Consider the following 72,089-nt stretch of genomic DNA (forward strand, 5'->3'; position numbering starts at 1 on the left):
GAATGAAGACCAGAGGCCAGTGTAGCGAAACCCAAAAGGACAGACAGACAACAGAGCACCGGGATAACCTGAAGGGCGATTTAATGCAGGGAAGAAAACAAACAACACTGCTACAGGGGATAATGACAGGTGAGTCCATGGTGGGCATTGTTGAGACGATGTGCGCCTGGCTACCAAAGTCCGAATCCGTAGAGCGAGGGGTTGTCCGAGGAAATCCGGGTCCGAGATCCAGGAAGTCAAGTCCGTATAGGAGGGGTCCAGGTAGAGAGACACGGAGGGAGATCGCTGGAGAGGTCAGGGGGGAAAACGTGAAGGTCGCTGGGGGCGAGGAACGAGGGAGAGGCGGGGAGCCGTGGAAGTCGCGGAGGGAGAGTCCTGGGGAGGGAAAAGAGAGAGACACGAGTATAGACACTGGGAATAAATGGAATAGCAAGAGGGCAAGGAACGCTGGAGGGCTTGTCAGAGCTTAACCGCAGGGTTCAGTACGTCGAAGCACAGACAGGCGTTCTGGCAGGCTTCTTGTAGAGGGCTGCCTGATTGCCGCAGGTGTGCCTGATGGATGATGGCAAACACCTGGTGCAGCGCTCGTCTCCGCAGAGCGCGAGCCGAGAGCTCGGATGTTTCCGGCACGTCCGAGCTGGGGCAGTGGCTTGAACGTGCCGGGGAGGCAACTCGGGGCGGTGTAACCACAACAGGACCCCCCCTCCTACAGAAGACACCGGGCGACCGTCCAATGGCGTTGGGGTGGGCCCGATAGAACTCCTCCAGGAGTGCGGGGTCGGCCAGGTAGGACCGGGGAACCCAGCTGCGGTCCTCGGGCCCATAGCCAACCCAGTCCACCAGATATTGGAACCCACGCCCCCGGCAGCGAACGGCGAGCAGCCGGTCGACATCGCAGACCATGTCACCGCCGTTGAGGACCCTGGGGGGTGGAGGAGCTTGGACAGGGGGAGACAAGAGGCTGGAGGCTACCGGTTTGAGGTGAGAGACATGGAACATGGGATGGATTTTGAGTGAGGTAGGAAGATGGAGACGCACCGCCGAAGGGTTGACGATGTGGTCGATGGTGTAGGGGCCGACATAGCGGGGAGCCAGCTTCCGGTTGAGGGTAGGGAGGGGCATGTCCCGGGCCAGGAGCCATACCCTCTGGCCAGGTCGATAGGCTGGGGCCAGCACTATCCGCCGGTTAGCGCTGCGCCGGGCCCGCTCTGTAGCTCGCAACATAGTGGCCCGGGCGGTCTTCCGAACGCAACGACATCGGAGGAGATGAGCCCTCGTGGACGGGACTGCCACCTCCAACTCCTGATGGGGAAACAGAGGGGGTTGATAACCAAGGGAACACTCAAAGGGGGACAAACCGGTTGCCGAACTCTCCATAGTGTTGAGCGAGTACTCCACCCAGGACAGGTACTTGCTCCAGGGGCGGGATTGTTGGTGGTAACGCAACGCAAAGCCGCTTCCAGGGCTTGATTGGCCCGCTCTGCCTGCCCATTGGTCTGGGGATAATACCCGGAGGAGAGGCTGACCGTGGCCCCAATCCACTTACAGAAGGCCTGCCACACCTTAAAAGTAAACTGGGGACCATGGTCAGAGACAATGTCCAGGGGGATCCCATGGAGGCGGACGACTTCGGAGACGAGAAGGTCCGCCGTCTCGGCTGCAGAGGGGAGCTTGGTGAGGGCGACAAAGTGGACGGCCTAGGAAAACCGGTCGACAATGGTCAGAATGGTGTCATTGCCTTGGGACATGGGGAGGCCAGTTACAAAGTCCAAGGCAATGTGGGACCAAGGTCGGCCGGGGACAGAAAGAGGGCGCAGGAGACCTGCTGGAGGGCGATGGAGAGCCTTGCTGTGGGCACAGGTGATGCAGGCAGCCACAAACTCCCTGATGTCTGCCTCCATGGTGGGCAACCAGAAGCATCTGCGGATGAAGGCCGCCATCCGGTGGACACCGGGGTGGCAGGCAAAACGGCTGGAGTGGCCCCACTCCAGCACCTGGGGCCGGACAGAGGGAGGCACAAATATCCGGTTCCGGGATCCATTGCCTTGGTCGGGCTGGGCGCGCTGGGCCCTTCTCATCACAGATTCGATGGCCCAGGTGACGACACCCACCGCCCGGGCCGGTCGAAGAATGGTGTCTGGGGTGTCAGGGGACCCCTCGGGAAACAGACGGGAGAGCGCGTCTGCCCTGACGTTCTTGGTGCCCGGGCGGTAGGTGAGGGTGAAGTCGAACCGGCTGAAGAAGAGAGCCCAGCACGCCTGCCTGGGGTTGAGCCTCTTAGCTGTCCGCACGTAGGTCAGGTTCTTGTGATCGGACCATACGATGAATGGCTGCCCTGCTCCCTCCAGCCAGTGTCTCCACTCCTCTAGGGCGGCGTGGACAGCCAGCAACTCCCTGTTGCTGATGTCATAGTTCTTCTCTGCAGGACTGAAACGCCGGGAGAATCAAATCAAATCAATTTTATTTGTATAGCCCAATATCACAAATTACAAATTTGCCTCAGTGGGCTTAACAGCAACACAACATCCTGTCCTTAGACATTCTCATCGGATAAGGAAAAACTCCCCAAAAAACCCCTTTAACAGGGAGTAAAAATAGGAAGAAACCTCAGGGAGAGCAACAGAGGAGGGATCTCTCTCCCAAGACGGACAGCGTGCAATGGGTGTTGTGTTCACGCAATTTACATAATACAACATTGAAAGAGGATAACAGAATTATAATGGACATAAAATTTATGAAGAACATGATGCACAGGATGCCAAACAGTGTCCACATGCCAACGGAGCAGTCCAGGACATGGAGAGAAAAGACCGAATTTTAGCTATGTTACGTAAGTGAAAAAAGGCAGTCTTGGTGATTTCTTTAATGTGCTTATCAAAGGAAAGGCTGGGATCAAACGTAACACCAAGATTTTTGGCTGCCACACTTTGTGAAACCACAGAGTTGTCGATTGTTATCGTTACTTGATCAAATTGTTGTCTGTGTCTAGCAGAGCCAATCAATGACTAGCATCTCGGTTTTATCTGAATTTAAAAGCAGAAAGTTAAGTGACATCCAGTTTTTCACAGTAGCCAAGCAAGCCTCTAAGTTAGTGATTTGAGTATGATCATCAGCTCTTATAGGCACATACAGCTGAGTATCATCAGCAAAGCAATGGAAATTTATTCCGTAACTGCGTATAATTTGGCCAAGAGGTGTAATGTAAAGAGAGAAAAGTAGAGGGCCAATACTGAGCCCTGAGGCAAACCATATTTAATGTCAGAAAATTTTGATATAATGTTATTATACCAAACACAATGTTTTCTTCCAGATAAGTAGGACTTAAGCCAAGAGAAAGCTAAGCCAGAGACACCAAAATTACAATTTAATCTATCCAAAAGTATACAGTGATCAGTGGTGTCAAAGGCTGCACTGAGGTCCAGTAGTAGAAGCACAGAAGTGGAATCAGAGTCGATCGCCAGTAGAAGATAATTTACCACTTTGGTCAGAGCAGTTTCAGTGGAGTGACAGGGCCTGAAAGCCGACTGAAAAGGTTCATATAGATCGTTTTCTTTTATATGGGTCAAAAGTTGTTGATACACAACTCTCTCTAGTACTTTAGAGAAGAATGGAAGATTAGAGACTGGCCGATAGTTATTAAGAGACCCTGGATCAAGGTGCGGTTTTTTAAGTAGAGGTTTAACCACAGCTGTCTTAAAACTGCTGGGAACAATGCCAGTAGTAAGAGATAAATTAACGATGTCTAGCATTGTAGGTCCAAGAAAAGGCCAGAGGTCTTTAAAAAGTTTTGCTGGTAAGGGATCAAGTAGGCAAGCAGTTGGTTTAGAAGCTGACACGAACTTAGTCAAAGTATCAAGTGAGATAGTCTCAAAAGCTGTAATAACTGGAACTGAAAGTGACTCATTGTGTAGATATGAATTTAGTATGACAGGATCTGCAGGAGTAGATGGAGTTGAAGAACTAATTTTGTTTAAGATCTCATCAACCTTATTGCAGAAAAAATCTAGAAATTCATGGGCTGTGAATGGTGAGCAGCTAATAGACGACTGCTTTTTAGTAAGTTTAGATACAGTGTCAAAGATAAATCTGGGGTTATGTTTATTAATATTTATTAAGTGAGAGAGATACGATGTTTTTGCAGTAGATAAAGCACGCTTGTATTTCAAGAAACACTCGTGCCAGGATAGGTAAAAAGCTTCCAATTTTGATTTACGTTCCAGTCTCCTGCAGGTCCGCTTAAGAGCACGTGTCTCATCATTAAACCAGGGTGTATGCCTCTTTAGTCGCCTAGCTCTGGTAGTGAGAGGTGCAACTGAATCGAGGAGACTAGAGAGGGCCACATTTAAGTCACTAGTGAAATTTTCAACAGTCATTTACCACAGTGAAAGGAGCCAAGACTTCAGGCAGCTGCTGGCCAAATGCAGCTACAGTGGAGGGACCGATATTGCGAGTGGCAATTACATCTGTGCTGACATTAACTGGACAGGCCAATAATGCTTCAAATTTGATGAGAAAATGATCCGACACAGCAGATGTGGTTGGTAAGACATTCAGATCAGAAATAGCTATTCCTTTAGATAAAACCAAATCAATGGTGTTACCACTGCAATGAGTCGACTCTTGAACAAACTGAGTGAACCCAAAAGTGTCAACTAGTGCCAGAAACGCTTTACTTAGAGGATCAGCAGCCTTATTCAGATGAATATTGAAATCACTTAGAATTAGAATCTCATCAGATAGAGTAACAAGGCCTGAGACAAATTCTCCAAATTCTTCAAGAAATAACGAGTAACAGCCAGGAGGTCGGTAGAGTATCACAATTTGGACTGAGCCGAGTCTATTCATGGCTGAGGGAGATGGACCAAGAATAAGAGACTCAAAAGACTGGAATTTAGATTCCGCAGGGTGGAAGTGGGCAGCGGCTGGCGACTCTACATGAGAAGGCACACGGGTGGATCTTCTGGTCCTCCTCCGACCGCTGGGAGAGTACGGCTCCGATGCCCGTGTCTGACGCGTCCACCTCCACGATGAACTGCCTGGACGGGTCCGGGTGGGCGAGCACCGGAGCCGTTGGGCGTTGGTGAGGCCGAAGGGCATAAGGAGGTGCTCAAAATGCCCTAGGTGGGTGTTGAAGGCCGTCTTCCATTCATCACCTTCCCGGATGTGCACCAGGTGGTACGCGCTGCGCAGGTCCAGCTTGGTGAACACTGTAGCGTTAGTAAGTGGCTCGAACGTGGAACTCATAAGGGGGAGTGGATATTTATTTTTAACCGCGATGTCATTTAACAGTCGATAATCTATGCAAGGCCTCAGGCTGCCCTCCTTCGTTGCCACAAAAAAGAAGCCCGCTGCCACCGGGGAATGTGAAGACGAGACTCTGTGATATAATTGCGCATAGACTCCTTCTCCGGGACGGAGAGGTTATATAACCGACCAGTGGGAAGGGCGGCCCCGGGAAGGAGATCTATGGCGCAATCATAGGGACGGTGAGGGGGGAGAGAAAGTGCACTGTCCTTACTAAATACAGGGGCTTAATCGTGATAAATGGGAGGAACACCAGTGAGATCCGTGGGAGGAGGCAAGGGTCTGAGGTCACTGGACGGAGCGAAGGCAGTTGGCATGACACGCAATGCTCCAACCCAAAATCCGCCCAGTAGACCAAGAGATGTGGGGATCGTGCCATTCCAACCATGGTCTTCCTAACACCAGGGGCGCTGTGGGGGCGTGCAAAACCAAAAAAGGCACAATTTCCACGTGATTACCCGAAAGAGTGAGAGTGAGAGAAGCAGTGCCGTGCGTGATCCTACCGAGTGAATGGCTATCTAGGGCTTGGGCTGTGAGGGGTGTGTCTAGGGAGACGAGTGGAACGCCGGCCTGCCGGGCCAGCGAGATGTCCATCAAACACTCGTCCACCCCCGAACCCAGGAGTGCACCAAAAGAGAGTGAGTCGTTACTCCAGGTGAGAGTGACAGGAAAAATCTGGTTGTGCTCCTTCTTGGGCTGGGGCAGGGTCGTCAGGCTCACTAGGACACCCCTCGCTAGTGAGCCGGGTCTTTTTGGGCGAGTCGGGCAGGCCTTGATGTAATGGCCCGACCTCCCGCAGTAGAGGCAGAGGTGGTCGCGCATCCTCTGCTCACTAACCTCAAGCGGGAGCCGTGACCGACCCAACTGCATGGGCTCCTCCTTCGGCCGGGATCCAGAAGACACCCAGGGTTACGACGGGGAGTGTGAGGGTGGAGAGAGCCCGCGGGACGCTGACCCAGGTAAGGCACCGGTAGAACGGATGGTGGTTGGTCTATGGGAGGCCCCAGGGCGTGGGGCGCGTTCTTGGCGCCGCTCCCGCAGCCGTTCGTCCATCAGGAGGGCAAGGGTGACGAGCTCGTTGAAGCAGGGCGGTCCCGAACGAAGAGGTCTTTGATGGGCTTGCTCAGCCCCCTCCTGTACGCGCTCTTGAGCGCAGTGTCATCCCACCCACTGTCTGCCGCGAGTATCCTCACCTCCATGGTATATTCTGCCACCGACCTGGCTCCCTGCTGGATGGAATGGAGGCAGTTGGCAGCGTTCTGCCCGTCAGCTGGGTGGTCGAACACCAGACGGAACTCGCGGCGGAAGGCACCATAGTCAGAGGCGAGCAATTCAGTATGACCAACCACCGCTATGGCCCAGCTGAGGGCTTTGCCGGTGAGGAGGGACATAACAAGGGCTCCCTTGGTCTCTCCTGTCCTATTCCTGGCTGGCTGATGTTTGAACAGGAGCTCACACTGACCAATGAAACCCCTGCACAGCTCGACTCCCCACCGAAGGCCTTGGGGCAGGGAAGGTTAGGCTCGAACCGGGGGTCCAGTGTGGGTTGACTTGGAGCAGGGGGAACGTCGGGACCAGGAACGGGGAATCCGGAGATCGAGCTGGGGGCAGGGACCGGGGCCAGAGCAGGGTGGTCGCTGCCTCAGTCAGAGCAGCGATCTGCGTGGAGAGTGAAGCAAGGGTGCTCGCTGAGGTATGCGAGTTTGCCTGGAGCCCGCTGATTTCTCCAGTGATCCGGGAGAAGGCAGCGCTAAGCTCAGAATGAAGTTAGGCGAGTTGAGTGCTGTGGTTCTTTACCACCACCTGGAGAGCTATAGGGTTCTGGGGCTTAGGAGCTATAGCTCCTTGAGTGACCGCCTACCCCTCGGGTTTGCTTTGGCTCATTCTGGCTTCGACGTTCTGTTACATATTACAAATGAAGCCAGTGTAGCGAAACCCAAAAGGACTGCCACAGTCAGTCACTGTGGCACTGCCACAGGGGATAATGATATGCGAGTCTCAGGTGGACGTTGTTGAGATGATGTGCGCTTGGCTACCAAAGTCCGAATCCGTAGAGCGAGGGGTTGTCCGAGGAAGCCCGGGTCCGAGATCCAGGAAGTCCAGTCCGAATAGGAGGGGTCCAGGTAGAGAGACACGGAGGGAGATCACTGGAGAGGTCCGGGGTGAAACGTGAAGGTCGCTGGGGACGAGGAGCAAGGGAGAGGCGGGTAGCCGTGGAAGTCGCGGAGGGAGAGTCCTGGGAGGGAAAAAAGAGAGACACGGATATAGACACTGGGAATAAACGGAATAACAAAAGGACAAGGAACGCTGGAGGGCTTGTTAGAGCTTTACCACAGGGTTCAGTACGTCGAAGCACGGAGAGACGTTCTGGGAGGCTTCTTGTAGAGGGCTGTCTGATTACCGCAGGTGTGCCTGATGGATGATGGCAAACACCTGGTGCCGCGCAGCGCTCGTCTCCGCAGAGCGCGAGCCAAGCGCTAGGATGTTTCCAGCATGTCCGAGCTGGGGGAGTGGCTTGAACGTGCCGGGGAGGCAGCTTGGGGTGGTGTAACCACAACACAAGGTGCTGCTTGCCTTTCAATCTCATGTGTAAATGCTTTGTAAGGCATATATAGTCCTCACTTTAGATAAGGTCATACAAAATACTTACCTAACAACTAGTAACTACCTGAATTAATCATGGATTGCAGTATTAATAAGTATTTATAAAAATCTATTAACACACTAACCGTTTGGTGCATGTCTTCCTTTACAAATGATGATTTCAGTAGTTACTATTACTTAAATAATGCTTCATTTGTGTAGTTATTATAAAGTGTTACCGAGGCCCTTGCTCAGCGGAGTAACCCACCATTATCCCATGGCTGCCCCATGCCTTCCAAATGATTCCTGCGCTTCTGACTTGAAAAATCACCCTCAGCTCCAAACCAGCTCTATTTCTTCAGTTTTTATGAAAAAATAAGTAAAATAAATGGGTTAGATTGAAATTATCCCAGCTGCAACTTCATTTTGAGGAAGGAGGTTTGTCTGTGCCTAATATTAAACTGTACCAAATAACATGCTTTTGCCATTATCTCTGGAATGGGTGTAGAATCGATCCTGAATCTACATGGCTTGATATGGAGGCCACGGTTCTCCCCTAGAACATTTTATACATGACTAAGGAATGGTTTCGTAATACAGTGAGGGGGCAACTTTTTTTCTGCAGAACATCTTAACGATCTGGAGACTAACTAGGAATATAGAAAAAAAAAGATGTCTTATATTTTTTCCTCACACCTATTCCTCTCAATCCTGCTTTCCGCTCTGGTTTGGCGGGCTGCAGCTTCTTTCTGTGATTGAAAAGGTGTGTTCAGGTAGCTTACTTGGTGACAGTTTGCATTGTTATGTCTTTCCTACAAACCACTTCTGAGGTAATCGACAGGTAAGCATTTTTATTTCTTCTGCCATGAGGTTAAATCCTCATGGGTTCTCTCGTTCTGCTTATAAAGAGTTATTCAAAATTGCGACGCAATAAAACTTACTAACGGGTTCTCCCAAACCCTTGTCAATCTTAGGTGAAGATACAAGCTTAAGCCTGAAGAAGACTATCCCTCTGGGAAGTCGCTCAAGGGAAACAATTCTACATGACAAGTGTTTGCTCAAGCCTGTCTTGTTGCTTATCTACCAAACAAAGCTGGAGAGATGCAATTTAGATTCATACCTAGGCTCCAAACCACACCAGTGAAACAAGACATGTTCACTGTTTTCAGAATGTTGTCATGGAGGTAAGAGTTCCGAGAGGCCATGCTGCCATTGTATTTTTGACTCCTGTTTTATCAGAGATTTCTGGGGCAAGGTATGCTAGGACATGTATGTACTGTTTTGGATAAGCTTAAATTTTAAACCTATATTTTGTATTTTTGGGATATACTTTTCACTGACCCACTTTTTTGAAACTGCCTAATGTCCTTCGTTTTGGTGCAATGAGATGTGTTCTACTTCAGTGTCTGGCCGATAAACCCGTTATTCTGTCCCTGTGGACTCAGTGCATAATGGAACTTATCCCCATGGAGGCAACACACTTTTGGGACAAGGTCAAACTTCTGATTTATTTTATTTTATTTTTTTTAATGTCTGAGATCCCTTCCAGGAGTATACCGGATGGCAGGAGCCCAGACCCTACAGAGTGGCCTTTATGGCCCTGCATGGACTGAGAACTGCTGAAAGATCAGTACGTAATTGCTAAATAAGTGATGCGATTCAATTTATGATGATTCCTGAGTTACTCTGCCAATGTTTTTTTCTCACTCCACATTGATCTTCCTTATCTCCCTTCATTTGTCTTTTTCCCCACTTTTCTCTAGGTTTCTTATTAAATATCTTGTATAGCAAACGTTTCATGCTAAATGGCTGACCACTTTAATTTCAAAAGCAATATTAAAGATATATTTAAAAAAACACATTTTACAACTCCCAACTCCAACGCTGGCTCAGAACTTGCCAGCATTAAGTTGAGAAATAACTTTCTTTCATCTGTTTGATAATGTAGGTGATTGTTTCATGTAAATTTTTTAAATTAATTTAATAACGAACTACTTACTCTTGACAAACAAATGGCCCTGTGTACTTGTTGGGCTTGACTAATCCAGTCACCGCAGTAGTTGAACTGCACACACCTTTACATCATGAGATTGATCTGAATAACTGGGACTGAGTAATTCCAAGGAATGTGGTCCCCTTAATTTTTTATTCGGTCTGTAGTTACACTCCCTCTTAGTTAAATGATGTTCAACCACCTCTCGCTAAAAGAGAGAGTGATTCAAAAACAAAACGGAAAAGGTTGGACGACAGAGACCAAAACGGTGAGAGGTAGACACTGCAGGGATGACTGTAGGGATGACTGTAGGGATGACTGCAGGGATGACAGTAGGGATGACTGCAGGGAAGACTGCAGGGATGACTGTAGGGATGATTGTAGGGATGACAGTAGGGATGACTGCAGGGAAGACTGCAGGGATGACTGAAGGGATGACTGTAGGGATGACAGTAGGGATGACTGCAGGGAAGACTGCAGGGATGACTGTAGGGATGATTGTAGGGATGACAGTAGGGATGACTGTAGGGATGACAGTAGGGATGACTGCAGGGATGACTGTAGGGATGACTGCAGGGATGACTGCAGGGAAGACTGCAGGGATGACTGTAGGGATGACTGTAGGGATGACTGCAGGGGTGACTGTAGGGATGACTGCAGGGATCACTGTAGGGATGACTGTAGGGATGACAGTAGGGATGACTGCAGGGAAGACTGCAGGGATGACTGAAGGGATGACTGTAGGGATGACAGTAGGGATGACTGCAGGGAAGACTGCAGGGATGACTGCAGGGATGACTGGAGGGATGACAGCAGGGATGACAGTAGGGATGACTGCAGGGAAGACTGCAGGGATGACTGTAGGGATGACAGTAGGGACGACAGTAGGGAAGACTGCAGGGAAGACTGCAGGGATGACTGCAGGGATGATGATGGAGAGACAACATGAAAAATACTGCATTGGAATTGAGGGGTGAAATACAGCGAGGAGAGGGACTGTAGAAAACTATGGTCCTACTCATTCTTGAACGTTCCAGAGATTAGTACACATCGGGAGTGGACATAAGCAGTAAGAGTGATGACAACATGTGTTTATAAATTATTTACATGTAAGTGGTATTTACAGTGGCTGCCCGCTGACTGAGCTATTGACCTGTTTCCTCTCAACTCTCTAGCTCCCTCCCCCTCTATTTCCTCTCACATCCTTTCTCTCCTCTTTTCTCTTTTTGACGCAATGCATCTTACAAAGTAATATACACTTGTAATTCAGTCAGAAACTTATATTCTTATATTTGTCTGCTTTTTATAACAACTTTCTCTTATATTGGATCCAAAACCCGCTTAAGAATAAATTCTTAAATTTAAGAATACATTTTAATAAACATAAAAATTAAACACTAAGAAAACATTAAATATCTTGTGGCATGCTGGACAATGATACACAACTAAAGGCATCGAAAGATCCTGATGTAATACATTGATAATTCAGTTTCACATGACAACCATTGGAGAGAGCGTATATTGGTACAGAACAGTAGAAATGGTATAAGACTACCATAAATCTTGTTTTAGAGTATTGTTTTTTCAAAAAAATAGAAAGTGTAATATTTCAAAATTAATAGTGTATTTTTAAAACGATAAACTATCTAATTAAATATGTTATGGAAGATTATTAGGGACCCAGATTCTGCAGCTCAGTGACGTCATAACATCCCAGTGCTGAGCAAGGTAGGAAAATGATGGATATTATAGGTGAAATTTCCTAAAACATGGCAGTTATGTTGTTTGAAGTTATTTTGTTCAGTAGCTATTTATGTGGTTTGAAATGCAGGAACTTCACTGTAACCTTGAATGTATTCAGTAGTGCTGTAGCAATATGGCATAACAACAACACCTCACTGAATTGTTAAAAGGGTTTGTGGCACTGTGACGTCACTCGTGAACCATCACTGTATGGTTTGAGGGGTCACATGACCAACTTAGCTGACATGACACCACCTAAAAGTGAGTGGCCTAATTACATCACAATGTCCTCCATCTCACTGCTCCCTGTGAGGAAGAAGGAGAAACCAATCAGTGACAGATCACTGATTGGTTTGAGGGGTCACATGATCAACTTTGCTGACATACACAAAACCAGAATTGAGCGTGACCTTATGACATCACTCATCATTATGGTGACATGACCAACTCTGATAAAGTGTGTGTGTGTGTGTGTGTGTGTGTGTGTGTGTGTGTGTGTGTGTGTGTGAATTAATATTGTTTGAGTGTGTGTGATTACGATGACTCATCACTGATTGTTTTGAAGAGTCACATGACTATCTTATGACGTTAGTATAATAGCTGTGTGTGTGTGTGTCTGCTTGTGTGTCCATTTGTCTGCGCAGCAGTGATTTGCTAGAGCTCATGCACATGCATATTATCTGATCATAAAATCTAAAATTCTATAAAAGTCTAACTTGTATGTGTGTGTTTGTTTATATGGGTGTATAAATGATCAGCTGCTCATTAGTCTGGTCTGTTGTATGCTAGCTAGAAATAGAAAGACACTTTATTTTGTCATTGTACAGTTACAATGAATGCGTCTTCTGCATGGAACCATCCTATTGTATAGGAGCAGTGGGCAACTGCAGCACCCGGAGACCACCTCCAGTTCTTCTTTCCATTGCCTTGCTCAGGGGCACAGGCAGGAGTATTAACCCTAACATGCATTTCTTTTTGATGGTGGGAGGAAACCCATGCAGACACGGGGAGAACATGCAAACTCCACACAGAAAAGACCTTGGACAGCCTGGGGTTCAAACCTGAAAACTTGCTATGAGGAAAAGTGTTGACCACTGGACCACTGTGAGGAAGGAAGAGAAGGAGAAACAATGTGCCCCATCTCACTGCTCACTATGAGGGAGGAGAAGAAGGAGAAACAATGTACTTCAACTCACTGCTCACTGTGAGGAAGAAGAAGAAGAAGAAGGAGAAACAATTAGGTCCATCTCACTGCTCACTGTGAGGAAGAAGAAGAAGATGGAGAAACAATGTACTTCAACTCACTGCTCACTGTGAGGAAGAAGAAGAAGAAGGAGAAACACTGTGCTCCATCTCACTGCTCACTGTCAGGAAGAAGAAGGAGAAACACTGTGCTCCATCTCACTGCTCACTGTCAGCAAGAAGAAGGAGAAACGCTGTGCTCCATCTCACTGCTCACTGTCAGGAAGAAGGAGAAGGAGAAACACTGTGCTCCATCTCACTGCTCACTGTGAGAAAGAAGGAGAAACAATGTGGTCCATCTCCCTGCTCACTCTGAGGAAGGAGGAGAAAGAGAAACAATGTCCTCCATGTCACTGCTCCCTGTGAGAAAGAAGGAGAAACAATGTGGGCCATCTCAAAGTTCACTGTGAGGAAGGAAGAGAAGGAGAAACAATGTGGCTGTAGGAGAGCACCACTGACTCATAATCAAGAGTCAGGTGCTGAGAAAAAGAAAAGAATGAAAAGGAAGTTAAAATTTCATAAATAACTCCGAGGCTCGCTGGATACGTGTGTGTGTGTGTGTGTGTGTGTGTGTGTGTGTGTGTGTGTGTGTGAGTGTGTGTGTGTGTGTGTGTGTGTGTGTGTGTGTGTGTGCATATGCTGGAATATTGTGGAATTCCTTTATGTGTGTCATTTTACTTATGAGGTACAGATAACTGTCCCACAGTCAAATACACACACACACACACACACACACGGACGGCTGTCTGGTTAATGGAGCTCTTCTCTTTTTTAATGAGCGCTGTTCTCGTTCCTCTCTGTCCCCCTCATTACCTCTCCATCCTTCTACTCTCTCCTCCCTTCTTCTCTCTCCATCCTCTCTTCGTTCCTCTGTACCTGCCTCCTCCACTTCCACATGTGAGTTTCTTCTTCATCTTCAGCCATTTTTTTTGTTCTCTTCGCAGACAAGAACGTGGCAGTCACGTGACATGACGCAAGCGCCATGACTGGCTATGAATTGAAATGTTAATATACAACATGTGTTTGATTCACAACGTTAAGATTTAACGTATCTGCCAGCGTTTTATTGTGGCAGGTGGATTGTGCTGTCATCATGCTGTCATCATGCTGTCATGGTTCTAGAGTGACAACTCTCTAAGTGAAGGAAATACATGGAGAGGACCTGCAGGCTCTAACTCTAATAATGTGTTTTATCTGATAACACACACACACACATACACACACACACACACACACACACACACACACACACATACATACACACACACACACACACACACACACACACACACACTGGCGGCCTGTTCAGGGTGTCGCCCCGCCGGCTGCCCAGTGACAGCTGGGATAGGCTCCAGCATCCCCGCGACACTGAGCAGGATAACTGGTTTGGACAATGAATAAATGAATGCATGAATATACATCGTATTAAGTAAAATATTACGTCACAACAGATGCCAGCACCCACAGGCTAAACAGTTACAGTCTCTTTAATCAAACAAAATGTTCAATTAGCACTGACACAAACATAACTGTACCTGCTGCCAGCACCTACACAAACATCACTGTACCTGCTGCCAGCACCTAGAGAAACATCACTGTACCTGCTGCCAGCACCTACAGAATATCACTGTACCTGCTGCCAGCACCTGCTGAAACATCACTTTACCTGCTGCCAGCACCTGCTTAAACATCACTGTACCTGCTGCCAGCACCTACAGAAACATAACTGTACCTGCTGCCAGCACCTAGAGAAACATCACTGTACCTGCTGCCAGCACCTACAGAAACATCACTGAACCTGCTGTCAGCCCCTGCTGAAACATCACTGTACCTGCTGCCAGCACCTACAGAAACATCACTGTACCTGCTGCCAAACACCTACAGAAACATCACTGTACCTGCTGCCATCACCTACTGAAACATCACTGTACCTGCTGCCAGCACCTAGAGAAACATCACTGTACCTGCTGCCAGCACCTACAGAAACATCACTGTACCTGCTGCCAGCACCTACAGAAACATCACTGTACCTGCTGCCAGCACCTACAGAAACATCACTGTACCTGCTGCCAGCACCTAGAGAAACATCACTGTACCTGCTGCCAGCACCTACAGAAACATCACTGTACCTGCTGCCAGCACCTACAGAAACATCACTGTACCTGCTGCCATCACCTACTGAAACATCACTGTACCTGCTGCCAGCACCTACAGAAACATCACTGTACCTGCTGCCAGCACCTAGAGAAACATCACTGTACCTGCTACCAGCATCTAGAGAAACATCACTGTACCTGCTGCCAGCACCTACTGAAACAACACTGTACCTGCTGCCAGCACCTAGAGAAACATCACTGTACCTGCTGCCAGCACCTAGAGAAACATCACTGTACCTACTGCCAGCACTTGCTGAAACATCACTGTACCTACTGCCAGCACGTAAAGAAACATCACTGTACCTGCTGCCTGCACCTGCTGAAACATCACTGTACCTACTGCGAGCACCTAGAGAATATCACTGTACCTGCTGCCAGCAACTAGAGAAACATCACTGTACCTGCTGCCAGCACCTACTGAAACATCATTGCACCTGCTGCCAGCACCTACTGAAACATCACTGTACCTGCTGCCAGCACCTAGAGAAACATCACTGTACCTACTGCAAGCACCTACTGAAACATCACTGTACCTGCTGCCAGCACCTACTGAAACATCACTGTACCTACTACCAGCACCTAGAGAATATCAATGTACCTGCTGCAAGCACCTTTAGAAACATCACTGTACCTTCTGCCAGCACCTACTGAAACATCACTGTACCTGCTGATAGCACCTACGGAAACATCACTGTACCTACTGCCAGCACGTAGAGAAACATCACTGTACCTGCTGCCAGCACCTACAGAAACATCACTGTACCTGCTGCCTGCACCTGCTGAAACATCACTGTACCTACTGCCAGCACCTAGAGAATATCACTGTACCTGCTGCCAGCACCTAGAGAAACATCACTGTACCCACTGCCAGCACCTACTGAAACATCACTGTACCTGCTGCCAGCACCTACTGAAACATCACTGTACCTGCTGCCAGCACGTAGAGAAACATCACTGTACCTGCTGCCAGCACCTCGAGAAACATCACTGTACCTGCTGCCACCACCTACTGAAACATCACTGAACCTGCTGCTAGCACCTGCTGAAACATCACTGTACCTACTGCCAGCACCTACTGAAACATCAATGTACCTGCTACCAGCGCCTACTGAAACATCACTGTACCTGCTGCCAGCACCTGCTGAAACATCACTGTACCTACTGCCAGCACCTACGGAAACATCACTGTACCTACTGCCAGCACGTAGAGAAACATCACTGTACCTGCTGCCAGCACCTGCTGAAACATCACTGTACCTACTGCCAGCACCTACGGAAACATCACTGTACCTACTGCCAGCACGTAGAGAAACATCACTGTACCTGCTGCCAGCACCTGCTGAAACATCACTGTAGCTGCTGCCAGCACATACTGAAACATCAATGTACCTGCTGCCAGCACCTACTGAAACATCACTGTACCTACTGCCAGCACCTGCTGAAACATCACTGTACCTACTCCCAGCACATACAGAAACATCACTGTACCTAATGCCAGCACCTAGAGAAACATCACTACCTGCTCCTAGCACCTACTGAAACATCACTGTACCTGCTGCCAGCACCTACTGAAACATCACTGTACCTGCTGCCAGCACCTACAGAAACATCACTGTACCTACTGCCAGTACCTAGAGAAACATCACTGTACCTACTGCCAGCACCTGGAGAAACATCACTGTACCTACTGCCAGCACCTAGAGAAACATCACTGTACCTGCTGCCAGCACCTAGTGAAACATCACTGTACCTGCTGCCAGCACCTACTGAAACATCACAGAACCTGCTGCCAGCACCTACTGAAACATCACTGTACCTGCTGACAGCACCTACTGAAACATCATTGTACCTACTGCCAGCACCTGCTGAAACATCACTGTACCTACTGCCAGCACCTGCTGAAATATTACTGTACCTGCTGCTAGCACCTACTGAAACATCACTGTACCTACTGCCAGCACCTACACAAACATCACTGTACCTGCTGTCAGCACCTACACAAACATCACTGTACCTGCTGCCAGCACCTACTGAAACATCACAGAACCTGCTGCCAGCACCTACTGAAACATCACTGTACCTGCTGACAGCACCTACTGAAACATCACTGTACCTACTGCCAGCACCTGCTGAAACATCACTGTACCTACTGCCAGCACCTGCTGAAATATCACTGTACCTGCTGCTAGCACCTACTGAAACATCACTGTACCTACTGCCAGCACCTACACAAACATCACTGTACCTGCTGCCAGCTCCTAGAGAAACATCACTGTACCTGCTGCCAGCACCTTCTGAAACATCTCTGTACCTGCTGCCAGCACCTGCTGAAACATCACTGTACCTGCTGCCAGCACCTACCGAAACATCACTGTACCTACTGCCAGCACCTGCTGAAACATCACTGTACCTGCTGCCAGCACCTACTGAAACATCAATGTACCTACTGCCAGCACCGAAAGAAACGTCACTGTACCTGCTGCCAGCACCTAGAGAAACATCACTGTACCTGCTGTAAGCACCTACACAAACATCACTGTACCTACTGCCAGCACCTACAGAAACATCACTGTACCTGCTGCCAGCACCTGCTGAAACATCACTGTACCTGCTGCCAGCACCTACTGAAACATCACTGTACCTGCTGCCAGCACCTACTGAAACATCAATGTACCTACTGCCAGCACCGAAAGAAACATCACTGTACCTGCTGACAGCACGTAGAGATACATCACTGTACCTGCTGCCAGCACCTAGAGAAACATCACTGTACCTGCTGTAAGCACCTACACAAACATCACTGTACCTACTGCCAGCACCTACAGAAACATCACTGTACCTGCTGCCAGCACCTACAGAATATCACTGTACCTGCTGCCAGCACCTGCTGAAACATCACTTTACCTGCTGCCAGCACCTGCTTAAATATCAGTGTACCTGCTGCCAGCACCTACTGAAACATCACTGTACCTGCTGCCAGCACCTACCGAAACATCACTGTACCTACTGCCAGCACCTGTTGAAACATCACTGTAGCTGCTGCCAGCACCTGCTGAAACATCACTTTACCTGCTGCCAGCACCTGCTGAAACATCACTGTACCTGCGGCCAGCACCTACTGAAACATCAATGTACCTGCTACCAGCGCCTACTGAAACATCACTGTACCTGCTGCCAGCACCTGCTGAAACATCACTGTACCTACTGCCAGCACCTACGGAAACATCACTGTACCTACTGCCAGCACGTAGAGAAACATCACTGTACCTGCTGCCAGCACCTGCTGAAACATCACTGTACCTACTGCCAGCACCTACGGAAACATCACTGTACCTACTGCCAGCACGTCGAGAAACATCACTGTACCTGCTGCCAGCACCTGCTGAAACATCACTGTAGCTGCTGCCAGCACATACTGAAACATCAATGTACCTGCTGCCAGCACCTACTGAAACATCACTGTATCTACTGCCAGCACCTGCTGAAACATCACTGTACCTACTCCCAGCACATACAGAAACATCACTGTACCTACTGCCAGCACCTAGAGAAACATCACTACCTGCTCCTAGCACCTACTGAAACATCACTGTACCTGCTGCCAGCACCTACTGAAACATCACTGTACCTGCTGCCAGCACCTACAGAAACATCACTGTACCTACTGCATGTACCTAGAGAAACATCACTGTACCTACTGCCAGCACCTAGAGAAACATCACTGTACCTACTGCCAGCACCTAGAGAAACATCACTGTACCTGCTGCCAGCACCTAGTGAAACATCACTGTACCTGCTGCCAGCACCTACTGAAACATCACAGAACCTGCTGCCAGCACCTACTGAAACATCACTGTACCTGCTGACAGCACCTACTGAAACATCATTGTACCTACTGCCAGCACCTGCTGAAACATCACTGTACCTACTGCCAGCACCTGCTGAAATATTACTGTACCTGCTGCTAGCACCTACTGAAACATCACTGTACCTACTGCCAGCACCTACACAAACATCACTGTACCTGCTGTCAGCACCTACACAAACATCACTGTACCTGCTGCCAGCACCTTCTGAAACATCTCTGTACCTGCTGCCAGCACCTGCTGAAACATCACTGTACCTGCTGCCAGCACCTACCGAAACATCACTGTACCTACTGCCAGCACCTGCTGAAACATCACTGTACATGCTGCCAGCAACTGCTGAAACATAACTGTACCTGCTGCCAGCACCTACTGAAACATCAATGTACCTACTGCCAGCACCTACAGAAACGTCACTGTACCTGCTGCCAGCACCTAGAGATACATCACTGTACCTGCTGCCAGCACCTAGAGAAACATCACTGTACCTGCTGTAAGCACCTACACAAACATCACTGTACCTACTGCCAGCACCTACAGAAACATCACTGTACCTGCTGCCAGCACCTACAGAATATCACTGTACCTGCTGCCAGCACCTGCTGAAACATCACTTTACCTGCTGCCAGCACCTGCTTAAATATCACTGTACCTGCTGCCAGCACCTACTGAAACATCACTGTACCTGCTGCCAGCACCTACCGAAACATCACTGTACCTGCTGCCAGCACCTGCTGACACATCACTTTACCTACTGCCATTACCTGCTGAAACATCACTGGACCTGCTGCCAGCACCTACTGAAACATCACAGAACCTGCTGCCAGCACTTGCTGAAACATCACTTTACTTGCTGCCAGCACCTGCTGAAACATCACTGTAGCTGCTGCCAGCACCTACTGAAACATCACTGTACCTGCTGACAGCACCTACTGAAACATCACTGTACCTACTGCCAGCACCTGCTGAAACATCACTGTACCTACTGCCAGCACCTGCTGAAATATCACTGTACCTGCTGCTAGCACCTACTGAAACATCACTGTACCTACTGCCAGCACCTACACAAACATCACTGTACCTGCTGTCAGCACCTACACAAACATCACTGTACCTGCTGCCAGCACCTTCAGAAACATCTCTGTACCTGCTGCCAGCACCTGCTGAAACATCACTGTACCTGCTGCCAGCACCTACCGAAACATCACTGTACCTACTGCCAGCACCTGCTGAAACATCACTGTACCTGCTGCCAGCTCCTAGAGAAACATCACTGTACCTACTGCCAGCACCTGCTGAAACATCACTGTACCTGCTGCCAGCACCTACTGAAACTTCACAGAACCTGCTGCCAGCACCTGCTGAAACATCACTTTACTTGCTGCCAGCACCTGCTGAAACATCACTGTACCTGCTGCCAGCACCTGCTGAAATATCACTGTACCTGCTGCTAGCACCTACTGAAACTTCACTGTACCTGCTGCCAGCACCTAGAGAAACATCACTGTACCTGCTGCCAGCACCTACTGAAACATCACTGTACCTGCTGTCAGCACCTAGAGAAACATCACTGTACCTGCTGCCAGCACCTACTGAAACATCACTGTACCTGCTGCCAGCACCTACACAAACATCACTGTACCTGCTGCCAGCACCTAGAGAAACATCACTGTACCTGCTGCCAGCACCTACAGAACATCATTTTACCTGCTGCCAGCACCTACAGAGACATCACTGTACCTGCTGCCAGCACCTACTGAAACATCACTGTACCTGCTGCCAGTACCTGCTGAAACATCACTGTACCTGCTGCCAGCACCTACAGAAACATCACTGAACCTGCTGCCAGCCCCTGCTGAAACATCACTGTACCTGCTGCCAGCACCTACAGAAACATCACTGTACCTGCTGCCAAACACCTACAGAAACATCACTGTACCTGCTGCCATCACCTACTGAAACATCACTGTACCTGCTGCCAGCACCTACAGAAACATCACTGTACCTGCTGCCAGCACCTAGAGAAACATCACTGTACCTGCTGCCAGCACCTACAGAAACATCACTGTACCTGCTGCCAGCACCTACAGAAACATCACTTTACCTGCTGCCATCACCTACTGAAACATCACTGTACCTGCTGCCAGCACCTACAGAAACATCACTGTACCTGCTGCCAGCACCTAGAGAAACATCACTGTAACTGCTACCAGCATCTAGAGAAACATCACTGTACCTGCTGCCAGCACCTACTGAAACAACACTGTACCTGCTGCCAGCACCTAGAGAAACATCACTGTACCTGCTGCCAGCACCTAGAGAAACATCACTGTACCTACTGCCAGCACCTGCTGAAACATCACTGTACCTACTGCCAGCACCTAAAGAAACATCACTGTACCTGCTGCCTGCACCTGCTGAAACATCACTGTACCTACTGCGAGCACCTAGAGAATATCACTGTACCTGCGGCCAGCAACTAGAGAAACATCACTGTACCTGCTGCCAGCACCTACTGAAACATCATTGTACCTGCTGCCAGCACCTACTGAAACATCACTGTACCTGCTGCCAGCACCTAGAGAAACATCACTGTACCTGCTGCCAGCACCTACTGAAACATCACTGTACCTACTACCAGCACCTAGAGAATATCAATGTACCTGCTGCAAGCACCTAGAGAAACATCACTGTACCTTCTGCCAGCACCTACTGAAACATCACTGTACCTGCTGATGGCACATACTGAATCATCACTGTACCTACTGCCAGCACCTGCTGAAACATCACTGTACCTACTGCCAGCACCTACAGAAACATCACTGTACCTGCTGCCTGCACCTGCTGAAACATCACTGTACCTACTGCCAGCACCTAGAGAATATCACTGTACCTGCTGCCAGCACCTAGAGAAACATCACTGTACCCACTGCCAGCACCTACTGAAACATCACTGTACCTGCTGCCAGCACCTACTGAAACATCACTGTACCTGCTGCCAGCACCTAGAGAAACATCACTGTACCTGCTGCCAGCACCTAGAGATACATCACTGTACCTGCTGCCAGCACCTAGAGAAACATCACTGTACCTGCTGTAAGCACCTACACAAACATCACTGTACCTACTGCCAGCACCTACAGAAACATCACTGTACCTGCTGCCAGCACCTACAGAATATCACTGTACCTGCTGCCAGCACCTGCTGAAACATCACTTTACCTGCTGCCAGCACCTGCTTAAATATCACTGTACCTGCTGCCAGCACCTACTGAAACATCACTGTACCTGCTGCCAGCACCTACCGAAACATCACTGTACCTACTGCCAGCACCTGCTGAAACATCACTGTAGCTGCGGCTAGCACCTGCTGAAACATCACTGTACCTACTGCCAGCACCTACTGAAACATCAATGTACCTGCTACCAGCGCCTACTGAAACATCAATGTACCTGCTGCCAGCACCTGCTGAAACATCACTGTACCTACTGCCAGCACCTACGGAAACATCACTGTACCTACTGCCAGCACGTAGAGAAACATCACTGTACCTGCTGCCAGCACCTGCTGAAACATCACTGTACCTACTGCCAGCACCTACGGAAACATCACTGTACCTACCGCCAGCACGTAGAGAAACATCACTGTACCTGCTGCCAGCACCTGCTGAAACATCACTGTAGCTGCTGCCAGCACATACTGAAACATCAATGTACCTGCTGCGAGCACCTAGAGAAACATCACTGTACCTTCTGCCAGCACCTACTGAAACATCACTGTACCTGCTGATGGCACCTACTGAATCATCACTGTACCTACTGCGAGCACCTGCTTAAACATCACTGTACCTACTGCCAGCACCTACAGAAACATCACTGTACCTGCTGCCTGCACCTGCTGAAACATCACTGTACCTACTGCCAGCACCTAGAGAATATCACTGTACCTGCTGCCAGCACCTAGAGAAACATCACTGTACCCACTGCCAGCACCTACTGAAACATCACTGTACCTGCTGCCAGCACCTACTGAAACATCACTGTACCTGCTGCCAGCACCTAGAGAAACATCACTGTACCTGCTGCCACCACCTACTGAAACATCACTGAACCTGCTGCTAGCACCTACTGAATCATCACTGTACCTACTGCCAGCACCAACTGAAACATCACTGCACCTACTGCCAGCACCTAGAGAAACATCACTGTACCTACTGCCAGCACCTAGAGAAACATCACTGTACCTGCTGCCAGCACCTAGAGATACATCACTGTACCTGCTGCCAGCACCTAGAGAAACATCACTGTACCTGCTGTAAGCACCTACACAAACATCACTGTACCTACTGCCAGCACCTACAGAAACATCACTGTACCTGCTGCCAGCACCTACAGAATATCACTGTACCTGCTGCCAGCACCTGCTGAAACATCACTTTACCTGCTGCCAGCACCTGCTTAAATATCACTGTACCTGCTGCCAGCACCTACTGAAACATCACTGTACCTGCTGCCAGCACCTACCGAAACATCACTGTACCTACTGCCAGCACCTGCTGAAACATCACTGTAGCTGCTGCCAGCACCTGCTGAAACATCACTTTACCTGCTGCCAGCACCTGCTGAAACATCACTGTACCTGCGGCTAGCACCTGCTGAAACATCACTGTACCTACTGCCAGCACCTACTGAAACATCAATGTACCTGCTACCAGCGCCTACTGAAACATCACTGTACCTGCTGCCAGCACCTGCTGAAACATCACTGTACCTACTGCCAGCACCTACGGAAACATCACTGTACCTACTGCCAGCACGTAGAGAAACATCACTGTACCTGCTGCCAGCACCTGCTGAAACATCACTGTACCTACTGCCAGCACCTACGGAAACATCACTGTACCTACTGCCAGCACGTAGAGAAACATCACTGTACCTGCTGCCAGCACCTGCTGAAACATCACTGTAGCTGCTGCCAGCACCTACTGAAACATCAATGTACCTGCTGCCAGCACCTACTGAAACATCACTGTACCTACTGCCAGCACCTGCTGAAACATCACTGTACCTACTCCCAGCACATACAGAAACATCACTGTACCTAATGCCAGCACCTAGAGAAACATCACTACCTGCTCCTAGCACCTACTGAAACATCACTGTACCTGCTGCCAGCACCTACTGAAACATCACTGTACCTGCTGCCAGCACCTACAGACACATCACTGTACCTACTGCCAGTACCTAGAGAAACATCACTGTACCTACTGCCAGCACCTGGAGAAACATCACTGTACCTACTGCCAGCACCTAGAGAAACATCACTGTACCTGCTGCCAGCACCTAGTGAAACATCACTGTACCTGCTGCCAGCACCTACTGAAACATCACAGAACCTGCTGCCAGCACCTACTGAAACATCACTGTACCTGCTGACAGCACCTACTGAAACATCACTGTACCTACTGCCAGCACCTGCTGAAACATCACTGTACCTACTGCCAGCACCTGCTGAAATATCACTGCACCTGCTGCTAGCACCTACTGAAACATCACTGTACCTACTGCCAGCACCTACACAAACATCACTGTACCTGCTGTCAGCACCTACACAAACATCACTGTACCTGCCTCCAGCACCTTCTGAAACATCTCTGTACCTGCTGCCAGCACCTGCTGAAACATCACTGTACCTGCTGCCAGCACCTACCGAAACATCACTGTACCTACTGCCAGCACCTGCTGAAACATCACTGTACATGCTGCCAGCAACTGCTGAAACATAACTGTACCTGCTGCCAGCACCTACTGAAACATCAATGTACCTACTGCCAGCACCGAAAGAAACGTCACTGTACCTGCTGCCAGCACCTAGAGATACATCACTGTACCTGCTGCCAGCACCTAGAGAAACATCACTGTACCTGCTGCCAGCACCTACACAAACATCACTGTACCTACTGCCAGCACCTACAGAAACATCACTGTACCTGCTACCAGCGCCTACTGAAACATCACTGTACCTGCTGCCAGCACCTGCTGAAACATCACTGTACCTACTGCCAGCACCTACGGAAACATCACTGTACCTACTGCCAGCACGTAGAGAAACATCACTGTACCTGCTGCCAGCACCTGCTGAAACATCACTGTACCTACTGCCAGCACCTACGGAAACATCACTGTACCTACTGCCAGCACGTAGAGAAACATCACTGTACCTGCTGCCAGCACCTGCTGAAACATCACTGTAGCTGCTGCCAGCACATACTGAAACATCAATGTACCTGCTGCCAGCACCTACTGAAACATCACTGTACCTACTGCCAGCACCTGCTGAAACATCACTGTACCTACTCCCAGCACATACAGAAACATCACTGTACCTAATGCCAGCACCTAGAGAAACATCACTACCTGCTCCTAGCACCTACTGAAACATCACTGTACCTGCTGCCAGCACCTACTGAAACATCACTGTACCTGCTGCCAGCACCTACAGACACATCACTGTACCTACTGCCAGTACCTAGAGAAACATCACTGTACCTACTGCCAGCACCTGGAGAAACATCACTGTACCTACTGCCAGCACCTAGAGAAACATCACTGTACCTGCTGCCAGCACCTAGTGAAACATCACTGTACCTGCTGCCAGCACCTACACAAACATCACTGTACCTGCTGTCAGCACCTACACAAACATCTCTGTACCTGCCTCCAGCACCTTCTGAAACATCTCTGTACCTGCTGCCAGCACCTGCTGAAACATCACTGTACCTGCTGCCAGCACCTACCGAAACATCACTGTACCTACTGCCAGCACCTGCTGAAATATCACTGTACATGCTGCCAGCAACTGCTGAAACATCACTGTACCTGCTGCCAGCACCTACTGAAACATCAATGTACCTACTGCCAGCACCGAAAGAAACGTCACTGTACCTGCTGCCAGCACCTAGAGATACATCACTGTACCTGCTGCCAGCACCTAGAGAAACATCACTGTACCTGCTGTAAGCACCTACACAAACATCACCGTACCTACTGCCAGCACCTACAGAAACATCACTGTACCTGCTGCCAGCACCTACAGAATATCACTGTACCTGCTGCCAGCACCTGCTGAAACATCACTTTACCTGCTGCCAGCACCTGCTTAAATATCACTGTACCTGCTGCCAGCACCTACTGAAACATCACTGTACCTGCTGCCAGCACCTACTGAAACATCAATGTACCTACTGCCAGCACCGAAAGAAACATCACTGTACCTGCTGCCAGCACCTAGAGATACATCACTGTACCTGCTGCCAGCACCTAGAGAAACATCACTGTACCTGCTGTAAGCACCTACACAAACATCACTGTACCTACTGCCAGCACCTACAGAAACATCACTGTACCTGCTGCCAGCACTTACAGAATATCACTGTACCTGCTGCCAGCACATACTGAAACATCAATGTACCTGCTGCCAGCACCTACTGAAACATCACTGTACCTACTGCCAGCACCTGCTGAAACATCACTGTACCTACTGCCAGCACCTACCGAAACATCACTGTACCTGCTGCCAGCACCTACCGAAACATCACTGTACCTACTGCCAGCACCTGCTGAAACATCACTGTAGCTGCTGCCAGCACCTGCTGAAACATCACTTTACCTGCTGCCAGCACCTGCTGAAACATCACTGTACCTGCGGCTAGCACCTGCTGAAACATCACTGTACCTACTGCCAGCACCTACTGAAACATAAATGTACCTGCTACCAGCGCCTACTGAAACATCACTGTACCTGCTGCCAGCACCTGCTGAAACATCACTGTACCTACTGCCAGCACCTACGGAAACATCACTGTACCTACTGCCAGCACGTAGAGAAACATCACTGTACCTGCTGCCAGCACCTGCTGAAACATCACTGTACCTACTGCCAGCACCTACGGAAACATCACTGTACCTACTGCCAGCACGTAGAGAAACATCACTGTACCTGCTGCCAGCACCTGCTGAAACATCACTGTAGCTGCTGCCAGCACATACTGAAACATCAATGTACCTGCTGCCAGCACCTACTGAAACATCACTGTACCTACTGCCAGCACCTGCTGAAACATCACTGTACCTACTCCCAGCACATACAGAAACATCACTGTACCTACTGCCAGCACCTAGAGAAACATCACTACCTGCTCCTAGCACCTACTGAAACATCACTGTACCTGCTGCCAGCACCTACTGAAACATCACTGTACCTGCTGCCAGCACCTACAGAAACATCACTGTACCTACTGCCAGTACCTAGAGAAACATCACTGTACCTACTGCCAGCACCTAGAGAAACATCACTGTAGCTACTGCCAGCACCTACTGAAACATCACTGTACCTACTGCCAGCACCTGCTGAAACATCACTGTACCTACTGCCAGCACCTGCTGAAATATCACTGTCCTGCTGCTAGCACCTACTGAAACATCACTGTACCTACTGCCAGCACCTACACAAACATCACTGTACCTTCTGTCAGCACCTACACAAACATCACTGTACCTGCTGCCAGCACCTTCTGAAACATCTCTGTACCTGCTGCCAGCACCTGCTGAAACATCACTGTACCTGCTGCCAGCACCTACTGAAAATCACTGTACCTACTGCCAGCACCTGCTGAAACATCACTGTACATGCTGCCAGCAACTGCTGAAACATAACTGTACCTGCTGCCAGCACCTACTGAAACATCAATGTACCTACTGCCAGCACCGAAAGAAACGTCACTGTACCTGCTGCCAGCACCTAGAGATACATCACTGTACCTGCTGCCAGCACCTAGAGAAACATCACTGTACCTGCTGTAAGCACCTACACAAACATCACTGTACCTACTGCCAGCACCTACAGAAACATCACTGTACCTGCTGCCAGCACCTACAGAATATCACTGTACCTGCTGCCAGCACCTGCTGAAACATCACTTTACCTGCTGCCAGCACCTGCTTAAATATCACTGTACCTGCTGCCAGCACCTACTGAAACATCACTGTACCTGCTGCCAGCACCTACCGAAACATCACTGTACCTGCTGCCAGCACCTGCTGACACATCACTTTACCTACTGCCAGCACCTGCTGAAACATCACTGGACCTGCTGCCAGCACCTACCGAAACATCACTGTACCTACTGCCAGCACCTGCTGAAACATCACTGTAGCTGCTGCCAGCACCTGCTGAAACATCACTTTACCTGCTGCCAGCACCTGCTGAAACATCACTGTACCTGCGGCTAGCACCTGCTGAAACATCACTGTACCTACTGCCAGCACCTACTGAAACATAAATGTACCTGCTACCAGCGCCTACTGAAACATCACTGTACCTGCTGCCAGCACCTGCTGAAACATCACTGTACCTACTGCCAGCACCTACGGAAACATCACTGTACCTACTGCCAGCACGTAGAGAAACATCACTGTACCTGCTGCCAGCACCTGCTGAAACATCACTGTACCTACTGCCAGCACCTACGGAAACATCACTGTACCTACTGCCAGCACGTAGAGAAACATCACTGTACCTGCTGCCAGCACCTGCTGAAACATCACTGTAGCTGCTGCCAGCACATACTGAAACATCAATGTACCTGCTGCCAGCACCTACTGAAACATCACTGTACCTACTGCCAGCACCTGCTGAAACATCACTGTACCTACTCCCAGCACATACAGAAACATCACTGTACCTACTGCCAGCACCTAGAGAAACATCACTACCTGCTCCTAGCACCTACTGAAACATCACTGTACCTGCTGCCAGCACCTACTGAAACATCACTGTACCTGCTGCCAGCACCTACAGAAACATCACTGTACCTACTGCCAGTACCTAGAGAAACATCACTGTACCTACTGCCAGCACCTAGAGAAACATCACTGTAGCTACTGCCAGCACCTAGAGAAACATCACTGTACCTGCTGCAAGCACCTAGTGAAACATCACTGTACCTGCTGCCAGCACCTACTGAAACATCACAGAACCTGCTGCCAGCACCTACTGAAACATCACTGTACCTACTGCCAGCACCTGCTGAAACATCACTGTACCTACTGCCAGCACCTGCTGAAATATCACTGTCCTGCTGCTAGCACCTACTGAAACATCACTGTACCTACTGCCAGCACCTACACAAACATCACTGTACCTTCTGTCAGCACCTACACAAACATCACTGTACCTGCTGCCAGCACCTTCTGAAACATCTCTGTACCTGCTGCCAGCACCTGCTGAAACATCACTGTACCTGCTGCCAGCACCTACTGAAACATCACTGTACCTACTGCCAGCACCTGCTGAAACATCACTGTACATGCTGCCAGCAACTGCTGAAACATAACTGTACCTGCTGCCAGCACCTACTGAAACATCAATGTACCTACTGCCAGCACCGAAAGAAACGTCACTGTACCTGCTGCCAGCACCTAGAGATACATCACTGTACCTGCTGGCAGTACCTAGAGAAACATCACTGTACCTGCTGTAAGCACCTACACAAACATCACTGTACCTACTGCCAGCACCTACAGAAACATCACTGTACCTGCTGCCAGCACCTACAGAATATCACTGTACCTGCTGCCAGCACCTGCTGAAACATCACTTTACCTGCTGCCAGCACCTGCTTAAATATCACTGTACCTGCTGCCAGCACCTACTGAAACATCACTGTACCTGCTGCCAGCACCTACCGAAACATCACTGTACCTGCTGCCAGCACCTGCTGACACATCACTTTACCTACTGCCAGCACCTGCTGAAACATCACTGGACCTGCTGCCAGCACCTACTGAAACATCACAGAACCTGCTGCCAGCACCTGCTGAAACATCACTTTACTTGCTGCCAGCACCTGCTGAAACATCACTGTAGCTGCTGCCAGCACCTACTGAAACATCACTGTACCTACTGACAGCACCTACTGAAACATCACTGTACCTACTGCCAGCACCTGCTGAAACATCACTGTACCTACTGCCAGCACCTGCTGAAATATCACTGTACCTGCTGCTAGCACCTACTGAAACATCACTGTACCTACTGCCAGCACCTACACAAACATCACTGTACCTGCTGTCAGCACCTACACAAACATCACTGTACCTGCTGCCAGCACCTTCAGAAACATCTCTGTACCTGCTGCCAGCACCTGCTGAAACATCACTGTACCTGCTGCCAGCACCTACCGAAACATCACTGTACCTACTGCCAGCACCTGCTGAAACATCACTGTACCTGCTGCCAGCTCCTAGAGAAACATCACTGTACCTACTGCCAGCACCTACTGAAACATCACTGTACCTGCTGCCAGCACCTACCGAAACATCACTGTACCTGCTGCCAGCACCTGCTGACACATCACTTTACCTACTGCCAGCACCTGCTGAAACATCACTGTACCTGCTGCCAGCACCTACTGAAACTTCACAGAACCTGCTGCCAGCACCTGCTGAAACATCACTTTACTTGCTGCCAGCAGCTGCTGAAACATCACTGTACCTGCAGCCAGCACCTACTGAAACATCACTGTACCTGCTGACAGCACCTACTGAAACATCACTGTACCTACTGCCAGCACCTGCTGAAACATCACTGTACCTACTGCCAGCACCTGCTGAAATATCACTGTACCTGCTGCTAGCACCTACTGAAACCTCACTGTACCTGCTGCCAGCACCTAGAGAAACATCACTGTACCTGCTGCCAGCACCTACTGAAACATCACTGTACCTGCTGTCAGCACCTAGAGAAACATCACTGTACCTGCTGCCAGCACCTACTGAAACATCACTGTACCTGCTGCCAGCACCTACACAAACATCACTGTACCTACTGCCAGCACCTAGAGAAACATCACTGTACCTACTGCCAGCACCTAGAGAAACATCACTGTACCTGCTGCCAGCACCTAGAGATACATCACTGTACCTGCTTCCAGCACCTAGAGAAACATCACTGTACCTGCTGTAAGCACCTACACAAACATCACTGTACCTACTGCCAGCACCTACAGAAACATCACTGTACCTGCTGCCAGCACCTACAGAATATCACTGTACCTGCTGCCAGCACCTGCTGAAACATCACTTTACCTGCTGCCAGCACCTGCTTAAATATCACTGTACCTGCTGCCAGCACCTACTGAAACATCACTGTACCTGCTGCCAGCACCTACCGAAACATCACTGTACCTACTGCCAGCACCTGCTGAAACATCACTGTAGCTGCTGCCAGCACCTGCTGAAACATCACTTTACCTGCTGCCAGCACCTGCTGAAACATCACTGTACCTGCGGCTAGCACCTGCTGAAACATCACTGTACCACCTGCCAGCACCTACTGAAACATCAATGTACCTTCTACCAGCGCCTACTGAAACATCACTGTACCTGCTGCCAGCACCTGCTGAAACATCACTGTACCTACTGCCAGCACTTACGGAAACATCACTGTACCTACTGCCAGCACGTAGAGAAACATCACTGTACCTGCTGCCAGCACCTACTGAAACATCACAGAACCTGCTGCCAGCACCTACTGAAACATCACTGTACCTACTGCCAGCACCTGCTGAAACATCACTGTACCTACTGCCAGCACCTGCTGAAATATCACTGTCCTGCTGCTAGCACCTACTGAAACATCACTGTACCTACTGCCAGCACCTACACAAACATCACTGTACCTTCTGTCAGCACCTACACAAACATCACTGTACCTGCTGCCAGCACCTTCTGAAACATCTCTGTACCTGCTGCCAGCACCTGCTGAAACATCACTGTACCTGCTGCCAGCACCTACTGAAACATCACTGTACCTACTGCCAGCACCTGCTGAAACATCACTGTACATGCTGCCAGCAACTGCTGAAACATAACTGTACCTGCTGCCAGCACCTACTGAAACATCAATGTACCTACTGCCAGCACCGAAAGAAACGTCACTGTACCTGCTGCCAGCACCTAGAGATACATCACTGTACCTGCTGCCAGCACCTAGAGAAACATCACTGTACCTGCTGTAAGCACCTACACAAACATCACTGTACCTACTGCCAGCACCTACAGAAACATCACTGTACCTGCTGCCAGCACCTACAGAATATCACTGTACCTGCTGCCAGCACCTGCTGAAACATCACTTTACCTGCTGCCAGCACCTGCTTAAATATCACTGTACCTGCTGCCAGCACCTACTGAAACATCACTGTACCTGCTGCCAGCACCTACCGAAACATCACTGTACCTGCTGCCAGCACCTGCTGACACATCACTTTACCTACTGCCAGCACCTGCTGAAACATCACTGGACCTGCTGCCAGCACCTACTGAAACATCACAGAACCTGCTGCCAGCACCTGCTGAAACATCACTTTACTTGCTGCCAGCACCTGCTGAAACATCACTGTAGCTGCTGCCAGCACCTACTGAAACATCACTGTACCTACTGCCAGCACCTGCTGAAACATCACTGTACCTACTGCCAGCACCTGCTGAAATATCACTGTACCTACTGCTAGCACCTACTGAAACATCACTGTACCTACTGCCAGCACCTACACAAACATCACTGTACCTGCTGTCAGCACCTACACAAACATCACTGTACCTGCTGCCAGCACCTTCAGAAACATCTCTGTACCTGCTGCCAGCACCTGCTGAAACATCACTGTACCTGCTGCCAGCACCTACCGAAACATCACTGTACCTACTGCCAGCACCTGCTGAAACATCACTGTACCTGCTGCCAGCTCCTAGAGAAACATCACTGTACCTACTGCCAGCACCTACTGAAACATCACTGTACCTGCTGCCAGCACCTACCGAAACATCACTGTACCTGCTGCCAGCACCTGCTGACACATCACTTTACCTACTGCCAGCACCTGCTGAAACATCACTGTACCTGCTGCCAGCACCTACTGAAACTTCACAGAACCTGCTGCCAGCACCTGCTGAAACATCACTTTACTTGCTGCCAGCACCTGCTGAAACATCACTGTACCTGCAGCCAGCACCTACTGAAACATCACTGTACCTGCTGACAGCACCTACTGAAACATCACTGTACCTACTGCCAGCACCTGCTGAAACATCACTGTACCTACTGCCAGCACCTGCTGAAATATCACTGTACCTGCTGCTACCACCTACTGAAACTTCACTGTACCTGCTGCCAGCACCTAGAGAAACATCACTGTACCTGCTGTCAGCACCTAGAGAAACATCACTGTACCTGCTGCCAGCACCTACTGAAACATCACTGTACCTGCTGCCAGCACCTACACAAACATCACTGTACCTACTGCCAGCACCTAGAGAAACATCACTGTACCTACTGCCAGCACCTAGAGAAACATCACTGTACCTGCTGCCAGCACCTAGAGATACATCACTGTACCTGCTGCCAGCACCTAGAGAAACATCACTGTACCTGCTGTAAGCACCTACACAAACATCACTGTACCTACTGCCAGCACCTACAGAAACATCACTGTACCTGCTGCTAGCACCTACAGAATATCACTGTACCTGCTGCCAGCACCTACTGAAACATCACTGTACCTGCTGCCAGCACCTACCGAAACATCACTGTACCTACTGCCAGCACCTGCTGAAACATCACTGTAGCTGCTGCCAGCACCTGCTGAAACATCACTTTACCTGCTGCCAGCACCTGCTGAAACATCACTGTACCTGCGGCTAGCACCTGCTGAAACATCACTGTACCTACTGCCAGCACCTACTGAAACATCAATGTACCTGCTACCAGCGCCTACTGAAACATCACTGTATCTGCTGCCAGCACCTGCTGAAACATCACTGTACCTACTGCCAGCACCTACGGAAACATCACTGTACCTACTGCCAGCACGTAGAGAAACATCACTGTACCTGCTGCCAGCACCTGCTGAAACATCACTGTACCTACTGCCAGCACCTACGGAAACATCACTGTACCTACTGCCAGCACGTAGAGAAACATCACTGTACCTGCTGCCAGCACCTGCTGAAACATCACTGTAGCTGCTGCCAGCACATACTGAAACATCAATGTACCTGCTGCCAGCACCTACTGAAATATCACTGTACCTACTGCCAGCACCTGCTGAAACATCACTGTACCTACTCCCAGCACATACAGAAACATCACTTTACCTACTACCAGCACCTAGAGAATATCAATGTACCTGCTGCAAGCACCTAGAGAAACATCACTGTACCTTCTGCCAGCACCTACTGAAACATCACTGTTCCTGCTGATGGCACCTACTGAATCATCACTGTACCTACTGCCAGCACCTGCTGAAACATCACTGTACCTACTGCCAGCACCTACAGAAACATCACTGTACCTGCTGCCTGCACCTGCTGAAACATCACTGTACCTACTGCCAGCACCTAGAGAATATCACTGTACCTGCTGCCAGCACCTAGAGAAACATCACTGTACCCACTGCCAGCACCTACTGAAACATCACTGTACCTGCTGCCAGCACCTACTGAAACATCACTGTACCTGCTGCCAGCACCTAGAGAAACATCACTGTACCTGCTGCCACCACCTACTGAAACATCACTGAACCTGCTGCTAGCACCTACTGAATCATCACTGTACCTACTGCCAGCACCAACTGAAACATCACTGTACCTACTGCCAGCACCTAGAGAAACATCACTGTACCTACTGCCAGCACCTAGAGAAACATCACTGTACCTGCTGCCAGCACCTAGAGATACATCACTGTACCTGCTGCCAGCACCTAGAGAAACATCACTGTACCTGCTGTAAGCACCTACACAAACATCACTGTACCTACTGCCAGCACCTACAGAATATCACTGTACCTGCTGCCAGCACCTGCTGAAACATCACTGTAGCTGCTGCCAGCACATACTGAAACATCAATGTACCTGCTGCCAGCACCTACTGAAACATCACTGTACCTACTGCCAGCACCTGCTGAAACATCACTGTACCTACTCCCAGCACATACAGAAACATCACTGTACCTACTGCCAGCACCTAGAGAAACATCACTACCTGCTCCTAGCACCTACTGAAACATCACTGTACCTGCTGCCAGCACCTACTGAAACATCACTGTACCTGCTGCCAGCACCTACAGAAACATCACTGTACCTACTGCCAGTACCTAGAGAAACATCACTGTACCTACTGCCAGCACCTAGAGAAACATCACTGTAGCTACTGCCAGCACCTAGAGAAACATCACTGTACCTGCTGCAAGCACCTAGTGAAACATCACTGTACCTGCTGCCAGCACCTACTGAAACATCACAGAACCTGCTGCCAGCACCTACTGAAACATCACTGTACCTACTGCCAGCACCTGCTGAAACATCACTGTACCTACTGCCAGCACCTGCTGAAATATCACTGTCCTGCTGCTAGCACCTACTGAAACATCACTGTACCTACTGCCAGCACCTACACAAACATCACTGTACCTTCTGTCAGCACCTACACAAACATCACTGTACCTGCTGCCAGCACCTTCTGAAACATCTCTGTACCTGCTGCCAGCACCTGCTGAAACATCACTGTACCTGCTGCCAGCACCTACTGAAACATCACTGTACCTACTGCCAGCACCTGCTGAAACATCACTGTACATGCTGCCAGCAACTGCTGAAACATAACTGTACCTGCTGCCAGCACCTACTGAAACATCAATGTACCTACTGCCAGCACCGAAAGAAACGTCACTGTACCTGCTGCCAGCACCTAGAGATACATCACTGTACCTGCTGCCAGCACCTAGAGAAACATCACTGTACCTGCTGTAAGCACCTACACAAACATCACTGTACCTACTGCCAGCACCTACAGAAACATCACTGTACCTGCTGCCAGCACCTACAGAATATCACTGTACCTGCTGCCAGCACCTGCTGAAACATCACTTTACCTGCTGCCAGCACCTGCTTAAATATCACTGTACCTGCTGCCAGCACCTACTGAAACATCACTGTACCTGCTGCCAGCACCTACCGAAACATCACTGTACCTGCTGCCAGCACCTGCTGACACATCACTTTACCTACTGCCAGCACCTGCTGAAACATCACTGGACCTGCTGCCAGCACCTACTGAAACATCACAGAACCTGCTGCCAGCACCTGCTGAAACATCACTTTACTTGCTGCCTGCACCTGCTGAAACATCACTGTAGCTGCTGCCAGCACCTACTGAAACATCACTGTACCTACTGACAGCACCTACTGAAACATCACTGTACCTACTGCCAGCACCTGCTGAAACATCACTGTACCTACTGCCAGCACCTGCTGAAATATCACTGTACCTGCTGCTAGCACCTACTGAAACATCACTGTACCTACTGCCAGCACCTACACAAACATCACTGTACCTGCTGTCAGCACCTACACAAACATCACTGTACCTGCTGCCAGCACCTTCAGAAACATCTCTGTACCTGCTGCCAGCACCTGCTGAAACATCACTGTACCTGCTGCCAGCACCTACCGAAACATCACTGTACCTACTGCCAGCACCTGCTGAAACATCACTGTACCTGCTGCCAGCTCCTAGAGAAACATCACTGTACCTACTGCCAGCACCTACTGAAACATCACTGTACCTGCTGCCAGCACCTACCGAAACATCACTGTACCTGCTGCCAGCACCTGCTGACACATCACTTTACCTACTGCCAGCACCTGCTGAAACATCACTGTACCTGCTGCCAGCACCTACTGAAACTTCACAGAACCTGCTGCCAGCACCTGCTGAAACATCACTTTACTTGCTGCCAGCACCTGCTGAAACATCACTGTACCTGCAGCCAGCACCTACTGAAACATCACTGTACCTGCTGACAGCACCTACTGAAACATCACTGTACCTACTGCCAGCACCTGCTGAAACATCACTGTACCTACTGCCAGCACCTGCTGAAATATCACTGTACCTGCTGCTAGCACCTACTGAAACTTCACTGTACCTGCTGCCAGCACCTAGAGAAACATCACTGTACCTGCTGCCAGCACCTACTGAAACATCACTGTACCTGCTGTCAGCACCTAGAGAAACATCACTGTACCTGCTGCCAGCACCTACTGAAACATCACTGTACCTGCTGCCAGCACCTACACAAACATCACTGTACCTACTGCCAGCACCTAGAGAAACATCACTGTACCTACTGCCAGCACCTAGAGAAACATCATTGTACCTGCTGCCAGCACCTAGAGATACATCACTGTACCTGCTGCCAGCACCTAGAGAAACATCACTGTACCTGCTGTAAGCACCTACACAAACATCACTGTACCTACTGCCAGCACCTACAGAAACATCACTGTACCTGCTGCCAGCACCTACAGAATATCACTGTACCTGCTGCCAGCACCTGCTGAAACATCACTTTACCTGCTGCCAGCACCTGCTTAAATATCACTGTACCTGCTGCCAGCACCTACTGAAACATCACTGTACCTGCTGCCAGCACCTACCGAAACATCACTGTACCTACTGCCAGCACCTGCTGAAACATCACTGTAGCTGCTGCCAGCACCTGCTGAAACATCACTTTACCTGCTGCCAGCACCTGCTGAAACATCACTGTACCTGCGGCTAGCACCTGCTGAAACATCACTGTACCACCTGCCAGCACCTACTGATACATCAATGTACCTGCTACCAGCGCCTACTGAAACATCACTGTACCTGCTGCCAGCACCTGCTGAAACATCACTGTACCTACTGCCAGCACCTACGGAAACATCACTGTACCTACTGCCAGCACGTAGAGAAACATCACTGTACCTGCTGCCAGCACCTACTGAAACATCACAGAACCTGCTGCCAGCACCTACTGAAACATCACTGTACCTACTGCCAGCACCTGCTGAAACATCACTGTACCTACTGCCAGCACCTGCTGAAATATCACTGTCCTGCTGCTAGCACCTACTGAAACATCACTGTACCTACTGCCAGCACCTACACAAACATCACTGTACCTTCTGTCAGCACCTACACAAACATCACTGTACCTGCTGCCAGCACCTTCTGAAACATCTCTGTACCTGCTGCCAGCACCTGCTGAAACATCACTGTACCTGCTGCCAGCACCTACTGAAACATCACTGTACCTACTGCCAGCACCTGCTGAAACATCACTGTACATGCTGCCAGCAACTGCTGAAACATAACTGTACCTGCTGCCAGCACCTACTGAAACATCAATGTACCTACTGCCAGCACCGAAAGAAACGTCACTGTACCTGCTGCCAGCACCTAGAGATACATCACTGTACCTGCTGCCAGCACCTAGAGAAACATCACTGTACCTGCTGTAAGCACCTACACAAACATCACTGTACCTACTGCCAGCACCTACAGAAACATCACTGTACCTGCTGCCAGCACCTACAGAATATCACTGTACCTGCTGCCAGCACCTGCTGAAACATCACTTTACCTGCTGCCAGCACCTGCTTAAATATCACTGTACCTGCTGCCAGCACCTACTGAAACATCACTGTACCTGCTGCCAGCACCTACCGAAACATCACTGTACCTGCTGCCAGCACCTGCTGACACATCACTTTACCTACTGCCAGCACCTGCTGAAACATCACTGGACCTGCTGCCAGCACCTACTGAAACATCACAGAACCTGCTGCCAGCACCTGCTGAAACATCACTTTACTTGCTGCCAGCACCTGCTGAAACATCACTGTAGCTGCTGCCAGCACCTACTGAAACATCACTGTACCTACTGACAGCACCTACTGAAACATCACTGTACCTACTGCCAGCACCTGCTGAAACATCACTGTACCTACTGCCAGCACCTGCTGAAATATCACTGTACCTACTGCTAGCACCTACTGAAACATCACTGTACCTACTGCCAGCACCTACACAAACATCACTGTACCTGCTGTCAGCACCTACACAAACATCACTGTACCTGCTGCCAGCACCTTCAGAAACATCTCTGTACCTGCTGCCAGCACCTGCTGAAACATCACTGTACCTGCTGCCAGCACCTACCGAAACATCACTGTACCTACTGCCAGCACCTGCTGAAACATCACTGTACCTGCTGCCAGCACGTAGAGATACATCACTGTACCTGCTGCCAGCACCTAGAGAAACATCACTGTACCTGCTGTAAGCACCTACACAAACATCACTGTACCTACTGCCAGCACCTACAGAATATCACTGTACCTGCTGCCAGCACCTGCTGAAACATCACTGTAGCTGCTGCCAGCACATACTGAAACATCAATGTACCTGCTGCCAGCACCTACTGAAACATCACTGTACCTACTGCCAGCACCTGCTGAAACATCACTGTACCTACTCCCAGCACATACAGAAACATCACTGTACCTACTGCCAGCACCTAGAGAAACATCACTACCTGCTCCTAGCACCTACTGAAACATCACTGTACCTGCTGCCAGCACCTACTGAAACATCACTGTACCTGCTGCCAGCACCTACAGAAACATCACTGTACCTACTGCCAGTACCTAGAGAAACATCACTGTACCTACTGCCAGCACCTAGAGAAACATCACTGTAGCTACTGCCAGCACCTAGAGAAACATCACTGTACCTGCTGCAAGCACCTAGTGAAACATCACTGTACCTGCTGCCAGCACCTACTGAAACATCACAGAACCTGCTGCCAGCACCTACTGAAACATCACTGTACCTACTGCCAGCACCTGCTGAAACATCACTGTACCTACTGCCAGCACCTGCTGAAATATCACTGTCCTGCTGCTAGCACCTACTGAAACATCACTGTACCTACTGCCAGCACCTACACAAACATCACTGTACCTTCTGTCAGCACCTACACAAACATCACTGTACCTGCTGCCAGCACCTTCTGAAACATCTCTGTACCTGCTGCCAGCACCTGCTGAAACATCACTGTACCTGCTGCCAGCACCTACTGAAACATCACTGTACCTACTGCCAGCACCTGCTGAAACATCACTGTACATGCTGCCAGCAACTGCTGAAACATAACTGTACCTGCTGCCAGCACCTACTGAAACATCAATGTACCTACTGCCAGCACCGAAAGAAACGTCACTGTACCTGCTGCCAGCACCTAGAGATACATCACTGTACCTGCTGCCAGCACCTAGAGAAACATCACTGTACCTGCTGTAAGCACCTACACAAACATCACTGTACCTACTGCCAGCACCTACAGAAACATCACTGTACCTGCTGCCGGCACCTACAGAATATCACTGTACCTGCTGCCAGCACCTGCTGAAACATCACTTTACCTGCTGCCAGCACCTGCTTAAATATCACTGTACCTGCTGCCAGCACCTACTGAAACATCACTGTACCTGCTGCCAGCACCTACCGAAACATCACTGTACCTGCTGCCAGCACCTGCTGACACATCACTTTACCTACTGCCAGCACCTGCTGAAACATCACTGGACCTGCTGCCAGCACCTACTGAAACATCACAGAACCTGCTGCCAGCACCTGCTGAAACATCACTTTACTTGCTGCCTGCACCTGCTGAAACATCACTGTAGCTGCTGCCAGCACCTACTGAAACATCACTGTACCTACTGACAGCACCTACTGAAACATCACTGTACCTACTGCCAGCACCTGCTGAAACATCACTGTACCTACTGCCAGCACCTGCTGAAATATCACTGTACCTGCTGCTAGCACCTACTGAAACATCACTGTACCTACTGCCAGCACCTACACAAACATCACTGTACCTGCTGTCAGCACCTACACAAACATCACTGTACCTGCTGCCAGCACCTTCAGAAACATCTCTGTACCTGCTGCCAGCACCTGCTGAAACATCACTGTACCTGCTGCCAGCACCTACCGAAACATCACTGTACCTACTGCCAGCACCTGCTGAAACATCACTGTACCTGCTGCCAGCTCCTAGAGAAACATCACTGTACCTACTGCCAGCACCTACTGAAACATCACTGTACCTGCTGCCAGCACCTACCGAAACATCACTGTACCTGCTGCCAGCACCTGCTGACACATCACTTTACCTACTGCCAGCACCTGCTGAAACATCACTGTACCTGCTGCCAGCACCTACTGAAACTTCACAGAACCTGCTGCCAGCACCTGCTGAAACATCACTTTACTTGCTGCCAGCACCTGCTGAAACATCACTGTACCTGCAGCCAGCACCTACTGAAACATCACTGTACCTGCTGACAGCACCTACTGAAACATCACTGTACCTACTGCCAGCACCTGCTGAAACATCACTGTACCTACTGCCAGCACCTGCTGAAATATCACTGTACCTGCTGCTAGCACCTACTGAAACTTCACTGTACCTGCTGCCAGCACCTAGAGAAACATCACTGTACCTGCTGCCAGCACCTACTGAAACATCACTGTACCTGCTGTCAGCACCTAGAGAAACATCACTGTACCTGCTGCCAGCACCTACTGAAACATCACTGTACCTGCTGCCAGCACCTACACAAACATCACTGTACCTACTGCCAGCACCTAGAGAAACATCACTGTACCTACTGCCAGCACCTAGAGAAACATCATTGTACCTGCTGCCAGCACCTAGAGATACATCACTGTACCTGCTGCCAGCACCTAGAGAAACATCACTGTACCTGCTGTAAGCACCTACACAAACATCACTGTACCTACTGCCAGCACCTACAGAAACATCACTGTACCTGCTGCCAGCACCTACAGAATATCACTGTACCTGCTGCCAGCACCTGCTGAAACATCACTTTACCTGCTGCCAGCACCTGCTTAAATATCACTGTACCTGCTGCCAGCACCTACTGAAACATCACTGTACCTGCTGCCAGCACCTACCGAAACATCACTGTACCTACTGCCAGCACCTGCTGAAACATCACTGTAGCTGCTGCCAGCACCTGCTGAAACATCACTTTACCTGCTGCCAGCACCTGCTGAAACATCACTGTACCTGCGGCTAGCACCTGCTGAAACATCACTGTACCACCTGCCAGCACCTACTGATACATCAATGTACCTGCTACCAGCGCCTACTGAAACATCACTGTACCTGCTGCCAGCACCTGCTGAAACATCACTGTACCTACTGCCAGCACCTACGGAAACATCACTGTACCTACTGCCAGCACGTAGAGAAACATCACTGTACCTGCTGCCAGCACCTACTGAAACATCACAGAACCTGCTGCCAGCACCTACTGAAACATCACTGTACCTACTGCCAGCACCTGCTGAAACATCACTGTACCTACTGCCAGCACCTGCTGAAATATCACTGTCCTGCTGCTAGCACCTACTGAAACATCACTGTACCTACTGCCAGCACCTACACAAACATCACTGTACCTTCTGTCAGCACCTACACAAACATCACTGTACCTGCTGCCAGCACCTTCTGAAACATCTCTGTACCTGCTGCCAGCACCTGCTGAAACATCACTGTACCTGCTGCCAGCACCTACTGAAACATCACTGTACCTACTGCCAGCACCTGCTGAAACATCACTGTACATGCTGCCAGCAACTGCTGAAACATAACTGTACCTGCTGCCAGCACCTACTGAAACATCAATGTACCTACTGCCAGCACCGAAAGAAACGTCACTGTACCTGCTGCCAGCACCTAGAGATACATCACTGTACCTGCTGCCAGCACCTAGAGAAACATCACTGTACCTGCTGTAAGCACCTACACAAACATCACTGTACCTACTGCCAGCACCTACAGAAACATCACTGTACCTGCTGCCAGCACCTACAGAATATCACTGTACCTGCTGCCAGCACCTGCTGAAACATCACTTTACCTGCTGCCAGCACCTGCTTAAATATCACTGTACCTGCTGCCAGCACCTACTGAAACATCACTGTACCTGCTGCCAGCACCTACCGAAACATCACTGTACCTGCTGCCAGCACCTGCTGACACATCACTTTACCTACTGCCAGCACCTGCTGAAACATCACTGGACCTGCTGCCAGCACCTACTGAAACATCACAGAACCTGCTGCCAGCACCTGCTGAAACATCACTTTACTTGCTGCCAGCACCTGCTGAAACATCACTGTAGCTGCTGCCAGCACCTACTGAAACATCACTGTACCTACTGACAGCACCTACTGAAACATCACTGTACCTACTGCCAGCACCTGCTGAAACATCACTGTACCTACTGCCAGCACCTGCTGAAATATCACTGTACCTACTGCTAGCACCTACTGAAACATCACTGTACCTACTGCCAGCACCTACACAAACATCACTGTACCTGCTGTCAGCACCTACACAAACATCACTGTACCTGCTGCCAGCACCTTCAGAAACATCTCTGTACCTGCTGCCAGCACCTGCTGAAACATCACTGTACCTGCTGCCAGCACCTACCGAAACATCACTGTACCTACTGCCAGCACCTGCTGAAACATCACTGTACCTGCTGCCAGCTCCTAGAGAAACATCACTGTACCTACTGCCAGCACCTACTGAAACATCACTGTACCTGCTGCCAGCACCTACCGAAACATCACTGTACCTGCTGCCAGCACCTGCTGACACATCACTTTACCTACTGCCAGCACCTGCTGAAACATCACTGTACCTGCTGCCAGCACCTACTGAAACTTCACAGAACCTGCTGCCAGCACCTGCTGAAACATCACTTTACTTGCTGCCAGCACCTGCTGAAACATCACTGTACCTGCAGCCAGCACCTACTGAAACATCACTGTACCTGCTGACAGCACCTACTGAAACATCACTGTACCTACTGCCAGCACCTGCTGAAACATCACTGTACCTACTGCCAGCACCTGCTGAAATATCACTGTACCTGCTGCTAGCACCTACTGAAACTTCACTGTACCTGCTGCCAGCACCTAGAGAAACATCACTGTACCTGCTGCCAGCACCTACTGAAACATCACTGTACCTGCTGTCAGCACCTAGAGAAACATCACTGTACCTGCTGCCAGCACCTACTGAAACATCACTGTACCTGCTGCCAGCACCTACACAAACATCACTGTACCTACTGCCAGCACCTAGAGAAACATCACTGTACCTACTGCCAGCACCTAGAGAAACATCACTGTACCTGCTGCCAGCACCTAGAGATACATCACTGTACCTGCTGCCAGCACCTAGAGAAACATCACTGTACCTGCTGTAAGCACCTACACAAACATCACTGTACCTGCTGCCAGCACCTACTGAAACATCACTGTACCTACTGCCAGCACCTACAGAAACATCACTGTACCTGCTGCCAGCACCTACAGAATATCACTGTACCTGCTGCCAGCACCTGCTGAAACATCACTTTACCTGCTGCCAGCACCTGCTTAAATATCACTGTACCTGCTGCCAGCACCTACTGAAACATCACTGTACCTGCTGCCAGCACCTACCGAAACATCACTGTACCTACTGCCAGCACCTGCTGAAACATCACTGTAGCTGCTGCCAGCACCTGCTGAAACATCACTTTACCTGCTGCCAGCACCTGCTGAAACATCACTGTACCTGCGGCTAGCACCTGCTGAAACATCACTGTACCTACTGCCAGCACCTACTGAAACATCAATGTACCTGCTACCAGCGCCTACTGAAACATCACTGTACCTGCTGCCAGCACCTGCTGAAACATCACTGTACCTACTGCCAGCACCTACGGAAACATCACTGTACCTACTGCCAGCACGTAGAGAAACATCACTGTACCTGCTGCCAGCACCTGCTGAAACATCACTGTACCTACTGCCAGCATCTACGGAAACATCACTGTACCTACTGCCAGCACGTAGAGAAACATCACTGTACCTGCTGCCAGCACCTGCTGAAACATAACTGTACCTGCTGCCAGCACCTACTGAAACATCAATGTACCTACTGCCAGCACCGAAAGAAACGTCACTGTACCTGCTGCCAGCACCTAGAGATACATCACTGTACCTGCTGCCAGCACCTAGAGAAACATCACTGTACCTGCTGTAAGCACCTACACAAACATCACTGTACCTACTGCCAGCACCTACAGAAACATCACTGTACCTGCTGCCAGCACCTACAGAATATCACTGTACCTGCTGCCAGCACCTGCTGAAACATCACTTTACCTGCTGCCAGCACCTGCTTAAATATCACTGTACCTGCTGCCAGCACCTACTGAAACATCACTGTACCTGCTGCCAGCACCTACCGAAACATCACTGTACCTGCTGCCAGCACCTGCTGACACATCACTTTACCTACTGCCAGCACCTGCTGAAACATCACTGGACCTGCTGCCAGCACCTACCGAAACATCACTGTACCTACTGCCAGCACCTGCTGAAACATCACTGTAGCTGCTGCCAGCACCTGCTGAAACATCACTTTACCTGCTGCCAGCACCTGCTGAAACATCACTGTACCTGCGGCTAGCACCTGCTGAAACATCACTGTACCTACTGCCAGCACCTACTGAAACATAAATGTACCTGCTACCAGCGCCTACTGAAACATCACTGTACCTGCTGCCAGCACCTGCTGAAACATCACTGTACCTACTGCCAGCACCTACGGAAACATCACTGTACCTACTGCCAGCACGTAGAGAAACATCACTGTACCTGCTGCCAGCACCTGCTGAAACATCACTGTACCTACTGCCAGCACCTACGGAAACATCACTGTACCTACTGCCAGCACGTAGAGAAAAATCACTGTACCTGCTGCCAGCACCTGCTGAAACATCACTGTAGCTGCTGCCAGCACATACTGAAACATCAATGTACCTGCTGCCAGCACCTACTGAAACATCACTGTACCTACTGCCAGCACCTGCTGAAACATCACTGTACCTACTCCCAGCACATACAGAAACATCACTGTACCTACTGCCAGCACCTAGAGAAACATCACTACCTGCTCCTAGCACCTACTGAAACATCACTGTACCTGCTGCCAGCACCTACTGAAACATCACTGTACCTGCTGCCAGCACCTACAGAAACATCACTGTACCTACTGCCAGTACCTAGAGAAACATCACTGTACCTACTGCCAGCACCTAGAGAAACATCACTGTAGCTACTGCCAGCACCTAGAGAAACATCACTGTACCTGCTGCAAGCACCTAGTGAAACATCACTGTACCTGCTGCCAGCACCTACTGAAACATCACAGAACCTGCTGCCAGCACCTACTGAAACATCACTGTACCTACTGCCAGCACCTGCTGAAACATCACTGTACCTACTGCCAGCACCTGCTGAAATATCACTGTCCTGCTGCTAGCACCTACTGAAACATCACTGTACCTACTGCCAGCACCTACACAAACATCACTGTACCTTCTGTCAGCACCTACACAAACATCACTGTACCTGCTGCCAGCACCTTCTGAAACATCTCTGTACCTGCTGCCAGCACCTGCTGAAACATCACTGTACCTGCTGCCAGCACCTACTGAAACATCACTGTACCTACTGCCAGCACCTGCTGAAACATCACTGTACATGCTGCCAGCAACTGCTGAAACATAACTGTACCTGCTGCCAGCACCTACTGAAACATCAATGTACCTACTGCCAGCACCGAAAGAAACGTCACTGTACCTGCTGCCAGCACCTAGAGATACATCACTGTACCTGCTGGCAGTACCTAGAGAAACATCACTGTACCTGCTGTAAGCACCTACACAAACATCACTGTACCTACTGCCAGCACCTACAGAAACATCACTGTACCTGCTGCCAGCACCTACAGAATATCACTGTACCTGCTGCCAGCACCTGCTGAAACATCACTTTACCTGCTGCCAGCACCTGCTTAAATATCACTGTACCTGCTGCCAGCACCTACTGAAACATCACTGTACCTGCTGCCAGCACCTACCGAAACATCACTGTACCTGCTGCCAGCACCTGCTGACACATCACTTTACCTACTGCCAGCACCTGCTGAAACATCACTGGACCTGCTGCCAGCACCTACTGAAACATCACAGAACCTGCTGCCAGCACCTGCTGAAACATCACTTTACTTGCTGCCAGCACCTGCTGAAACATCACTGTAGCTGCTGCCAGCACCTACTGAAACATCACTGTACCTACTGACAGCACCTACTGAAACATCACTGTACCTACTGCCAGCACCTGCTGAAACATCACTGTACCTACTGCCAGCACCTGCTGAAATATCACTGTACCTGCTGCTAGCACCTACTGAAACATCACTGTACCTACTGCCAGCACCTACACAAACATCACTGTACCTGCTGTCAGCACCTACACAAACATCACTGTACCTGCTGCCAGCACCTTCAGAAACATCTCTGTACCTGCTGCCAGCACCTGCTGAAACATCACTGTACCTGCTGCCAGCACCTACCGAAACATCACTGTACCTACTGCCAGCACCTGCTGAAACATCACTGTACCTGCTGCCAGCTCCTAGAGAAACATCACTGTACCTACTGCCAGCACCTACTGAAACATCACTGTACCTGCTGCCAGCACCTACCGAAACATCACTGTACCTGCTGCCAGCACCTGCTGACACATCACTTTACCTACTGCCAGCACCTGCTGAAACATCACTGTACCTGCTGCCAGCACCTACTGAAACTTCACAGAACCTGCTGCCAGCACCTGCTGAAACATCACTTTACTTGCTGCCAGCAGCTGCTGAAACATCACTGTACCTGCAGCCAGCACCTACTGAAACATCACTGTACCTGCTGACAGCACCTACTGAAACATCACTGTACCTACTGCCAGCACCTGCTGAAACATCACTGTACCTACTGCCAGCACCTGCTGAAATATCACTGTACCTGCTGCTAGCACCTACTGAAACCTCACTGTACCTGCTGCCAGCACCTAGAGAAACATCACTGTACCTGCTGCCAGCACCTACTGAAACATCACTGTACCTGCTGTCAGCACCTAGAGAAACATCACTGTACCTGCTGCCAGCACCTACTGAAACATCACTGTACCTGCTGCCAGCACCTACACAAACATCACTGTACCTACTGCCAGCACCTAGAGAAACATCACTGTACCTACTGCCAGCACCTAGAGAAACATCACTGTACCTGCTGCCAGCACCTAGAGATACATCACTGTACCTGCTTCCAGCACCTAGAGAAACATCACTGTACCTGCTGTAAGCACCTACACAAACATCACTGTACCTACTGCCAGCACCTACAGAAACATCACTGTACCTGCTGCCAGCACCTACAGAATATCACTGTACCTGCTGCCAGCACCTGCTGAAACATCACTTTACCTGCTGCCAGCACCTGCTTAAATATCACTGTACCTGCTGCCAGCACCTACTGAAACATCACTGTACCTGCTGCCAGCACCTACCGAAACATCACTGTACCTACTGCCAGCACCTGCTGAAACATCACTGTAGCTGCTGCCAGCACCTGCTGAAACATCACTTTACCTGCTGCCAGCACCTGCTGAAACATCACTGTACCTGCGGCTAGCACCTGCTGAAACATCACTGTACCACCTGCCAGCACCTACTGAAACATCAATGTACCTTCTACCAGCGCCTACTGAAACATCACTGTACCTGCTGCCAGCACCTGCTGAAACATCACTGTACCTACTGCCAGCACTTACGGAAACATCACTGTACCTACTGCCAGCACGTAGAGAAACATCACTGTACCTGCTGCCAGCACCTACTGAAACATCACAGAACCTGCTGCCAGCACCTACTGAAACATCACTGTACCTACTGCCAGCACCTGCTGAAACATCACTGTACCTACTGCCAGCACCTGCTGAAATATCACTGTCCTGCTGCTAGCACCTACTGAAACATCACTGTACCTACTGCCAGCACCTACACAAACATCACTGTACCTTCTGTCAGCACCTACACAAACATCACTGTACCTGCTGCCAGCACCTTCTGAAACATCTCTGTACCTGCTGCCAGCACCTGCTGAAACATCACTGTACCTGCTGCCAGCACCTACTGAAACATCACTGTACCTACTGCCAGCACCTGCTGAAACATCACTGTACATGCTGCCAGCAACTGCTGAAACATAACTGTACCTGCTGCCAGCACCTACTGAAACATCAATGTACCTACTGCCAGCACCGAAAGAAACGTCACTGTACCTGCTGCCAGCACCTAGAGATACATCACTGTACCTGCTGCCAGCACCTAGAGAAACATCACTGTACCTGCTGTAAGCACCTACACAAACATCACTGTACCTACTGCCAGCACCTACAGAAACATCACTGTACCTGCTGCCAGCACCTACAGAATATCACTGTACCTGCTGCCAGCACCTGCTGAAACATCACTTTACCTGCTGCCAGCACCTGCTTAAATATCACTGTACCTGCTGCCAGCACCTACTGAAACATCACTGTACCTGCTGCCAGCACCTACCGAAACATCACTGTACCTGCTGCCAGCACCTGCTGACACATCACTTTACCTACTGCCAGCACCTGCTGAAACATCACTGGACCTGCTGCCAGCACCTACTGAAACATCACAGAACCTGCTGCCAGCACCTGCTGAAACATCACTTTACTTGCTGCCAGCACCTGCTGAAACATCACTGTAGCTGCTGCCAGCACCTACTGAAACATCACTGTACCTACTGCCAGCACCTGCTGAAACATCACTGTACCTACTGCCAGCACCTGCTGAAATATCACTGTACCTACTGCTAGCACCTACTGAAACATCACTGTACCTACTGCCAGCACCTACACAAACATCACTGTACCTGCTGTCAGCACCTACACAAACATCACTGTACCTGCTGCCAGCACCTTCAGAAACATCTCTGTACCTGCTGCCAGCACCTGCTGAAACATCACTGTACCTGCTGCCAGCACCTACCGAAACATCACTGTACCTACTGCCAGCACCTGCTGAAACATCACTGTACCTGCTGCCAGCTCCTAGAGAAACATCACTGTACCTACTGCCAGCACCTACTGAAACATCACTGTACCTGCTGCCAGCACCTACCGAAACATCACTGTACCTGCTGCCAGCACCTGCTGACACATCACTTTACCTACTGCCAGCACCTGCTGAAACATCACTGTACCTGCTGCCAGCACCTACTGAAACTTCACAGAACCTGCTGCCAGCACCTGCTGAAACATCACTTTACTTGCTGCCAGCACCTGCTGAAACATCACTGTACCTGCAGCCAGCACCTACTGAAACATCACTGTACCTGCTGACAGCACCTACTGAAACATCACTGTACCTACTGCCAGCACCTGCTGAAACATCACTGTACCTACTGCCAGCACCTGCTGAAATATCACTGTACCTGCTGCTACCACCTACTGAAACTTCACTGTACCTGCTGCCAGCACCTAGAGAAACATCACTGTACCTGCTGCCAGCACCTACTGAAACATCACTGTACCTGCTGTCAGCACCTAGAGAAACATCACTGTACCTGCTGCCAGCACCTACTGAAACATCACTGTACCTGCTGCCAGCACCTACACAAACATCACTGTACCTACTGCCAGCACCTAGAGAAACATCACTGTACCTACTGCCAGCACCTAGAGAAACATCACTGTACCTGCTGCCAGCACCTAGAGATACATCACTGTACCTGCTGCCAGCACCTAGAGAAACATCACTGTACCTGCTGTAAGCACCTACACAAACATCACTGTACCTACTGCCAGCACCTACAGAAACATCACTGTACCTGCTGCTAGCACCTACAGAATATCACTGTACCTGCTGCCAGCACCTACTGAAACATCACTGTACCTGCTGCCAGCACCTACCGAAACATCACTGTACCTACTGCCAGCACCTGCTGAAACATCACTGTAGCTGCTGCCAGCACCTGCTGAAACATCACTTTACCTGCTGCCAGCACCTGCTGAAACATCACTGTACCTGCGGCTAGCACCTGCTGAAACATCACTGTACCTACTGCCAGCACCTACTGAAACATCAATGTACCTGCTACCAGCGCCTACTGAAACATCACTGTATCTGCTGCCAGCACCTGCTGAAACATCACTGTACCTACTGCCAGCACCTACGGAAACATCACTGTACCTACTGCCAGCACGTAGAGAAACATCACTGTACCTGCTGCCAGCACCTGCTGAAACATCACTGTACCTACTGCCAGCACCTACGGAAACATCACTGTACCTACTGCCAGCACGTAGAGAAACATCACTGTACCTGCTGCCAGCACCTGCTGAAACATCACTGTAGCTGCTGCCAGCACATACTGAAACATCAATGTACCTGCTGCCAGCACCTACTGAAATATCACTGTACCTACTGCCAGCACCTGCTGAAACATCACTGTACCTACTCCCAGCACATACAGAAACATCACTGTACCTACTACCAGCACCTAGAGAATATCAATGTACCTGCTGCAAGCACCTAGAGAAACATCACTGTACCTTCTGCCAGCACCTACTGAAACATCACTGTTCCTGCTGATGGCACCTACTGAATCATCACTGTACCTACTGCCAGCACCTGCTGAAACATCACTGTACCTACTGCCAGCACCTACAGAAACATCACTGTACCTGCTGCCTGCACCTGCTGAAACATCACTGTACCTACTGCCAGCACCTAGAGAATATCACTGTACCTGCTGCCAGCACCTAGAGAAACATCACTGTACCCACTGCCAGCACCTACTGAAACATCACTGTACCTGCTGCCAGCACCTACTGAAACATCACTGTACCTGCTGCCAGCACCTAGAGAAACATCACTGTACCTGCTGCCACCACCTACTGAAACATCACTGAACCTGCTGCTAGCACCTACTGAATCATCACTGTACCTACTGCCAGCACCAACTGAAACATCACTGTACCTACTGCCAGCACCTAGAGAAACATCACTGTACCTACTGCCAGCACCTAGAGAAACATCACTGTACCTGCTGCCAGCACCTAGAGATACATCACTGTACCTGCTGCCAGCACCTAGAGAAACATCACTGTACCTGCTGTAAGCACCTACACAAACATCACTGTACCTACTGCCAGCACCTACAGAATATCACTGTACCTGCTGCCAGCACCTGCTGAAACATCACTGTAGCTGCTGCCAGCACATACTGAAACATCAATGTACCTGCTGCCAGCACCTACTGAAACATCACTGTACCTACTGCCAGCACCTGCTGAAACATCACTGTACCTACTCCCAGCACATACAGAAACATCACTGTACCTACTGCCAGCACCTAGAGAAACATCACTACCTGCTCCTAGCACCTACTGAAACATCACTGTACCTGCTGCCAGCACCTACTGAAACATCACTGTACCTGCTGCCAGCACCTACAGAAACATCACTGTACCTACTGCCAGTACCTAGAGAAACATCACTGTACCTACTGCCAGCACCTAGAGAAACATCACTGTAGCTACTGCCAGCACCTAGAGAAACATCACTGTACCTGCTGCAAGCACCTAGTGAAACATCACTGTACCTGCTGCCAGCACCTACTGAAACATCACAGAACCTGCTGCCAGCACCTACTGAAACATCACTGTACCTACTGCCAGCACCTGCTGAAACATCACTGTACCTACTGCCAGCACCTGCTGAAATATCACTGTCCTGCTGCTAGCACCTACTGAAACATCACTGTACCTACTGCCAGCACCTACACAAACATCACTGTACCTTCTGTCAGCACCTACACAAACATCACTGTACCTGCTGCCAGCACCTTCTGAAACATCTCTGTACCTGCTGCCAGCACCTGCTGAAACATCACTGTACCTGCTGCCAGCACCTACTGAAACATCACTGTACCTACTGCCAGCACCTGCTGAAACATCACTGTACATGCTGCCAGCAACTGCTGAAACATAACTGTACCTGCTGCCAGCACCTACTGAAACATCAATGTACCTACTGCCAGCACCGAAAGAAACGTCACTGTACCTGCTGCCAGCACCTAGAGATACATCACTGTACCTGCTGCCAGCACCTAGAGAAACATCACTGTACCTGCTGTAAGCACCTACACAAACATCACTGTACCTACTGCCAGCACCTACAGAAACATCACTGTACCTGCTGCCAGCACCTACAGAATATCACTGTACCTGCTGCCAGCACCTGCTGAAACATCACTTTACCTGCTGCCAGCACCTGCTTAAATATCACTGTACCTGCTGCCAGCACCTACTGAAACATCACTGTACCTGCTGCCAGCACCTACCGAAACATCACTGTACCTGCTGCCAGCACCTGCTGACACATCACTTTACCTACTGCCAGCACCTGCTGAAACATCACTGGACCTGCTGCCAGCACCTACTGAAACATCACAGAACCTGCTGCCAGCACCTGCTGAAACATCACTTTACTTGCTGCCTGCACCTGCTGAAACATCACTGTAGCTGCTGCCAGCACCTACTGAAACATCACTGTACCTACTGACAGCACCTACTGAAACATCACTGTACCTACTGCCAGCACCTGCTGAAACATCACTGTACCTACTGCCAGCACCTGCTGAAATATCACTGTACCTGCTGCTAGCACCTACTGAAACATCACTGTACCTACTGCCAGCACCTACACAAACATCACTGTACCTGCTGTCAGCACCTACACAAACATCACTGTACCTGCTGCCAGCACCTTCAGAAACATCTCTGTACCTGCTGCCAGCACCTGCTGAAACATCACTGTACCTGCTGCCAGCACCTACCGAAACATCACTGTACCTACTGCCAGCACCTGCTGAAACATCACTGTACCTGCTGCCAGCTCCTAGAGAAACATCACTGTACCTACTGCCAGCACCTACTGAAACATCACTGTACCTGCTGCCAGCACCTACCGAAACATCACTGTACCTGCTGCCAGCACCTGCTGACACATCACTTTACCTACTGCCAGCACCTGCTGAAACATCACTGTACCTGCTGCCAGCACCTACTGAAACTTCACAGAACCTGCTGCCAGCACCTGCTGAAACATCACTTTACTTGCTGCCAGCACCTGCTGAAACATCACTGTACCTGCAGCCAGCACCTACTGAAACATCACTGTACCTGCTGACAGCACCTACTGAAACATCACTGTACCTACTGCCAGCACCTGCTGAAACATCACTGTACCTACTGCCAGCACCTGCTGAAATATCACTGTACCTGCTGCTAGCACCTACTGAAACTTCACTGTACCTGCTGCCAGCACCTAGAGAAACATCACTGTACCTGCTGCCAGCACCTACTGAAACATCACTGTACCTGCTGTCAGCACCTAGAGAAACATCACTGTACCTGCTGCCAGCACCTACTGAAACATCACTGTACCTGCTGCCAGCACCTACACAAACATCACTGTACCTACTGCCAGCACCTAGAGAAACATCACTGTACCTACTGCCAGCACCTAGAGAAACATCATTGTACCTGCTGCCAGCACCTAGAGATACATCACTGTACCTGCTGCCAGCACCTAGAGAAACATCACTGTACCTGCTGTAAGCACCTACACAAACATCACTGTACCTACTGCCAGCACCTACAGAAACATCACTGTACCTGCTGCCAGCACCTACAGAATATCACTGTACCTGCTGCCAGCACCTGCTGAAACATCACTTTACCTGCTGCCAGCACCTGCTTAAATATCACTGTACCTGCTGCCAGCACCTACTGAAACATCACTGTACCTGCTGCCAGCACCTACCGAAACATCACTGTACCTACTGCCAGCACCTGCTGAAACATCACTGTAGCTGCTGCCAGCACCTGCTGAAACATCACTTTACCTGCTGCCAGCACCTGCTGAAACATCACTGTACCTGCGGCTAGCACCTGCTGAAACATCACTGTACCACCTGCCAGCACCTACTGATACATCAATGTACCTGCTACCAGCGCCTACTGAAACATCACTGTACCTGCTGCCAGCACCTGCTGAAACATCACTGTACCTACTGCCAGCACCTACGGAAACATCACTGTACCTACTGCCAGCACGTAGAGAAACATCACTGTACCTGCTGCCAGCACCTACTGAAACATCACAGAACCTGCTGCCAGCACCTACTGAAACATCACTGTACCTACTGCCAGCACCTGCTGAAACATCACTGTACCTACTGCCAGCACCTGCTGAAATATCACTGTCCTGCTGCTAGCACCTACTGAAACATCACTGTACCTACTGCCAGCACCTACACAAACATCACTGTACCTTCTGTCAGCACCTACACAAACATCACTGTACCTGCTGCCAGCACCTTCTGAAACATCTCTGTACCTGCTGCCAGCACCTGCTGAAACATCACTGTACCTGCTGCCAGCACCTACTGAAACATCACTGTACCTACTGCCAGCACCTGCTGAAACATCACTGTACATGCTGCCAGCAACTGCTGAAACATAACTGTACCTGCTGCCAGCACCTACTGAAACATCAATGTACCTACTGCCAGCACCGAAAGAAACGTCACTGTACCTGCTGCCAGCACCTAGAGATACATCACTGTACCTGCTGCCAGCACCTAGAGAAACATCACTGTACCTGCTGTAAGCACCTACACAAACATCACTGTACCTACTGCCAGCACCTACAGAAACATCACTGTACCTGCTGCCAGCACCTACAGAATATCACTGTACCTGCTGCCAGCACCTGCTGAAACATCACTTTACCTGCTGCCAGCACCTGCTTAAATATCACTGTACCTGCTGCCAGCACCTACTGAAACATCACTGTACCTGCTGCCAGCACCTACCGAAACATCACTGTACCTGCTGCCAGCACCTGCTGACACATCACTTTACCTACTGCCAGCACCTGCTGAAACATCACTGGACCTGCTGCCAGCACCTACTGAAACATCACAGAACCTGCTGCCAGCACCTGCTGAAACATCACTTTACTTGCTGCCAGCACCTGCTGAAACATCACTGTAGCTGCTGCCAGCACCTACTGAAACATCACTGTACCTACTGACAGCACCTACTGAAACATCACTGTACCTACTGCCAGCACCTGCTGAAACATCACTGTACCTACTGCCAGCACCTGCTGAAATATCACTGTACCTACTGCTAGCACCTACTGAAACATCACTGTACCTACTGCCAGCACCTACACAAACATCACTGTACCTGCTGTCAGCACCTACACAAACATCACTGTACCTGCTGCCAGCACCTTCAGAAACATCTCTGTACCTGCTGCCAGCACCTGCTGAAACATCACTGTACCTGCTGCCAGCACCTACCGAAACATCACTGTACCTACTGCCAGCACCTGCTGAAACATCACTGTACCTGCTGCCAGCACGTAGAGATACATCACTGTACCTGCTGCCAGCACCTAGAGAAACATCACTGTACCTGCTGTAAGCACCTACACAAACATCACTGTACCTACTGCCAGCACCTACAGAATATCACTGTACCTGCTGCCAGCACCTGCTGAAACATCACTGTAGCTGCTGCCAGCACATACTGAAACATCAATGTACCTGCTGCCAGCACCTACTGAAACATCACTGTACCTACTGCCAGCACCTGCTGAAACATCACTGTACCTACTCCCAGCACATACAGAAACATCACTGTACCTACTGCCAGCACCTAGAGAAACATCACTACCTGCTCCTAGCACCTACTGAAACATCACTGTACCTGCTGCCAGCACCTACTGAAACATCACTGTACCTGCTGCCAGCACCTACAGAAACATCACTGTACCTACTGCCAGTACCTAGAGAAACATCACTGTACCTACTGCCAGCACCTAGAGAAACATCACTGTAGCTACTGCCAGCACCTAGAGAAACATCACTGTACCTGCTGCAAGCACCTAGTGAAACATCACTGTACCTGCTGCCAGCACCTACTGAAACATCACAGAACCTGCTGCCAGCACCTACTGAAACATCACTGTACCTACTGCCAGCACCTGCTGAAACATCACTGTACCTACTGCCAGCACCTGCTGAAATATCACTGTCCTGCTGCTAGCACCTACTGAAACATCACTGTACCTACTGCCAGCACCTACACAAACATCACTGTACCTTCTGTCAGCACCTACACAAACATCACTGTACCTGCTGCCAGCACCTTCTGAAACATCTCTGTACCTGCTGCCAGCACCTGCTGAAACATCACTGTACCTGCTGCCAGCACCTACTGAAACATCACTGTACCTACTGCCAGCACCTGCTGAAACATCACTGTACATGCTGCCAGCAACTGCTGAAACATAACTGTACCTGCTGCCAGCACCTACTGAAACATCAATGTACCTACTGCCAGCACCGAAAGAAACGTCACTGTACCTGCTGCCAGCACCTAGAGATACATCACTGTACCTGCTGCCAGCACCTAGAGAAACATCACTGTACCTGCTGTAAGCACCTACACAAACATCACTGTACCTACTGCCAGCACCTACAGAAACATCACTGTACCTGCTGCCGGCACCTACAGAATATCACTGTACCTGCTGCCAGCACCTGCTGAAACATCACTTTACCTGCTGCCAGCACCTGCTTAAATATCACTGTACCTGCTGCCAGCACCTACTGAAACATCACTGTACCTGCTGCCAGCACCTACCGAAACATCACTGTACCTGCTGCCAGCACCTGCTGACACATCACTTTACCTACTGCCAGCACCTGCTGAAACATCACTGGACCTGCTGCCAGCACCTACTGAAACATCACAGAACCTGCTGCCAGCACCTGCTGAAACATCACTTTACTTGCTGCCTGCACCTGCTGAAACATCACTGTAGCTGCTGCCAGCACCTACTGAAACATCACTGTACCTACTGACAGCACCTACTGAAACATCACTGTACCTACTGCCAGCACCTGCTGAAACATCACTGTACCTACTGCCAGCACCTGCTGAAATATCACTGTACCTGCTGCTAGCACCTACTGAAACATCACTGTACCTACTGCCAGCACCTACACAAACATCACTGTACCTGCTGTCAGCACCTACACAAACATCACTGTACCTGCTGCCAGCACCTTCAGAAACATCTCTGTACCTGCTGCCAGCACCTGCTGAAACATCACTGTACCTGCTGCCAGCACCTACCGAAACATCACTGTACCTACTGCCAGCACCTGCTGAAACATCACTGTACCTGCTGCCAGCTCCTAGAGAAACATCACTGTACCTACTGCCAGCACCTACTGAAACATCACTGTACCTGCTGCCAGCACCTACCGAAACATCACTGTACCTGCTGCCAGCACCTGCTGACACATCACTTTACCTACTGCCAGCACCTGCTGAAACATCACTGTACCTGCTGCCAGCACCTACTGAAACTTCACAGAACCTGCTGCCAGCACCTGCTGAAACATCACTTTACTTGCTGCCAGCACCTGCTGAAACATCACTGTACCTGCAGCCAGCACCTACTGAAACATCACTGTACCTGCTGACAGCACCTACTGAAACATCACTGTACCTACTGCCAGCACCTGCTGAAACATCACTGTACCTACTGCCAGCACCTGCTGAAATATCACTGTACCTGCTGCTAGCACCTACTGAAACTTCACTGTACCTGCTGCCAGCACCTAGAGAAACATCACTGTACCTGCTGCCAGCACCTACTGAAACATCACTGTACCTGCTGTCAGCACCTAGAGAAACATCACTGTACCTGCTGCCAGCACCTACTGAAACATCACTGTACCTGCTGCCAGCACCTACACAAACATCACTGTACCTACTGCCAGCACCTAGAGAAACATCACTGTACCTACTGCCAGCACCTAGAGAAACATCATTGTACCTGCTGCCAGCACCTAGAGATACATCACTGTACCTGCTGCCAGCACCTAGAGAAACATCACTGTACCTGCTGTAAGCACCTACACAAACATCACTGTACCTACTGCCAGCACCTACAGAAACATCACTGTACCTGCTGCCAGCACCTACAGAATATCACTGTACCTGCTGCCAGCACCTGCTGAAACATCACTTTACCTGCTGCCAGCACCTGCTTAAATATCACTGTACCTGCTGCCAGCACCTACTGAAACATCACTGTACCTGCTGCCAGCACCTACCGAAACATCACTGTACCTACTGCCAGCACCTGCTGAAACATCACTGTAGCTGCTGCCAGCACCTGCTGAAACATCACTTTACCTGCTGCCAGCACCTGCTGAAACATCACTGTACCTGCGGCTAGCACCTGCTGAAACATCACTGTACCACCTGCCAGCACCTACTGATACATCAATGTACCTGCTACCAGCGCCTACTGAAACATCACTGTACCTGCTGCCAGCACCTGCTGAAACATCACTGTACCTACTGCCAGCACCTACGGAAACATCACTGTACCTACTGCCAGCACGTAGAGAAACATCACTGTACCTGCTGCCAGCACCTACTGAAACATCACAGAACCTGCTGCCAGCACCTACTGAAACATCACTGTACCTACTGCCAGCACCTGCTGAAACATCACTGTACCTACTGCCAGCACCTGCTGAAATATCACTGTCCTGCTGCTAGCACCTACTGAAACATCACTGTACCTACTGCCAGCACCTACACAAACATCACTGTACCTTCTGTCAGCACCTACACAAACATCACTGTACCTGCTGCCAGCACCTTCTGAAACATCTCTGTACCTGCTGCCAGCACCTGCTGAAACATCACTGTACCTGCTGCCAGCACCTACTGAAACATCACTGTACCTACTGCCAGCACCTGCTGAAACATCACTGTACATGCTGCCAGCAACTGCTGAAACATAACTGTACCTGCTGCCAGCACCTACTGAAACATCAATGTACCTACTGCCAGCACCGAAAGAAACGTCACTGTACCTGCTGCCAGCACCTAGAGATACATCACTGTACCTGCTGCCAGCACCTAGAGAAACATCACTGTACCTGCTGTAAGCACCTACACAAACATCACTGTACCTACTGCCAGCACCTACAGAAACATCACTGTACCTGCTGCCAGCACCTACAGAATATCACTGTACCTGCTGCCAGCACCTGCTGAAACATCACTTTACCTGCTGCCAGCACCTGCTTAAATATCACTGTACCTGCTGCCAGCACCTACTGAAACATCACTGTACCTGCTGCCAGCACCTACCGAAACATCACTGTACCTGCTGCCAGCACCTGCTGACACATCACTTTACCTACTGCCAGCACCTGCTGAAACATCACTGGACCTGCTGCCAGCACCTACTGAAACATCACAGAACCTGCTGCCAGCACCTGCTGAAACATCACTTTACTTGCTGCCAGCACCTGCTGAAACATCACTGTAGCTGCTGCCAGCACCTACTGAAACATCACTGTACCTACTGACAGCACCTACTGAAACATCACTGTACCTACTGCCAGCACCTGCTGAAACATCACTGTACCTACTGCCAGCACCTGCTGAAATATCACTGTACCTACTGCTAGCACCTACTGAAACATCACTGTACCTACTGCCAGCACCTACACAAACATCACTGTACCTGCTGTCAGCACCTACACAAACATCACTGTACCTGCTGCCAGCACCTTCAGAAACATCTCTGTACCTGCTGCCAGCACCTGCTGAAACATCACTGTACCTGCTGCCAGCACCTACCGAAACATCACTGTACCTACTGCCAGCACCTGCTGAAACATCACTGTACCTGCTGCCAGCTCCTAGAGAAACATCACTGTACCTACTGCCAGCACCTACTGAAACATCACTGTACCTGCTGCCAGCACCTACCGAAACATCACTGTACCTGCTGCCAGCACCTGCTGACACATCACTTTACCTACTGCCAGCACCTGCTGAAACATCACTGTACCTGCTGCCAGCACCTACTGAAACTTCACAGAACCTGCTGCCAGCACCTGCTGAAACATCACTTTACTTGCTGCCAGCACCTGCTGAAACATCACTGTACCTGCAGCCAGCACCTACTGAAACATCACTGTACCTGCTGACAGCACCTACTGAAACATCACTGTACCTACTGCCAGCACCTGCTGAAACATCACTGTACCTACTGCCAGCACCTGCTGAAATATCACTGTACCTGCTGCTAGCACCTACTGAAACTTCACTGTACCTGCTGCCAGCACCTAGAGAAACATCACTGTACCTGCTGCCAGCACCTACTGAAACATCACTGTACCTGCTGTCAGCACCTAGAGAAACATCACTGTACCTGCTGCCAGCACCTACTGAAACATCACTGTACCTGCTGCCAGCACCTACACAAACATCACTGTACCTACTGCCAGCACCTAGAGAAACATCACTGTACCTACTGCCAGCACCTAGAGAAACATCACTGTACCTGCTGCCAGCACCTAGAGATACATCACTGTACCTGCTGCCAGCACCTAGAGAAACATCACTGTACCTGCTGTAAGCACCTACACAAACATCACTGTACCTGCTGCCAGCACCTACTGAAACATCACTGTACCTACTGCCAGCACCTACAGAAACATCACTGTACCTGCTGCCAGCACCTACAGAATATCACTGTACCTGCTGCCAGCACCTGCTGAAACATCACTTTACCTGCTGCCAGCACCTGCTTAAATATCACTGTACCTGCTGCCAGCACCTACTGAAACATCACTGTACCTGCTGCCAGCACCTACCGAAACATCACTGTACCTACTGCCAGCACCTGCTGAAACATCACTGTAGCTGCTGCCAGCACCTGCTGAAACATCACTTTACCTGCTGCCAGCACCTGCTGAAACATCACTGTACCTGCGGCTAGCACCTGCTGAAACATCACTGTACCTACTGCCAGCACCTACTGAAACATCAATGTACCTGCTACCAGCGCCTACTGAAACATCACTGTACCTGCTGCCAGCACCTGCTGAAACATCACTGTACCTACTGCCAGCACCTACGGAAACATCACTGTACCTACTGCCAGCACGTAGAGAAACATCACTGTACCTGCTGCCAGCACCTGCTGAAACATCACTGTACCTACTGCCAGCATCTACGGAAACATCACTGTACCTACTGCCAGCACGTAGAGAAACATCACTGTACCTGCTGCCAGCACCTGCTGAAACATCACTGTAGCTGCTGCCAGCACATACTGAAACATCAATGTACCTGCTGCCAGCACCTACTGAAATATCACTGTACCTACTGCCAGCACCTGCTGAAACATCACTGTACCTACTCCCAGCACATACAGAAACATCACTGTACCTACTACCAGCACCTAGAGAATATCAATGTACCTGCTGCAAGCACCTAGAGAAACATCACTGTACCTTCTGCCAGCACCTACTGAAACATCACTGTTCCTGCTGATGGCACCTACTGAATCATCACTGTACCTACTGCCAGCACCTGCTGAAACATCACTGTACCTACTGCCAGCACCTACAGAAACATCACTGTACCTGCTGCCTGCACCTGCTGAAACATCACTGTACCTACTGCCAGCACCTAGAGAATATCACTGTACCTGCTGCCAGCACCTAGAGAAACATCACTGTACCCACTGCCAGCACCTACTGAAACATCACTGTACCTGCTGCCAGCACCTACTGAAACATCACTGTACCTGCTGCCAGCACCTAGAGAAACATCACTGTACCTGCTGCCACCACCTACTGAAACATCACTGAACCTGCTGCTAGCACCTACTGAATCATCACTGTACCTACTGCCAGCACCAACTGAAACATCACTGTACCTACTGCCAGCACCTAGAGAAACATCACTGTACCTACTGCCAGCACCTAGAGAAACATCACTGTACCTGCTGCCAGCACCTAGAGATACATCACTGTACCTGCTGCCAGCACCTAGAGAAACATCACTGTACCTGCTGTAAGCACCTACACAAACATCACTGTACCTACTGCCAGCACCTACAGAATATCACTGTACCTGCTGCCAGCACCTGCTGAAACATCACTTTACCTGCTGCCAGCACCTGCTTAAATATCACTGTACCTGCTGCCAGCACCTACTGAAACATCACTGTACCTGCTGCCAGCACCTGCTGAAACATCACTGTACCTGCGGCTAGCACCTGCTGAAACATCACTGTACCTACTGCCAGCACCTACTGAAACATCAATGTACCTGCTACCAGCGCCTACTGAAACATCACTGTACCTGCTGCCAGCACCTGCTGAAACATCACTGTACCTACTGCCAGCACCTACGGAAACATCACTGTACCTACTGCCAGCACGTAGAGAAACATCACTGTACCTGCTGCCAGCACCTTCTGAAACATCTCAATACCTGCTGCCAGCACCTACGGAAACATCACTGTACCTACTGCCAGCACGTAGAGAAACATCACTGTACCTGCTGCCAGCACCTGCTGAAACATCACTGTACATGCTGCCAGCAACTGCTGAAACATAACTGTACCTGCTGCCAGCACCTACTGAAACATCAATGTACCTACTGCCAGCACCGAAAGAAACGTCACTGTACCTGCTGCCAGCACCTAGAGATACATCACTGTACCTGCTGCCAGCACCTAGAGAAACATCACTGTACCTGCTGTAAGCACCTACACAAACATCACTGTACCTACTGCCAGCACCTACAGAAACATCACTGTACCTGCTGCCAGCACCTACAGAATATCACTGTACCTGCTGCCAGCACCTGCTGAAACATCACTTTACCTGCTGTCAGCACCTGCTTAAATATCACTGTACCTGCTGCCAGCACCTACTGAAACATCACTGTACCTGCTGCCAGCACCTACTGAAACATCAATGTACCTACTGCCAGCACCGAAAGAAACATCACTGTACCTGCTGCCAGCACCTAGAGATACATCACTGTACCTGCTGCCAGCACCTAGAGAAACATCACTGTACCTGCTGCAAGCACCTAGTGAAACATCACTGTACCTGCTGCCAGCACCTACTGAAACATCACAGAACCTGCTGCCAGCACCTACTGAAACATCACTGTACCTACTGCCAGCACCTGCTGAAACATCACTGTACCTACTGCCAGCACCTGCTGAAACATCACTGTACCTACTGCCAGCACCTGCTGAAATATCACTGTACCTGCTGCTAGCACCTACTGAAACATCACTGTACCTACTGCCAGCACCTACACAAACATCACTGTACCTGCTGTCAGCACCTACACAAACATCACTGTACCTGCTGCCAGCACCTTCAGAAACATCTCTGTACCTGCTGCCAGCACCTGCTGAAACATCACTGTACCTGCTGCCAGCACCTACCGAAACATCACTGTACCTACTGCCAGCACCTGCTGAAACATCACTGTACCTGCTGCCAGCTCCTAGAGAAACATCACTGTACCTGCTGCCAGCACCTACCGAAACATCACTGTACCTGCTGCCAGCACCTGCTGACACATCACTTTACCTACTGCCAGCACCTGCTGAAACATCACTGTACCTGCTGCCAGCACCTACTGAAACTTCACAGAACCTGCTGCCAGCACCTGCTGAAACATCACTTTACTTGCTGCCAGCACCTGCTGAAACATCACTGTACCTGCAGCCAGCACCTACTGAAACATCACTGTACCTGCTGACAGCACCTACTGAAACATCACTGTACCTACTGCCAGCACCTGCTGAAACATCACTGTACCTAGTGCCAGCACCTGCTGAAATATCACTGTACCTGCTGCTAGCACCTACTGAAACTTCACTGTACCTGCTGCCAGCACCTAGAGAAACATCACTGTACCTGCTGCCAGCACCTACTGAAACATCACTGTACCTGCTGTCAGCACCTAGAGAAACATCACTGTACCTGCTGCCAGCACCTACTGAAACATCACTGTACCTGCTGCCAGCACCTACACAAACATCACTGTACCTACTGCCAGCACCTAGAGAAACATCACTGTACCTACTGCCAGCACCTAGAGAAACATCACTGTACCTGCTGCCAGCACCTAGAGATACATCACTGTACCTGCTGCCAGCACCTAGAGAAACATCACTGTACCTGCTGTAAGCACCTACACAAACATCACTGTACCTACTGCCAGCACCTACAGAAACATCACTGTACCTGCTGCCAGCACCTACAGAATATCACTGTACCTGCTGCCAGCACCTGCTGAAACATCACTTTACCTGCTGCCAGCACCTGCTTAAATATCACTGTACCTGCTGCCAGCACCTACTGAAACATCACTGTACCTGCTGCCAGCACCTACCGAAACATCACTGTACCTACTGCCACCACCTGCTGAAACATCACTGTAGCTGCTGCCAGCACCTGCTGAAACATCACTTTACCTGCTGCCAGCACCTGCTGAAACATCACTGTACCTGCGGCTAGCACCTGCTGAAACATCACTGTACCTACTGCCAGCACCTACTGAAACATCAATGTACCTGCTACCAGCGCCTACTGAAACATCACTGTACCTGCTGCCAGCACCTGCTGAAACATCACTGTACCTACTGCCAGCACCTACGGAAACATCACTGTACCTACTGCCAGCACGTAGAGAAACATCACTGTACCTGCTGCCAGCACCTGCTGAAACATCACTGTACCTACTGCCAGCACCTACGGAAACATCACTGTACCTACTGCCAGCACGTAGAGAAACATCACTGTACCTGCTGCCAGCACCTGCTGAAACATCACTGTAGCTGCTGCCAGCACATACTGAAACATCAATGTACCTGCTGCCAGCACCTACTGAAACATCACTGTACCTACTGCCAGCACCTGCTGAAACATCACTGTACCTACTCCCACCACATACAGAAACATCACTGTACCTACTACCAGCACCTAGAGAATATCAATGTACCTGCTGCAAGCACCTAGAGAAACATCACTGTACCTTCTGCCAGCACCTACTGAAACATCACTGTTCCTGCTGATGGCACCTACTGAATCATCACTGTACCTACTGCCAGCACCTGCTGAAACATCACTGTACCTACTGCCAGCACCTACAGAAACATCACTGTACCTGCTGCCTGCACCTGCTGAAACATCACTGTACCTACTGCCAGCACCTAGAGAATATCACTGTACCTGCTGCCAGCACCTAGAGAAACATCACTGTACCCACTGCCAGCACCTACTGAAACATCACTGTACCTGCTGCCAGCACCTACTGAAACATCACTGTACCTGCTGCCAGCACCTAGAGAAACATCACTGTACCTGCTGCCACCACCTACTGAAACATCACTGAACCTGCTGCTAGCACCTACTGAATCATCACTGTACCTACTGCCAGCACCAACTGAAACATCACTGTACCTACTGCCAGCACCTAGAGAAACATCACTGTACCTACTGCCAGCACCTAGAGAAACATCACTGTACCTGCTGCCAGCACCTAGAGATACATCACTGTACCTGCTGCCAGCACCTAGAGAAACATCACTGTACCTGCTGTAAGCACCTACACAAACATCACTGTACCTACTGCCAGCACCTACAGAATATCACTGTACCTGCTGCCAGCACCTGCTGAAACATCACTGTACCTGCTGCCAGCACCTGCTTAAATATCACTGTACCTGCTGCCAGCACCTACTGAAACATCACTGTACCTGCTGCCAGCACCTACCGAAACATCACTGTACCTACTGCCAGCACCTGCTGAAACATCACTGTAGCTGCTGCCAGCACCTGCTGAAACATCACTTTACCTGCTGCCAGCACCTGCTGAAACATCACTGTACCTGCGGCTAGCACCTGCTGAAACATCACTGTACCTACTGCCAGCACCTACTGAAACATCAATGTACCTGCTACCAGCGCCTACTGAAACATCACTGTACCTGCTGCCAGCACCTGCTGAAACATCACTGTACCTACTGCCAGCACCTACGGAAACATCACTGTACCTACTGCCAGCACGTAGAGAAACATCACTGTACCTGCTGCCAGCACCTTCTGAAACATCTCTGTACCTGCTGCCAGCACCTACGGAAACATCACTGTACCTACTGCCAGCACGTAGAGAAACATCACTGTACCTGCTGCCAGCACCTGCTGAAACATCACTGTACATGCTGCCAGCAACTGCTGAAACATAACTGTACCTGCTGCCAGCACCTACTGAAACATCAATGTACCTACTGCCAGCACCGAAAGAAACGTCACTGTACCTGCTGCCAGCACCTAGAGATACATCACTGTACCTGCTGCCAGCACCTAGAGAAACATCACTGTACCTGCTGTAAGCACCTACACAAATATCACTGTACCTACTGCCAGCACCTACAGAAACATCAATGTACCTGCTGCCAGCACCTACAGAATATCACTGTACCTGCTGCCAGCACCTGCTGAAACATCACTTTACCTGCTGCCAGCACCTGCTTAAATATCACTGTACCTGCTGCCAGCACCTACTGAAACATCACTGTACCTGCTGCCAGCACCTACTGAAACATCAATGTACCTACTGCCAGCACCGAAAGAAACATCACTGTACCTGCTGCCAGCACCTAGAGATACATCACTGTACCTGCTGCCAGCACCTAGAGAAACATCACTGTACCTGCTGTAAGCACCTACACAAACATCACTGTACCTACTGCCAGCACCTACAGAAACATCACTGTACCTGCTGCCAGCACTTACAGAATATCACTGTACCTGCTGCCAGCACCTGCTGAAACATCACTTTACCTGCTGCCAGCACCTGCTTAAATATCACTGTACCTGCTGCCAGCACCTACTGAAACATCACTGTACCTGCTGCCAGCACCTACCGAAACATCACTGTACCTACTGCCAGCACCTGCTGAAACATCACTGTAGCTGCTGCCAGCACCTGCTGAAACATCACTTTACCTGCTGCCAGCACCTGCTGAAACATCACTGTACCTGCGGCTAGCACCTGCTGAAACATCACTGTACCTACTGCCAGCACCTACTGAAACATAAATGTACCTGCTACCAGCGCCTACTGAAACATCACTGTACCTGCTGCCAGCACCTGCTGAAACATCACTGTACCTACTGCCAGCACCTACGGAAACATCACTGTACCTACTGCCAGCACGTAGAGAAACATCACTGTACCTGCTGCCAGCACCTGCTGAAACATCACTGTACCTACTGCCAGCACCTACGGAAACATCACTGTACCTACTGCCAGCACGTAGAGAAACATCACTGTACCTGCTGCCAGCACCTGCTGAAACATCACTGTAGCTGCTGCCAGCACATACTGAAACATCAATGTACCTGCTGCCTGCACCTACTGAAACATCACTGTACCTACTGCCAGCACCTGCTGAAACATCACTGTACCTACTCCCAGCACATACAGAAACATCACTGTACCTACTGCCAGCACCTAGAGAAACATCACTACCTGCTCCTAACACCTACTGAAACATCACTGTACCTGCTGCCAGCACCTACTGAAACATCACTGTACCTGCTGCCAGCACCTACAGAAACATCACTGTACCTACTGCCAGTACCTAGAGAAACATCACTGTACCTACTGCCAGCACCTACTGAAACATCACTGTACCTACTGCCAGCACCTAGAGAAACATCACTGTACCTGCTGCAAGCACCTAGTGAAACATCACTGTACCTGCTGCCAGCACCTACTGAAACATCACAGAACCTGCTGCCAGCACCTACTGAAACATCACTGTACCTACTGCCAGCACCTGCTGAAACATCACTGTACCTACTGCCAGCACCTGCTGAAATATCACTGTCCTGCTGCTAGCACCTACTGAAACATCACTGTACCTACTGCCAGCACCTACACAAACATCACTGTACCTTCTGTCAGCACCTACACAAACATCACTGTACCTGCTGCCAGCACCTTCTGAAACATCTCTGTACCTGCTGCCAGCACCTTCTGAAACATCACTGTACCTACTCCCAGCACATACAGAAACATCACTGTACCTACTACCAGCACCTAGAGAATATCAATGTACCTGCTGCAAGCACCTAGAGAAACATCACTGTACCTTCTGCCAGCACCTACTGAAACATCACTGTTCCTGCTGATGGCACCTACTGAATCATCACTGTACCTACTGCCAGCACCTGCTGAAACATCACTGTACCTACTGCCAGCACCTACAGAAACATCACTGTACCTGCTGCCTGCACCTGCTGAAACATCACTGTACCTACTGCCAGCACCTAGAGAATATCACTGTACCTGCTGCCAGCACCTAGAGAAACATCACTGTACCCACTGCCAGCACCTACTGAAACATCACTGTACCTGCTGCCAGCACCTACTGAAACATCACTGTACCTGCTGCCAGCACCTAGAGAAACATCACTGTACCTGCTGCCACCACCTACTGAAACATCACTGAACCTGCTGCTAGCACCTACTGAATCATCACTGTACCTACTGCCAGCACCAACTGAAACATCACTGTACCTACTGCCAGCACCTAGAGAAACATCACTGTACCTACTGCCAGCACCTAGAGAAACATCACTGTACCTGCTGCCAGCACCTAGAGATACATCACTGTACCTGCTGCCAGCACCTAGAGAAACATCACTGTACCTGCTGTAAGCACCTACACAAACATCACTGTACCTACTGCCAGCACCTACAGAATATCACTGTACCTGCTGCCAGCACCTGCTGAAACATCACTGTACCTGCTGCCAGCACCTGCTTAAATATCACTGTACCTGCTGCCAGCACCTACTGAAACATCACTGTACCTGCTGCCAGCACCTACCGAAACATCACTGTACCTACTGCCAGCACCTGCTGAAACATCACTGTAGCTGCTGCCAGCACCTGCTGAAACATCACTTTACCTGCTGCCAGCACCTGCTGAAACATCACTGTACCTGCGGCTAGCACCTGCTGAAACATCACTGTACCTACTGCCAGCACCTACTGAAACATCAATGTACCTGCTACCAGCGCCTACTGAAACATCACTGTACCTGCTGCCAGCACCTGCTGAAACATCACTGTACCTACTGCCAGCACCTACGGAAACATCACTGTACCTACTGCCAGCACGTAGAGAAACATCACTGTACCTGCTGCCAGCACCTTCTGAAACATCTCTGTACCTGCTGCCAGCACCTACGGAAACATCACTGTACCTACTGCCAGCACGTAGAGAAACATCACTGTACCTGCTGCCAGCACCTGCTGAAACATCACTGTACATGCTGCCAGCAACTGCTGAAACATAACTGTACCTGCTGCCAGCACCTACTGAAACATCAATGTACCTACTGCCAGCACCGAAAGAAACGTCACTGTACCTGCTGCCAGCACCTAGAGATACATCACTGTACCTGCTGCCAGCACCTAGAGAAACATCACTGTACCTGCTGTAAGCACCTACACAAATATCACTGTACCTACTGCCAGCACCTACAGAAACATCACTGTACCTGCTGCCAGCACCTACAGAATATCACTGTACCTGCTGCCAGCACCTGCTGAAACATCACTTTACCTGCTGCCAGCACCTGCTTAAATATCACTGTACCTGCTGCCAGCACCTACTGAAACATCACTGTACCTGCTGCCAGCACCTACTGAAACATCAATGTACCTACTGCCAGCACCGAAAGAAACATCACTGTACCTGCTGCCAGCACCTAGAGATACATCACTGTACCTGCTGCCAGCACCTAGAGAAACATCACTGTACCTGCTGTAAGCACCTACACAAACATCACTGTACCTACTGCCAGCACCTACAGAAACATCACTGTACCTGCTGCCAGCACTTACAGAATATCACTGTACCTGCTGCCAGCACCTGCTGAAACATCACTTTACCTGCTGCCAGCACCTGCTTAAATATCACTGTACCTGCTGCCAGCACCTACTGAAACATCACTGTACCTGCTGCCAGCACCTACCGAAACATCACTGTACCTACTGCCAGCACCTGCTGAAACATCACTGTAGCTGCTGCCAGCACCTGCTGAAACATCACTTTACCTGCTGCCAGCACCTGCTGAAACATCACTGTACCTGCGGCTAGCACCTGCTGAAACATCACTGTACCTACTGCCAGCACCTACTGAAACATAAATGTACCTGCTACCAGCGCCTACTGAAACATCACTGTACCTGCTGCCAGCACCTGCTGAAACATCACTGTACCTACTGCCAGCACCTACGGAAACATCACTGTACCTACTGCCAGCACGTAGAGAAACATCACTGTACCTGCTGCCAGCACCTGCTGAAACATCACTGTACCTACTGCCAGCACCTACGGAAACATCACTGTACCTACTGCCAGCACGTAGAGAAACATCACTGTACCTGCTGCCAGCACCTGCTGAAACATCACTGTAGCTGCTGCCAGCACATACTGAAACATCAATGTACCTGCTGCCTGCACCTACTGAAACATCACTGTACCTACTGCCAGCACCTGCTGAAACATCACTGTACCTACTCCCAGCACATACAGAAACATCACTGTACCTACTGCCAGCACCTAGAGAAACATCACTACCTGCTCCTAACACCTACTGAAACATCACTGTACCTGCTGCCAGCACCTACTGAAACATCACTGTACCTGCTGCCAGCACCTACAGAAACATCACTGTACCTACTGCCAGTACCTAGAGAAACATCACTGTACCTACTGCCAGCACCTACTGAAACATCACTGTACCTACTGCCAGCACCTAGAGAAACATCACTGTACCTGCTGCAAGCACCTAGTGAAACATCACTGTACCTGCTGCCAGCACCTACTGAAACATCACAGAACCTGCTGCCAGCACCTACTGAAACATCACTGTACCTACTGCCAGCACCTGCTGAAACATCACTGTACCTACTGCCAGCACCTGCTGAAATATCACTGTCCTGCTGCTAGCACCTACTGAAACATCACTGTACCTACTGCCAGCACCTACACAAACATCACTGTACCTTCTGTCAGCACCTACACAAACATCACTGTACCTGCTGCCAGCACCTTCTGAAACATCTCTGTACCTGCTGCCAGCACCTGCTGAAACATCACTGTACCTGCTGCCAGCACCTACTGAAACATCACTGTACCTACTGCCAGCACCTGCTGAAACATCACTGTACATGCTGCC

The sequence above is a fragment of the Lampris incognitus genome, chromosome 1 (genome assembly GCF_029633865.1).
Source record: "Lampris incognitus isolate fLamInc1 chromosome 1, fLamInc1.hap2, whole genome shotgun sequence".
In the NCBI taxonomy this organism is placed as follows: Eukaryota; Metazoa; Chordata; class Actinopteri; order Lampriformes; family Lampridae; genus Lampris; species Lampris incognitus.